The following is a 51,369-nucleotide window of genomic DNA, read 5'->3' on the forward strand; positions in this document are numbered from 1 at the left end:
TCTTTGGAAATTAGTCTGTCAATACTTCAAAATATTATACGTAGAGTTACCATATGACCCAGCAATTCCACTGCTGGATATATAGAGGCACACCTTGTTTTATTTCTCTTTGCTTTACTGGGCTTCACAGATACTGTGTTTTTTCTACAAGCTCAAGTATTAGGAATACTTGCATAAAACATGATACCCTGCATATGATACCCTGCATCAAACAAGTCTTTTTCCAACTGCATTTGCTCATTTTGTCTCTGTGTTACATTTCGGTAATTCTCAAAGTATTTCAAACTTTTTCATGATTGTTATACTTGTTATGGTGATTTGTGGGTAGTGATCTTGATGTTACTATTGCAAAAATATTGCAACTCCCTGAGGTCCAGGTAATGGTTGGTATTTTTAGCAATTAATTATTTTTAAATTAAGGTATGTGTTGTTTTTAGAAATAATGCTATAGCACAATTAATAGACTACAGCATAGCTTAAACATAACTTTTGTATTATGTAATTTTGGGGAAACCAAAAAATTTGTGTGACCCATTTGATTTCAATATTCACTTTTGTGCATTCCTTTGGAACCAAACTCTAGATATCTCCAAGATAACCCCATACCCAAAAGAAATGAAAACACATGATCACACAGAAACCTGTACATGCACGTACATTTTTCATAGTAGGGAAAAGTAGAAACAACCCAAATGCCCATTGACAAGTGAATGGATGAACAGAATGGATGAACAAAATGTATGAACAAGATGAGTATTTTTCAGCCAAAATTAGAGAACCTTAATGGAAACTATGGACTTTGATAATGATGTGTCAGTGTTGGCTCATTGATTATAACAATCTGGTGTCACACTGTACCACATGGATGTGTGGGATTGTGGGGAAGGCTGTGCAAGGGGTATATGGGAATTGTGTACTTTCCTTTCCATTTTTCTGTGAGCCTAAAATTGCTCTAAAAAATAGTCTTGGCTGCACTCACAGCATATGCAATTCCTGGGCCGGGGGATCGAACCCAAGGCATAGCCATGATCCAAGCCACTGCAGGGACAATACCAGATCCTTAACCTGCTGAGCCACATAGGAACTCCAATAGCCTCTTATTTTTCAAGTTAAAAAAAAAAAAGTGTTGACACATGCTACAATGTGGACGAAATGTGAAAACATTATTTTAAGGGAAAGAAGCCAGTCACAAAAGACCATAGTATATAATTCCATGTATATCAAATATCCAGCACAAAGGAAATCTATAGAGACAGAAAATAGATTAGCAGTTCCCCAGGGCTGGTTGGAGGAAGGAAGTTGGGAGAAGTTAAGTGGGTGATAGCTAAAGTATAGAGGATTTCTCCTTTTCTTTTCTTTTCTTTTCTCTTCTCTTCTCTTCTTTTCTTTTCTCTTCTCTTCTTTTCTTTTTTAAAGGGCTGTACACGAGGCATATGGAAGTTCCCAGCCTAGGGGTATAGGGGTGGAATCAGAGCTGCTGCAGCTGCTGGCCTATACCACAACCACAGCAACAGCAACACAGGATCCAAGCTGCATCTTCTACCTGCACTGCAGCTCACGGCAACACCAGATCTTTAACCCACTGAACGAGGCCAGGAATCCAACCCACAAACTCATGGATACTGATGAGCCACAACAGGAACTCCTTGAGGATTTTTTTGGGGGTAATGAAAATGTTCAAAAATTGACAGTGGTGGTTGAACATGTCTTTGAATACACTAAAAACCATGGAATTATACACTTTAAATGGGTGAATTGTGTGGTACGTGCTATATTTCAATAGAGCTGTTAAGAAAAAGATATTATCAGACAATAGAAACTAAATATAGACCATGGATTAGAAAATGAAGCTTTCTGGAGTTCCCGTCGTGGCGCAGTGGTTAATGAATCCGACTAGGAACCATGAGGTTGCGGGTTCGGTCCCTGCCCTTGCTCAGTGGGTTAACGATCCGGCATTACCATGAGCTGTGGTGTAGGTTGCAGACGCGGCTCGGATCCCACGTTGCTGTGGCTCTGGCGTAGACTGGTGGCTACAGCTCCAATTAGACCCCTAGCCTGGGAATCTCCATATGTCGCGGAAGCGCCTGGAGACATCACATTACTAGCCAAGGACCACACAGCAGTTTAAGAACCTTTGGTATTTATCCTTCCCTTGTTTCTCCTGGCACCCTGGTCTTTTCCTTTATAGCACTTCTCACAGTTTGCAATTTTCCTAATTTTCATTCTACAAAACAGTAATGTCCTTGAGGGCAGAGACAGATCTCTGCTGGTCATCACCTCTCCATCTATTTATTTATGTATGTATGTATGTATATATGTATTTTATCTTTTGTCTTTTAAGGGCCACACCCGTGGCATATAGAGGTTCCAGGCCAGGGGTCCAATTGGAGCCACAGCTGCCGGCCTGCACCGCAGCCACAGCGACACCAGATCTGAGCCGTGTCTGGCACCTACACCATAGCTCATGGCAATGCCAGATCCTTAACCTACTGAGCAAGGCCAGGGATTGAACCTGCAACCTCATGGTTCCTAGTCAGATTTGTTTCTTCTGCGCCATGATGGGAACTCCCTAATTATTTATTTTTATGTTTTCAGACATTGTAATGACCAAGTTTAGTTAGGGGAAGGGTGAGGGGGAAACATCCTGTTAGTGAACTCTGGGGGTCACATTGAACATCTATTTAGAACAGGCCTTGGTTCATTGTGGGTACTCAATAGATATTCGTAGTTTGGATGGATGGATGGGTGGGGATGAGTGTCTAGATGGGTGGAGATGTGGGTTCTGGACAAAGGCTGACTGGGCCTGCCCAGGACCACTAGTACCTGGTCTCATCCTCCTCACCTGGCTACGCTTCCCTCCTAACCCGACCCTCTACCTCTGCTCCAATAATCAGGCCCATCACTTCCTGAGACCTGCACCTCCTGCACAGCCTCTCCTCTCTTTCTGCATCAAGGCTATCCAAACTCCCCCATTTTTCAAAGACTTGTCAGACCCTACTTTCTCTAGCAAATCTTTCTAACATTGAAGTAACATCTTCAATTTTTTTTTTTTTTAGGGCCATGCGCATATGGAAATTCCCAGGCTAAGGGTTAAATTGGAGATGAACTTACACCACAGCCACAGCAACTCGGGATCCTAGCCACATCTTCGACCTACATCACAGCTCATGACAATGCTGGATCCTTAATCCACTGATCGAGGCCAGGGAGCAAACCTATATCTCCATGGATACTGGTTGGGTTCGTTTCCATTGAGCCATGATGGGAACGCCTCTACACCACTCCTTCTAAAGCACACTATTGATGGGTATCCCCTCTCATCCCTGGTCACGTCTTGAGAGGCAGACCTGGAACTCAGGGAGGGGAGAGGCCTTGGCTCCCTCCTCCTCAGCTGTCCCTGGGGCTGGACAGTGGCAGGTACTGGGTGAGGCCACTGCATTGGCCATACAGGTAGGAGGCATGGCTTCTCCCTTGTCAGAGAGGCAGGACCCAGTCCCTGGAGGGAGGAAGGCCCTTGGCAGCACCAGCCCTGGTAGAGGCTGGGCCTGAGCCTGACCTGCAGGCCAGGCTGGGGCAGAGCTGGCAGGGGGACACAGGCAGGCTGGCCCCAGCAGGGGCCAGGCGTGGGTGCCTCCCTCCCATCCCCAGCCCAAACCGACCAGCCCCCAGGCAGGCTGGAGGCCTGTTTGCCTTGGCCTTGGGCCAGGGCCGCCCCGCCAGTGAGTAATGTGTGAGGACTGCCTGGCTCCAGTTCAAGGGAAACGGGCTGGAGACGGGGCCTCCTTGGCCTGTGCAGGGCTCGGTTCTGGGGGCGGCTTTCCAGAAAGTGCCTGCTGAGGCTGCCTCAGGGCCACTGCGGGGCCTGCCACATACCCCTTTCCCCTCCCCCTTCTTCCCCGCCCCTGGCCCCTCCATAAAGACCAAGGAGAGGCAGAGCTTGAATTCCCAGGAAAAGATCCTCAAGGGTTTCCAAGGACCCCAAATACCTACTCCCACCCAGTAACAGAGACAGCCATCCCCTGGTGCTGTCAATCCACACTTTTTGAGCACCTACTCTGTGTAAGGCAGGGGTCTGCTGTCACGGAGTTCTTGGGAGTTATGGGGGTGGGGCAGGGGGCAGGTGGGGAGAGGAGGCCCCACAGTACTGGGGCCCTAGTGCTAGAAGAGACCTCTCAGTTATCTGCCCGCACTCCAGGTTTCTGGATGAGAACACAGAGGCCCAGAGGGGCTTATCCCAGACACACAGAGAGTTCATTGCAACAAGGTAAGAACCCAGGCCTCCTAACCAGCCCCAGGCTGCTCTGAATCGTGGCCCTGGCTTTAAAACACACGGCTCTCATGATGGAGGGACATTTCTATTTCGAGGCTGGGGTTAATGGCCACATGTGTGGCATATGGAAATTCCTGGGCCAGGGGTCGAATCAGAGCTGCAGCTGGGGCCCACGCCACAGTCACTGCAACACTGGATGCAAGCTGCATCTGCAACCTACTCCACAGCTTGCAGTAAAGCTAGATCCTTAACCCACTCACTGAGGCCAGGGATCAAACCCACATCCTCACGGACGTGATGTCAGGTTCTTAATCCGCTGAGCCAGGAACTCCTCCTGAAACTTTCTTGAAGGCTTCCGTAACTTTACAACTCTGCACCTCCTGAATGACCTCTGCTTGATTAGCATCCAGTGCTCAGGTGGGGAGCGTACCAGAGCCATCCTCACTGTCAGGAGGGGCCAAGATTCTCAGCCCGCCATGTCCCAGTGGGATGGCTTTGAAGCCGATCATGCCCTATGTCCCTCCCAGTCTCTATCTGTGGTCAGTCTTCATAGCTGCAAATTATAGAAGATTATTTTGGCTGTTAAGCACCAAAGAAAAGTCCTGACAGGATCCTGGGTGGGTCACAGAACAAACAGTGTGAGAACTGCATAGCAGGAGGGGATGCCAAAACCATACTGGCCTCTTAAGAACCCACCGCCCAATGTGCCACCTCCCACCTCAAAATCATCAGATGACTCTCCTCTCCCCTTTGACATCTGCACTAGACACCAAACAATGGACTAAGCTCTTGGCCCCACAGATACTCCTGTTCCCCAGCAATGGGATGTGCCCACCATCCACCCCTAGAATCAGTCTCCTGTATCTCTGCTTCTCTGTTCCCTGATATGAACTCCAAGACCAGAGCAGGGGCATCTGATTGGCCAATCTCAGGTCATTTGCCTATACTGGGCCACTAGGGGAGCTGGGAAAGCAAGTGTCTTGCTCTTCAGTCTCTCAACTGACTCTGGTAAAAAAAATTCCCTGAGCCAGGTAGAAAGCCCAGGTGACAGGCAGGCAAATCAATATCAGGAAGCCTGTGGCTCAAATTCCCCCTCCAAAGTCTTTACCCATCCCAGCCTCTGCCCAGCCTTTCAAAAGTAAACACAGGTACAGAAAGGCATTGCTGACGGGCTATGGGTTCAGTATCTTATTGTGTTACATACTGATCAAGGAGTTCCCATCGTGGCTCAGTGGTTAATGAATCTGACTAGCATCCACTCGGATGCAGGTTCAATCTCTGGCCTCTCTCAGTGGGTTAAGGATCCAGCGTTGCCATGAGCTATGATGTAGGTCGCAGACGCAGCTCGGATCCTATGTTGCTATGGCTCTGGTGTAGGCTGGCAGCCATAGCTCCGATTGGACCCCTGGCCTGGGAACCTCCATGTGCCATGGGTGCAGCCCTAAAAAGACAAAAGAAAAAAAAAAAAAAAGGAAGGAAGGAAGAAAAGCAAGCACGCCAGCAAGCAAGCATCATATAAGGACTTCCCATCATGGCTCAGTGGAAAAGATTCTGACTAGCATCCATGAGGATGCAGGTTCAATCCCTGGTCTCACTCAATGGGTTAAGGATCCAACGTTGCCGTGAGCTGTGGTGTAGGTCGCAGACTCTACTTGGATCCTGCATTGCTATAGCTGTGGCGTATGCTGGCGGCTACAGCTCCCATTCAACCTCTAGCCTGAGAATCTCCATATGCCATGGTACGGCCCTAAAAAAACAAAAACAATAACAATAATAATAAGGTACTGCAGAATCTGATTTGTTCCAAGAGGAGGAACTAGAAGACTTCTTGGAGGATTAGCTATTTGAGCTGGACATTGAAAGAAGAGAGAGATTTCACCAGCTAGAGAAGTGAGACTGTACAAAGGTGTGGAGATGCGAAGGTGCATGGCTTTTACAGACAAAACACAGATCCGGGCTTACAAATTGCCCTCTGCCATAACCAGGGGTATTGATCAGCCAGGGAGCCAGCATGGGTGCAGGGAGAATGGCCAGAAGGCCTCTGAAACGCTCAGGCCAGAGGCCAGGAGTGCCTAAGCTGAGGAAATGCAGAGAAATGAAAGCAATTTGATCTCCAGTTTCCAGAAACTTCCAATCCAAGACAAGAGAAAAACAGATGGGAAGGAGCAGAGGAGAGGACAAGAAGGTGACTCTGCCTTCTGAGAGGGGGATTTGAGGACTGGATTCTGCATTCAGGGCCTCTTTGTGTGATGGGCTCAAGACAGCAAAGGCTGAGGCTGCCAATGAGCCTTTCCCTTTCCTTCGGCCAGGTAATCCCTCAGGCAGTCTTAGACGGAGGAGGAGGGGTGGAAAGAGGAAAAGAAGGGAAGAAGGGAGGGGAAAATGCTACAAACGGTTTTTAAAGATAATCGGCACCAAAATGAGGGACGAAACCAAGGCAGGTGAAGTCATGGGATCCAGGGAACAAGAGACTCAAGCCGACAAAGAGGTGGAGGGATGCTCCAGGGTGACTTCTGTGCATCAATCAGGTCCATGAGGCAACCTGTCCAGATGGGAGCAGAAGGATGGAGGCTTCAGGGGGAAAAACATTGAACTGACCAATTGTCTGATAGGTTTGACCTTGAGGAAAAGTCAAGAAGTGCTTGAAGTATATTGAGAAGTGCCTGAAGAATATAGGTGGAAAGCAAGGGCAAGAACAGAAATATAATGAACTCTAAACCAATGAAAAGAATCTAGGCAAGTCTTTATGCCAGGAATACCAAAGCTGTGTAAGGAAAGAAACACAATCATAGGACACTCCATGGCTCAGCAGTGAAGATTGTCATAGTTCCAAAAAGGTAAGTATTGATTACTGATGAGAAGGGAAATAGTATGAAGATTTAAGAGTGTTCCCCAATGAGAAAGTTAATAGATTAAATCTAAAATTAATACATCAAGATATAACAGAATACTATTTAGAAATATGGTGATATATTCACAACTGTAATGTCAATTACCACTGAAAAGTCGCACTCAAGAAATTGAGAAGGGCTTTAACTTTTTTCCCAACACACTTTTGTTGCTTTTGAATATTTTTAATGAATATGTATTATTTTCACAACATTTTAAACCAATCAGATATTTTTAAATACTAAGAAAAAAAGTGAGACGGTGATAAACACCAAAAGAAACAGAATGGAGAGTTGAAAGGGTTATTTCTGGGAAACTCAGAATAAGAAAGGACAGGGCGTTCCCGTCGTGGCTCAGCTGAAATGAATCTGACTAGTATCCACGAAGACGCAGGTTCAATCCTTGCCCTTGCTCAGTGGGTTAAGAATCTGGCAATGCTGTGAGCTCTGGTATAGGCCGGCAACTATAGCTCCGATTCGACTTCTAGCCTGGGAACTTCTACATGCCATGGGTGCAGCCCTAAAAAGGCCAAAAAAAAAAAAAAAAAAAAGAAAAGAAAGGAGAGTGGTCTGCTGTATGTCATTGTAAGTCTTTTAATTATCTTCAGCTTTCAAAATTGCCTGTACAAACTTGAAAAAAATTATTAATTAAAAAAATAAATGGCCAGAAAGAATAATAGACCAAGAGAAAAAATAGGCAATAGATATAAACATGAAATTCACAAAAGAGGAGTTCCCACAGTGGGTGCAGCGAAAACAAACCCAGCTAGTATGCATGAGGATGTGGGTTCAATCCCTGATCTTGCTCAGTGAGTTAAGGGTCCAGGAATGCCGTGAGCTGTGGTGTAGTTCACAGATACGGCTCAGATCTAGCATTACTGTGGCTGTGGTGTAGGCCAGCAACTGCAGCTCTGATTCAACCCCTAGCCTGGAAACTTCCATATGCCACAGGTGTGGCCCTAAAAAGGAAAAAAAGAAATGCACAAAAGAAATGCAAATGGGGAAAAAAAGTATACGGACACACACCCCTTCACCTCCTAATGTTGAAAAAAACCATCAGAAGTAGTTATGCATTCATGGACCTGGGACATGATTTCATTAGATTATTAAGTGTTCAGAGGAGGATATGGTTAACAAAACAATATTATAGTGTCTTTTTTTTTTTTTGGTCTTTTCTAGGGGCCACTCCTGTGGCATATGGAAGTTCCCAGGCCAGGGGTCTAATCAGAGCTGTAGCTGCCAGCCTATGCCAGAGCCAGAGCAACGTAGGATCCAAGCCTCGTCTGTAACCTACACCACAGCTCATGGCAGCGCCGGATCCTTATCCCACTGAGCAAGACCAGGGATTGAACCCGCAACCTTATGGTTCCTAGTCAGGTTCGTTAGCCACTGAGCCACGACAGGAACTCCTATAGTGTCATTTTCTAACAATCGAACCAATTTTCTTTGAGCACCTACTACTATGGTGAGCACAGAAGAATATATTCTCCTAAGTCTAAAAGGGTTGTGCTCAGGTATCAACTAGTTCAATGTGATCATGGAGCTAAAGGTAATTTTTTTTACGTTCTTTTCCCTTTTTGTTAATTTAGTCTAATTTTTAGTGACCCCCTAGCTTGCTAAGCTTTGCAGAGGAGTGAAACAAAAGAAATTTTATTTACACATTTACCTATTTTGAGCCCCCTAAAATATGAAATAAAACAATGAACATTGATTTGGACAAGCACCCAATTACTAACCTGCTCAGACACCGTGTATCACACCAATTTGTACACCTCAGGGCCCCACAGAACTTGGCACATAGCAGGGCCTCAAATGAACAACTAACCAATCAGAGTTAAGCAGAAGCTGGTGCGATATTGTAGGCAGGGGACTTGCTGTAACTATGTGAGCCTCCAGTATGTACACGGGGCATGCTAAAGGGATTAAAAGGAATGATATATATAAAGCACTTAGCACAGCACCTGGCACTTTGTAAGTGCTCAAAAAATATCAGCTACCATTTGTAGTAATAATAATGGTAGTGGGAGTTCCCGTCATGGCACAGCGGAAACAAATCCGAGGGACCATGAGGTTGCAGGTTCGATCCCTGGCCTCACTCAGTGGGTTAAAGATCTGCCGTTGCCATGAGCTGTGGTATAGGCTGCAGATCTGTGGCTCTGGTGTAGGCCAGCGGCTACAGCTCTGATTAGACCCCTAGCCTGGGAACCTCCATATGCCATGGGTATGGCCCTAAAAAGGACCAAATAATAATAATAATAATAAGGGAAGTAGTTATCATTGTTTTGATTGAATCTAGGACTCTAGAAATTCCACCACTCGTGCAGCTGCTCATCCACAAGGCTCTTTGTCAGACCCCTAAATAGTCATGAGGATTGTAACCCCTTTTCCCCCTCACGCTGTTCTGTTCCCTCCTCTTCCATATGCTGCGCCCGCCAGCAAAAAAATAAAAAATTCATTCTACTTTGTTTTCTTTTCTTTTTTAAAAGGCTACACTTGCAGAACATGGACGTTTCCAGGATAGGGGTCAACTTGGAGCTGCAGCTGCAGTCTACACCTCAGTCACTGCAACACTGTATCCCAACCGCACCTGTGACTTACTCTGCAGCTTGCAGCAACAACAGATCCTGAACTCACTGAGTGAGGCCAGGGATTGAACCCGCATCCTCACAGACACAATATCGGGTCCTTAACCCACTGTGTCACAACGGGAGCTCCCCATTCTAATTTTGATGGACACTTGAGTTGTTTCCAGTTTGTGGATTTGAACAGTGCCACTGTGAAACTTCTTGCTCAGGCCTTTTGGTGAATGTATGTATGCATTTTGGTCTTTTTCTCTTTTTTTCTTTTTGCACCCGTGGCATATGGAGATCCAGGGCCAGGAATTAGATCCAAGCCTCAGTTGCAACCTGAGCCACAGCTGCGACAACGCCAGATCCTTAACCTGCTGTTCCTGGCCAGGGATACAACTTGCTTTCCAGCGCTCCCAAGATGCCACGCATCCTGTTGCACCACAGTGGGAACTCCCACGTATGCATTTCTGCTGCAGGTATGATTAGCTGTAGTAGATACTGACAAGCAGTTTTCTGAAACGGGTTAAACCAATTGATATCTATCCCCAACCTCCTCACAAGAGTTCCAGTTGCTCCACACCTTCACTTTTCAGTATCAAGTGGTATATTTCTTAAATGAATAATAGCATTGTTTAAATTCAGCTCTAGTACTAGACAAGCATGAACATGGCATGAAAATGAATGATCTACAGATATGTCTGTGATGCATCATTAAGTGACAGAAGCTAGTTGCAGGCCCATATGTAAAACTTGACTCCATTCATGAAAATTGTGTGTGTGTGTGTGTGTGTAAAAGCAGAGGCAGGCCAAGTTCAGAAGGGGATGAATCAAAGCCTCCTATGATAGTGGTCACCTCTGGGGAGTGGCGTTGGAAGGCATAACATTAAATGATGAGATGGAGGATGATTTTTACTTTTGATCTTGCCTTTTTCAGTATTTTTAAAGTGTGAAAAAACACTATACGAATAAAATAAATTTCTCCATCCCCATGCCGCATGCCCCACACACCTAAAGCTGGCGGTCTGACCCTGTCTTTCTTGTTATTCCCAACATTCTCTCCTGCTCTGGAGTTACCCCAGGCAGGGCCTTGGGGACAAACCTCTTGGACCCTGTAATTTCCTAGGCTGCGGCGTGTCATTAGAAGATCTGGTACTGATGACACGAGGCCTAGATGCACCAAAGATTCCAGACCCTGATGGGACAGGACAGCCCTGGAGTCATGAGCGGCCTTATCAGAATCTGGGCCTCCGGATGGATCTTAACCTTGAGGAAAGAAACCGGAAAGACTGCTCTTTCAAAGCTGCAGCCTCCCATTGGAGCAAAGGACTCAGAGCAAGGGCCATGGAGTTAGGGAGACCTGGGCGGCTCACTCTGCTTCTCCCTGGGCCTCCATTTCCTCACCCGTAAGATGGGATAATGACAACTTTTACCTTAGAGATAACACCAAGTGCCTTGCTGAGAGTGCTGGCACAAATTTGCCTTCAATAAATGCAGGCTGTTGCTCTTATTATGATTGTGCTGGCATTGTAATCATCACCCCAGAGGAAAGTTCTGTATATACTTTATTTATTTATTTAGTCTTTTTAGAGCCACACCCACGGCATATGGAAGTTCCCAGGCTAGGGGGCCAATCGGAGCTATTGCTGCCAGCCTACACCACAGCCACAGCAATACCAGATCCAAGCAGCATCTGCAACCTATACCACAGCTCATAGCAATGTCAGATCCTTAACCCACTGAGCGAGGCCAGGGATCGAACCTATGTCCTCATGGATACAAGTCAGATTCGTTTCCACTGAGCCATGATGGGAATTCCTGCATATACTTTTTGAAGAAACTTATGAGAATTCACTCTTTCTTTTTTTTGCCCATGGCATGTGCAAGGTCCTGGGCCAGGGATTGAACCTGCACCACAGCAGTGACAACACCAGATCCTTAACCCACTGCACCACCAGAAAACTCCCAAGAATGTACACTTTCTCTTCACAATATTATAAAATAAGTACAAACCTACTTTTCTTGAGGGAAGAACTGAATCCACCTGAAACTTGAATGCAGTTGCTTCAGTTAGAAAGATGAGCTAGTCATTCAACACTGATTGATCCAAGGAATAGTTGTCAAGTGCCCACTTTGTCTGGGACACCGTCCTAGATACTGAGGATATGGTAGTAACCAGAGGGGAGTCGGACAACAACCAAGACAACAAACAGATATAAAATAAAGCATTAGGATTTCCTGCTGTGGTGCAGTGGGTTCATGATCCAGCTTGTCTCTGTGGCGCTACCAGTTCAATCTTGGCACAGTGGGTTAAGGATCCAGCCTTGCTGCAGCTGGGGTGTAGGTGGCAGATGTGGCTCAAATCAGGCATTGCTGTGGCTGTGGTGTTAGGCCAGCAGCTGCAGCTCTGATTTGATCCCTAGCCTGGGAACCTCCATATGCTGCAGGTGCTGCCCTGAAAAGACAAAACAAATAAATAAATAAAATCTTTTTTAAAATGCATAATACAATACACATCCTGCAAAACTGTGCTATGAAGAAAAGTAAAGCAGGATAAGAGGAGCTATGTACTACCTGAGGATTCTAATCAATGTGGTCAGCTCTGCTCTGGAACTTCCTCTTCTTTGGCTGAGTGAAGAAGCCCAGGAGGGCCCTGATCTTGGCTAGGCTGGCCACTGACACTGGCCTGGGTTGGAATTGTCACTCGATCCTATGGAGAAGGGCAGTCTGAGGAGGAGGGTGGGGCAGGGCTGCTAGTGGCTTTTAGGAGGTGAGGAGCAGGCAAGCAGGGGGTCTGGATCACATGGGGAGACTGTGCTCTTGAAGGGCAACCAGCAATCCCTCCAGAGTCACTAGGGAAGAGGGTCCCTCAGTTTGTGTCAATCACATCAGGTCATTGCAAAGCACCTACTAGGTCTCGTGGGTTTAGTGCTATGCAAGGTGTGATTTAAGTAAGTATGCGAGCCGGTGCCTGACCTCAAGGACCTCCAGTTGTGCTGGAGATATAAGACCAACCTCCATGAAAAGAAGAAAGCAAGATAGATTGCATTGAGCCCCTGAGTGCAAGGAATAGGCTGGTAATGCATGAAAGTTGCACCTTTCTAGCCAGCTGCCGGGCTGGTGCCTTTCTCAGGGATCCAGGCTGTTTTCATCTCATGCCTCCATCATTTCAAAACATATCTTCTTGGCCCTGGTGACAGCAAGAGAGAGCAAGAGCTGGATCACTGCTTATCAGTTCTTTAGTGCTTTAGCCCAGATGGGCATGTGGCACCTCCACTCAAAACCCATTGGCTAGAACTAGTCACATGGCCCCAAACAGACTGCAAGAAAGGCTGGGAAGTGGGGACCACATGGCTATGGATGAGAATGAAGTGTTTCTGCAGTAGACCAATCATTGTTACCAGGACCTAGCAGGTTGACGGAGGAAAAGGAATTTGAAAGGGGCATTGCACAGAGCAGGTGAATGCCATGCTCCGGTGGGGGGGAAAAACCACAACCCTGGGATAGATTTCAGGAGAATTGCCTGGCCACATTTTGGCTGGGGGTCTCAAGTAAGTCATTGATCTCTTCCATCCTTAGTTCCTTCTTCTAAAAGAGGGATAATCAGAGCTCCCATCCAGAATCTTTAGGAGAACGTGTATGAAAGGGCTCTCTGCACCGCTCAGAACAAATGTAATATTGTTACCCACAAATTAGCCAGATTTTCTTTCAGGTTCAATGCAATCCTAAGGGACACATTCTGTTTCTACCTCTAGGTCTTCTGGGTCCTGCCTGTAAGTCCAGAGCATAGATTCCATTGCCTACTTTTCCACCAAAGCACCCACCTGGGCCTGGGACCACGGTGAAATCAATACCGCGAACAGGGACATGTCCTTCAGTCTTGTTACTTCACTGCGTCAAGGACTTTCTGTTATGAGGCAGAGAAAACAAATCTGACTAGGAACAACGAGGTTTTGGGTTCCATCCCTGGCTCGCTCAGTGGGTTAAGAATCTGCCATTGCCATGAGCTGTGGTGTAGGTCACAGACGCAGCTTGGATCCTGCGTTGCTGTGGCTGTGGTGTAGGCCAGCAGCTGTAGCTCCAATTGGATCCCTAGCCTGGGAACCTCCATGTCCTGCAGGTGCTGCCCTAAAAAGCAAATAATAATAATAATTCACATTACATTTGCATTCTACTCATAACATAGATGGACTGGTCTTAGGATGACATAATCATATTCTTTCTCCCTCAAATCTCCTTAAAATGGCAGTTCCAGAAAGTGCTCCAGGTTTACTGATCAGCTTCACCTGGCCCGAGGCACCTATGTCTATGCGATGAACTTGGGGCGGGGGATCTGAGATTGGTAGGGGTCTGAGGTCCTGTGGGTTTTTTATATTATTTATTATTATTATTATTATTATTAGGCCTCCCCGTGGCATATGCAGTTGAGGATCTTTAACCCACTGTACTAGGCTAGGGATCAAGCCTTCATCCCAATGCTCCGTAGACACCACCAATCCCATCGTGCCACTGCAGGAACTCCTCCTGTGGCTTTCGAATCTTGAGGACGTCTCATGGTACAGGCTCCCTAGAAAGAGGCTTCCAGCTCCCTAGTCTCTGGGGCTCCACTGGGCACCAAATAGGCCCCACAGCGAGCCCAGCCTGGCACCCAGGCTACATGCCCTCACCCACCCCCTACCCTCCAGTCAGTGAACTGTTCCTGAATTAATCAAAGTGCTTCCACTGGTGCAAACTCACCCAGGGCTTCCTCCAGCAGCCACTTTGTGTTTGCTAGATTAATTGCAGCTGGGGGACAGGCAGGACTCCATTTTTAGAAAATCATTTCTTTCAGAAGGCGAGGGGCACTTCTGGTTGGGGAAAACTCCTGAGCTGGCAACTCGGGCCTGTGGCTCCAGCACCAGGAAAACCTGGGACTATGCAGGTAGCTCTGCTCATGGGCACCACCCGGGCCCACGCCACCTCCTTCCCCTCCCGGGGTTGGGCCACCCCAGACCACCTGCCCTGGCTCCCACCAGCCTTCACTTCTCGCTCTGGCCTGGCCTGGCCTGGCCTGGGCAGTTTGTTGACACTCTGAGCAGCAAGGAAGCACCCCAATATTGACCCCCCACACACACACATACTGCTAATTGGCTTAGTCGATTGTCTTCTCTCAGCCCCCTTGCTGCACAGCCCCTGCCTATGGCTCCAGGTGAAAAAGAGGGTTGGGGACCCCTCTACGCCACTGCCTTGAATTGAACAGCTAGTAGATTAAGTGCCATGGAGTTTTTTGTAGGTCAAAACAGATAGGACTTCCCGTTGTGGCTCAGCAAGTTAAGAACCCAACTAGTATCCATGAGGATGCAGGTTTTATCCCTGGCCTCCTGTGTTGCCACAAGCTGCGGTGCAGGTTGCAGATGCGGCTCAGATCTGGCATTGCTGTGGCTGTGGTATAGGCCAGCAGCTGCAACTCCAATTTGACCCCTAGCCTGGGAACCTCCATATGCTGCAGGTGGGGCCGTAAAAAGAAAAAGGAAAAACGAAACAACAACGAACAGTCAGATATGAGGAGTCCCTCCTGGTTCAGCCTAATGAGCCCACAGCTAGCTCTTCAGTGCATTCCCCCCAATCCCCCTCCTGGCCCCACCATGCAGGCATAAGGCCCACTTTATGTTTCAGAAATTGAGGTTCAGAGAGCTTAAGTGACTTACCCAAGCGAGCACTCAAACCTCGGTCTCTCTGACTCCAAAACACAGGACCCTGAGTCACATCCCCTGAGTCAGACCCCCACCCACCAGCCCGGCACGCGTTGGGTCACCGTCTAGGGCTGTGCCTCCAGCATAGCTGCAGTGACTACACGCAGACGGCTGGAAGCTCCTCTGGAGGCTGAGCGTGGGGGCCTAATTGTCAGGAATTCTGTTTGCTGTGGGCTTGGGTGCAGTTCCATCCTCTGCCCCCTCAGGCTGTACGTGGGTGTCCTGGGCAGATCAGTCACCTGGAGAGGGTCTGCTCTTCCGGGACCGGCCAAGCCTGCCTGCCTGGTGCCACAGTGCAGGCCGAGGGCGCACACACCAGGAAAATCCAGCGTGGTACACACAAATCTGTACAAACGTCGGGTGGTGTTTCCATTGGCAATCAGATCGGCTTGATCTTTTCAGACCAGAACTTGTTTTAGGGAAAACGTATGTCCAACTCCGTCACCCTTGACCCAGGCCTGCCCGTAGAGATGAGATAGTACAGAGGTGATGAAATCCGATGCTACCACTTACCAGCCAGGGGACCTTGGGCCACTCCTTAACCTCAGTTTATTCATCTGTAGAATGGGGCTCATGAGACCGGTATCTGCTTATAGGATGGTTATAAGGATTATAGCAGATAATCCCAATGTAAAATGCTTGGAACTCTGCTTACCACATAGTCACAACACAATCAGTCTGGCTATTAGTATCATTATTTCCATCCCAAACTAAGCCCACAGTTCTGGCTCTCCCTCCCTCACGGGGACAAGCCTTGTGCCAGAAATTGTTAGGGCAGTGGATCCTCAGAGAGGTCCCAGCTGAGACCCCAGAGTGCCAAAAGCTTACTGTTCAGTGGGGGAGAGAGGCTCTTACACCACTGATGTCTCTTTAGAGCAGAAATTTGTAAGAAGGAGGCTTCCTGGAGGAAGTGTGGTCTGAGCTGCATCCTGAAGGGTGGGACAACCCAAATGAAGAAGGGACTGGATAGTACTTGCTCAGAGGCACGTAAACAAAGTATGTTTAAAGAACTGCAAGTCACTCTGCCTGCCCGGGACAGAGGGGATGTGTGTGTGTGTGCACACGTGTGTTATGTGTGTATGTGTTATGTATGTATTCTGTTTAAGTATGTATAGGTGTGTGCCTGCTTTGTGTTATATGTGTATATGCATATGTGTTGTGCATGTGTGTTATATGTGTGCATGTTGTGTCTGCATGTGTATGTTATGGGTGTATATGTGTGTGTTATGTGTGTGTGTTTGCATGTGTGTTATGTGCATACATGTATGTTTGTTGTGTGTGTGTTATGTATGTATTCTGTATATGTGTGTATGTGTATGACCGCTTTGTGTTATATGCATGCATGTTTATGTATCGTGTGTGTGTGTCTGTATATGTGTGTGCGTGTGTATGTTATGGGGTGTATGTGTGTATTGTGTGTCTGCATGTGTGTTATGCGTGTGTATGTGTGGGTCTATATATGTATGTATTGTGTGTCTGCGTGTCTGCGTGAGTATGTGTGTGTTAAAGGGTGAGGCTGGCAGAGGCAGATGCTGAAAGGGCACCTGGAACAGAGGAAGGAAGGCCAAGGAGTCACTAGAAGGCCCTGGACTCAATCGTACTAGTGGGGAGAGAGCAGGGGCCCATACGTGAGAAAGCTTTGCGTTGTATAATTATGGGTAGAATGAGGCAGGGATCTGGATTTCTGTGTCATGGTGGGGGATGGGGCAAGGGAGGTGGGAGAATCTGGCTTCTGGCCAGAGCAGCTGAGGCATCCACAGGTGGGGGGAGATGAAGGCACCGGAGTAGAAGCGATGTTACCCCGAGGACAGGGTGTGGCCTGAGAAGAGAGCCCTGGGCAGAAGCCTATGACACACCCCCAAACCTGACTGGTGAGCTGGGAGAGGAAGGAGAACCAGGAGGCAGGAGAATTCCCTCCAACGGGGCATCCCCTCCTGCCCTCTGCTAATCCACATTCACCTGGGCTGCAGGTCCTCGCTCCTCTGAGCTCCGTGTGGTCCGGGGTACGCGCCCCTCCATCTGTGCTGCTGGCCACTGTCTGGTGTGGGCAGCCTGTCCCCCAGCACCACCGAGACCTGGGTGCTCCCTACAGCAACCCCGGCACTTCGGAGGTTCCCGGGGGGGTGCCCCTGGTTATGGTGGCTCAGGACCAGGTTCTGCAAACTTGGGGTCTTCCCTAAGTATCCCTCTTTCCCTAACCCAGAGCCAGCCACCCCATGGGGTCCACAGGCACTCAGACCAGTTCTAACCTCATGGGGCTGAGAGTTGAGTCCAGGTGACTGAGGCAGGTGGGAATGTGCTGCTCCCATAGCTCCTGCCTCCAGAGCCAGAGGTTCTGCCCATGCAGCATGCAGAGCAAACAATATGGGGCCCCCGGTACCCCAACAAACTGCATCAAATAATGTCTCTATAGGGTATGGACCAAGGAGTGATACCAGAGTCGGCCCCCAATCCCCCCCACCCCTAAAACTGCACTCCCTGGCCCAGTGACCTTGGGCCAATCTTTTAACCTCCCAAAGCCTCCATTTTTGCAGGGGGTCCTAGTGAGGATTAAATAATTCCCTTAAACTCTTAACACCATGCCTGGCAACCAGCTAAGCCTTCAATAAATGGTAGCTATTATTATTATTAAAGAGCTTCCTGGCATGCTGATGCAAGTTAGAGCAAAGGAAAATGCCTTTGACAGCTCCCTAATGTAACACCTTCCACCCCGCCCCTCCTCCACTGCTACCACCCGGGAGTTAATTAGAGCCCTCCTTGGGTGTTTTCCAGACATGGGATTTTACGCTTATTCTAGGTTGCAGAACTAGAATAAATGGAGGCAGGTTTTAGTTTAACTGATAAAAAGCTGCCACAGGAGGTAGTGAGCTCCCCATCACCTCTTGTGAATAAGCTGGCCAAGATGACCATGTGGCACTAACCTCTGGGTCATAAAGCAACAGGTATTAACATTCTCAGTACACAAGTGGATGACAATTCCTGCGAATTAAATGGTGGTGCCGGTAGGCTGTGATGCATGGTGTCATTTGGCAAAATGAAAAATTGGTGATCCTATTTGGTCCCTCCAAAAAACGTTTTCTGAAATTGTACTGGTTTGTGATATCCAAAATCTTAAGCCCCACTTCTAAGAGAGCCCCTTCCTGGGTCTAAGGTTCAAGACCCCCTGACATAAGCACCTAATCGGGTGCCCAGTTTGGACCCATTTCTTGCACAAAAGGCCTTGAATCTAAAATGTGGATCAGGGAGTTCCCATTGTGGCTCAGTGGTAATGAACCTGAAGCGTATCAATGACATTGCAGGTTTGATCCCTGGCCTTGTTCAGTGGGGTAGGATCCGGAATTGCTGTGAGCGGTGGTGTAGGTTGCAGTCGTGTCTTGGATTTGGTGTTGCTGTGGCTGTGGCCTGCAGCTGCAGCTCCAATTGGACCCCTAGCCTGGGAACCTCCATGTGCCATGGGTGTGGCCCCAAAAAGCAAAAAAATAAAAATAAAATAAATGTGGATCAGATCAAGGAGTGGATCAAGAGAGCAGTGGAAATCCCAGGGGCAGTTCTGAAGAGGTAGGTTACCAGCAAGTGCCACTGGGGCTGGGCTGAGTCAAGGGAACAGCAAACTGGAGAGAGTGCAGTGTAGGAGCTAGACTTCTTTTCAGTCCTCTCGGAGTGTGCAGTACAGAACTTCGCAGACCCAGGTGGCCGATTCCTCCTACCACCAGCACAGCCTGTGCCTCATCTCTACTCCAGGGCTTCAGCCCTCAGGGAAGCTGTCCTGGAACCCATTGTGGCAGTGACCTTCCTCAGGGAAAGGTGCAGTAGTGTCAGGATTGAACATACAGCAAGGAGCTGGCAAGCAGGAATCAGATGGACCCCAAGTTCTTAGGACTATACCTCCTCTTCCCCTTGCCCATCATTCAAAATGAAACTCTCTTTACTAAGCTCTTCAAGATTTTTTTTCTTTTTTTTTTTTCAAGGCTGCACCTGCAGCATATGGAAGTTCCCAGGCAAGGGATCAAATCAGAGCTGCAGCCACCGGCCTACACCAGTCACAGCAGTGCCACGTCAGAGCCACATCTGTAACCTATGCCACAGCTTGCAGCAACACCAGATCCTTAACCCACGGAGGCCAGGGATGGAACCCACATCCTCATGGATATTATAGTTGGGTTCTTACCCTGCTGAGGTACATCAGGAACTCAACTTTTCAAGCTTTGAAAAAAGTCACCTGCTTTTGTAACTCAGGGCTCCCTGAGGTTGACAAATTCAGGACACCCACCAACTACACTCTAGGGTTACTGCCTTATAAGAAAGGTGCTATCTGTGCAGGTATGGCTCTTTCTAGCATTCAGAGAAGACCAAGTTCTTTTGGATGTTTCTCCCTTCTGTGGTCCCCCCCTTTCCTCCCAACCAAGCACGAGGAGACACCAACTGTCCTGGATTCTGCACCTCCCCACTCCCCTCCTACCAGGAAAAAAAAGGAGCTGGAAGACAACAAGGGAATCAAGTATACATTTTAAAAATTGTTTAATGGAACATAAACTCCTTTAGAAAAACATTCAGCCAGGTGATAACACCCATAGAAAAAAACACCAATCTTGTGTTTATCTTTTTTTAATTTGGCATTTGTTATTTGCATTTATATTAAAGCAAAGTGCATCTTTTCTTTATTTTTGTTTATACACATTGCACAATACATAAATAATGATGCTTATAAAACGTCTTCATATTTACAAGTAATAATATATTTATATATAACATAAAATACATTTTTTCTTTAATAAATCTCAGGTTTTTTTCAGGAGTCCTTTCTCTCTCAAAGCACTACAATGCTAAATTTCCAATGAGAATGCTTCTCTTGTTCATTTAAACCTTTGTAGTTAGAAAAATAGCTTATGTTAAAGTCTAAACATGCTCATTGAGCTAAGAGCAGTGTCAACGTATCATCCGAGTGTATGAGTTGTAGAAGAAATGAGAAGAGTTAGGGGTGTCAGCTCAGGATGGTACCTTGGGTTACAATGGACCGAATCCTTCTTGGTGGGAAGGGGGAGCGGGGGGCAGGGGGGTGCTGCTCCCCTCACTGGTCTAACAGCAGAGCTCAGCACACAGGCTGCGGAGGGAAGGAAAATGCTGAGCTGGTTTTCTGAATCCAGGAAAAACCTGATGTAACCAGGGACGGGGAGAGGCTGAGGGGCCTGAGAGGGCACTGGGTGAGCAATACTGTAATGGGGCTGCCCCGGCAGCCCTCAGGAAGTCCATCTCAGAGACAATCCAGGAGCAGGTGGCCAAAAGAGAAAGGACGATGGCAGGGAGGTGGCTGGAGGGGGCGGGGGCGAGTGAGACAGCATGGGAAATAGGTTCTGGTTCGGCTTCTTGTAGAGCTGCTTCGAAGAAGCCTGCGGACAGGCCAATGTCCTAGGAAGGGGTGGCGAGGGGCAGGGGGGCTTCCACAGGCTGGGGACACAACCTTGCTGCTGGCAGCTGCTGGGAGACCTGCTGCCCCACTGCGCAGGTGCAAGGGGCTAGAGACACAGCTTGGGAGCATTCGTAGTTAACAACACAGAGCACACCGCCTCCCCCATCTACACTCACACACGCGCACACACTCACTCACACATAAGCCCTACTAAGGGCTACGATGACCCCAAGGTTGGGGCCTGCTCCCCATTTACACTGTGTTTGGTGGCACTGATTTTTGCTTCCCCTTTTCAGATCTGGGTGTTCTGCCAACCTTACCACTGCCCACCCCTGCCCCCGCCCCAACCCGCCCCGAAGAGGAAAAAAAAAAAAAAAAAAAACCAACAATTCTTTTCATAAGCTATTTCTCAAAGAACAAAACAAAACATAACATAAACAAGAACGACGAGAGGAAGGAAAAAAAAAATGACCAAAGAGTTTGCATGAAAAGCAAGCACTCAGGAGGAAAATCTTAGCAGCAAAGTAGTTTGGACTGGGCCCGCTCGGCTCCCGCTCTGTCCTCTCCCCCACGAGGCTACCGGCTGTTGAAGATGACCTCCAGCCAGCATGGGCAGCTGCTGATGAACTGCCGGGTGTAGCACTGGCCCCAGCCCTTCACGAAGCTGATCTGCACGGTGAACCCAGTCCACGGCTGCTGCATGAACTCGTGGTCGTTGGGCCGCTGCAGGCTGTACGCTTTCTCATAGTCAAAAGCCTTGATGGAGAAACCGGGGAACACTTTGTGTACCAACAGCGTCCTGGAGTCCGGGTTGTCCAGTGTGGCTGACTTGATGAAGATGGGGTAACTGCTGCGGTTGTACACCCACACGCCATCCACTTCCCGCGTGAGCTGGATGCCACAGCCGATCTTGCTCCGCACTTTCTGCACCAGCTGACTCTTGTTGTCCGAATTGAGCTGTCCAAGGCAAAAGCCATTCCCCTGAGGTAGATCATAAAAGATATCCAGGGAGGGCTCCTGGACACAGTAGAGCCTCCCCACTCTCGTCTTCTCCTCCCAGTATGCCACCACGCACCAGTGTGACCGATCCCCAGGCTCCAGAAGAAGTTGGGAATCTAGAAGACAAAATGGCAGACATGGTGGGTGATGATGGGGACTGGCATTTTCCTCTTCCTCCCAAACCAAGATGACGTGCACATCCGCACTCCTGGGCCGCCAGGCCCACTGTTTCTCAGTGCAAGACAGAAAGAGATGATAGGGCACTGGATGTGCCACAGGCTGTACAGTTCCCCTATGGGGGGCTTGGAGATCTTAACCCAGTGATGGAAGAGCGGGGCCTCTAAAGCATGGGGGTCCCTGATCCCTCTGCTCCCCCGCATCCTATCAGGAACCCAGGACACCAACCCTACCAGTGGAAGCCCCATCCCTGCAGAATCAGAAGCCAGGACCACTTAGTAACTTAGTTGGAGGGCTTACTTTTAGGGCTGGGAGAGGCCTTCTAGACAGGTCTAAAATTATAGTCCTTTAAACTGGATGGAACCTTGCAGGCCAGCTGCTCCAGCCCCTTGTCATCCTCATGAGAAAACCTGGCCTCAGGAAGTCTGTTGCTCAGGCCCCAGGGATGACACAGCCAGACCTTGACCCCAGGACCACCTGCTAAACAGTCTCTGTGCTTGTCACCCAGTCCTCAGATCAATGCCTTGGTCATCAGGGAGCACTGTCTGGGGGAAACTTTAATGGAGGTGGCTTGGGATAAAAATACCTATCTTCCTAATAGAAAAACAACTCAGTGTGTCTGTCCCCGGCAGCTCTGTACACAAAGGGTGAGCTCCTGTCAACACGCCAAGTCACAACATGCAACTTGGTGTCAGCCCCGACTACCTCCGGCCCAGATGGAAGATTGTGTGTCTCAAGTGGGTACAACCATGCCTTTGGGGGGGGGAACCCTCCTCCTCCTCCTCCCCCTCCCTCCCCAGAAGCATCTAGACTGGGTGTCCTCCCCCTCCTTCTTCCGTCCGCCCCTGGAGGCCCCACCCCGGCTTTCCTAGACGTGCTTTCTTCCCACGGCAGCCAGCAGGGGAGGCTGGGGTGAGTCTGCTAAGGTGATTTTTCCTGAACAGGCGCTTGGAGGTCTTTTAAAAGGGAGGATATATGGAAGCCAGGGGGCCCCGGCGGCTGGCATTCCGACTCTTCCTCAAGCTGGAGCCGGCGGGGTAGGCCTCAGACTGGGAGCCATAAATCTCCCGAGCCCAGCCGGGCTGCAGGAACGCTGCGGTTTGTGGTGGCAGGGCGGAGACCGGAAGTCTTGTATTTGTTAACAAAAATGGGGAAAGGCAGGGGAGAGCAGGGCCGGCGGCAGAGCCCTCCTCCCGCCCTCCCTGTAAGCTCCTGCTTCTCTGTTACTGGGGGGCTTGGGGTTGAAGGCAGGGGTTGGCGGGAGGTGTCTTTTGCTCTGTTAGGCCTTTTTGATTTTTGGAAGCGATGATGGGTTATATGGCACAGCGGCTGGGGGTTGGAGGAGGGCTCAGGCCCCGCATCCCGCCATCCCCGCAGGCCGGGGAGCCAGGGCAGCTCAGCATGCCAACTCCTTCCAACGTTTCTAGGCATGTTCGGGCCTGGGAGCCAAACCAGGCAGCTCCATTAACTTTTTTTTTTTTTTTTTTTTTTTAAAGCAGCAGCCAGTCTTGCATGGAGGCATCCTATGTATGAATAAGTCTGTACAAATGTACTACCCATCGAGGCAGCCACCAACACCCACCCTGAGTGGCAATCCCCTAGACACCCCACCGGCTGGGACAGCTACAAAAATGGGGAAAGCTGAGGGGTCCTTCCTCCCCTCAACCCCAACCCCATGAAATATCAACACCAGAAACTTGGTCACCTGCGTCCCCCATGCATCTCTAAAGCTCAAGTGTGGGAGAGGCTGTGTCCATGAGCATAGTGTGAACGCACTTCGAGTGTGTGCTCTGTGTGTGTGTGTGTTTGCAAGCACACACCCGGGAACATATGGAAAAACGAGAGGGACCAGGGCTCCAAGCTGAAGGTGACTCGTCAGGCATTAACTTGTTTCTGCAAAGTATCCATCAACTGCTAATAAACTCGCGAGCGCTGGCAATCTTTGAACCCTCTTGCCGAGGGAGTTCAGCTCTGAAGGCTACACCAAAGACCCATAACATCCATGTAAATAAAAATGTCCTGGCAGCCAAGTTTGCTGAGGGAGGAGAAAGCCCTTACCTGCCTGCCTGTCTGAGCGGGGAGGGTGTTTGGAAATATAAGCTATCGCTTATGCTCCCAACTCGGGACAACAAATTGGCCTGGAAAGGAAGACTCGAGAGTTGCTGGGAGGAAGGTTCGGGAGACCCTTGGGGGAGCCTCACAATACTTTGTTTCATGGAGCTCCCCTGAAACCTGGCACCCGCTGGAGCAGGGAGGTGAGGCAGGGGGAGGGGGAGGAGGAGGACAGGGTCCTAGGGATCAAATTGCCCCGGTGCCAGGCCCACAGACAAGGGATGGGGGGCCTCTGTGGGCTGAGGAAGCTGGGCGGGGGCAGAGGATTGAGGTCGCCCAGCGGAGGGGAGGGGAAGGGGGGGGGCCTTCTGGCGGGTTTCTCTTTCATCTGTGCTGCCCGCCAGTCCACCCAGCAATTTGCTGCCAGACATCCCCTGGAAAAAGCCTTTTGCTGTTGAGGTTAATGGCCCAGCCCAGATAAACAGCAGCGTGTGGGTGTCCCTGGATGTGAATAAGGCCCCTGAAAGCCCACTTGGTGCCCTAATCGGGGGCAGCAGGACCCCCCCCCATGTCACCCAGCAGCCCCCTAGCACCCTGATATCTCTTTTCTTTTGCTCCTCCTTGACTTTATCTGAGCCAAAAAGCAGGCTCTCAGGCAAAACCAGTGCAAGAGAGAAGGTCCCTTTTACATGGCACGCTGCTGGGGGCCTGGTACGCAGGGCTCCCTCCTTTGCCCTGAACGACCTGCCGTCTGGGCTCATTTCTGGGAAGCATGCAGCGACATCTTCAGAGAATCAGTTCCCTAAATTGGGCCCACAGCCCACTAGCATCTCCCCACAAAGGTCTGTGCTGACGCCCAGCTCCCAGGGGCTTCCCAGGCCTCCTTGAGGTGAGCAGCTGGGAGGATCTCGCCCCGAAAAGTCCCCCTGATTACAAGGACTAAGGAAGCGCCTTCGTATCATGGTGGTTGATTCTCAGCCTCCAAAGGCAAAAACTCGCAGTCCCTTGTTAATTTCCCTCAGCTTTTATAACCGTTTCCGGCATTTCCAACAACTTCTTCTCTCCCGCCTCAGAAAACTGTACAGGGGCTTGTTTTAAAACTGTATTTGTGCATTTTAACTCATCCAAAAGAAAAGCTGTGTTGTAAAAAGCTAGCTAATCAGATGCCTGCTCACAATTTTTTCTTTTTATTACAGTTTAGGGAATTTTTGGAGCAACCCCAGAAAAGTGCTGAATCGGCCTAAAATTCCTTTCAGGTTGTTTTCCCCCCTCCCCTTCCCCATTTCCCTTAAAGCATAAAATCTACCCTTTAAAAGGAAAGGGGGAGGCGGGGGTGGAGAAGGGGAAGGATTTCGCCTCGTGTTTGCACTTGCATTAGGGAAGACCACTTAACGAGACCTCGTACAAAGAGTTATTTAATTACCCTGGTCATGAATGAACAGACCAGACCGTTCTAGAAGGCCAGAGGCTCATGAATGAATCTCCTGCCTGGGATCTCAATGGCACAGGGTGACCAGACCTCAAGGCCCCAATTTAGGTAAGAGAGATATTTCCCCCTTTAAAATTTTTGTATTTGAAGGTGTGAGGCAATGAAGAAGAAAAAACCTGGGGGTGGGGGTGGGAGGAAAGGCCAAGTTCAGGGCCTCAATAGTACTATTTCTGGTCTTCAGCTTAAGGAGGCAACCAGGAGGCCAGAGAGGCAGAACTGTTTTAAGACACCCAGTGGGATTCTGAGAACACTAGAAGTAAGGCCGTCTGACCTGAGCTTACACACAGAGGGGGTGCTGATGGGGAGGGGGTCCCTGAGATCCTGACTTTTCAGGACAGGGACACAACTGAGAAACCAAGCCAGCCCAGATGGGGCCACAGCAGCTCGCACCCTCGGAATCCAATGAGCCCCATGGCCAGGGCTCAAGGTGGCTGGACTAAAAGATGGGCAAAGGGAGGTGGGTCTCAACCCGATCTCATCTCTGCAAGGCGCTTGGATTACCAAGGGATTACTTCTTTTATCCAACCCTCTCATTATCCAGCAGTCGGGTGGGTCTTCGAGCCCCTTCCCCAGTGGTCCTGCACAGCAGCCGGCTGGGGTGGAGCCGGCGGAAATGACTGCCTCACGCAGGCTGATGAGGGCAAACGAAGGGCACAAATGCAGACTCAGAAGTACAACCCTGGAACGCAAACATTGCCACGCCTCACCCTCTCAGGTCCAGGGTCCTCCCTCCTCGGGACTCCCGGCGCCACCACGGTTGCCTCATCCGTCCTGCCCCCTCCATCACTCATCTCAAAGGTTAACAGCACCCGTCAGCCCGGCTCCCCACCCCGGTCAGGAAACGGGCTGTTCTGAGAGCAACCGGCCCACTTCAGGGACAAGGACTGAGATAAAAGGACTCGGTACCACTCCGTCCTATCGACTCTCTCATCTCAAATACAATTAACAAAGACTCTTGTTGGGCTCCAGTTTTCAGGAAGCAAATGACCGAAAAAACTAAAGCAAACATAAAACCAGGCTGGGGTGTCTGGGCTCCGTCTGGGCTCCGGGGTCAGCTCTCAGCCACGTTTGCCACCCCATCCGGGACACAAGCAATGACGCCACCGCCGCTCCCTCGGGTTGTCGGGGGAGCAAAGACAGCTCTGGGGTTCAGAGCAAGCAACCCGGGTTGTGTGTGTGGGGGGTGAAACAACCTCACTCTCAGTTAACTCTGTTACCCAGAAAATGCGCAGATCCAACCCATCACTACCACCTGAGCTCCTTGGACAAATGGAAGGGAGAATGAATTCTGGCTGGTAGAAAGCAGGATGGAAAAGTTGGATTTTTTTTTTTCCTTCAGAGCTCTGCAATGCGGGTCCGGGTGGCTGGGCTAGGGGGCAGGCAGGGGGTGGCACAGGTTCTTGCCTTCAGAAGCCAGGGTGCTTCTTCAGGTGCCCTGGCCCCAACCAGCTGAGCTTCCCAAGTCTCACTCCTCAGGGAGCCCCACCCCTCATGGGTGGACCAGCTATGGAACCAGACACCCCCTCCTCAAACCTGCTTCCCCAGGGCACCTTGGCAGTGACTTGAGCTCATCCTTGAAATGAAGCTCACAATGGCAGCCTCACCGGCTGTTGTGATGTGATGAAAAGCAGCCAGAGGGCCAGGCCTGAGCTGCAGCTTCACTGGAAACTCTCAACTCTTAGGGGGCATATCATCTCTTAGGTTCGAGAACGCTCGGAAAACGCTGACCACACTCTTCGCCCCCCTTACCCCACCCCAGGTGGGAGAATAGTTCTGCGCTGGTACTTAAACCTAATGAGCCCTTCTGGCAGATGCTCACAGAAAAGGCACGCTGTGAGGCAGCACAGCATCACCATCCATATGTTAAAGGAGGGGAGACAGGCACACATCACCTGCCAAGAACTGGGTTCGAGGCCCGTGTGAGCTGTGGGTGGGCAGCCACCTCAGGCCCTTAAAGCCACCAGCCCTCTCCAAATACTAGAGATTCAGATATGTGTCCTCCAGAGCACACTTTGAAAGTGTTACACCTACTGTGGCCCCGAGTGTGGGGTTCAGCTCCTTCACACCAAGAAGCCAAGAGAGTGAAAGGGCTTCTTTGCCAGCACGCTGCTGCTCTGTGACCTTGGCCAAGTGGCTCTGCCCCTCCAAGCCTCAGTCTGACCTGCCCATAACTACCAGGCAGAGGGGCTGGGGTAAAACAGCCCCAGGGGCCCTCTTCTGCCTCTGATGGGTCTCTGGCTATACTTTGGGATTCACAGATGTCTCTGGTCAGTAAGAAACATCGCCGGGTCCATTTCTTTTTACTACCTTCTAGAGAGGCAGAAAATCACTTTGGGGAGCAGGGCACCTTTTTGCATTTCATCTGCAACCATCAAACAAAAACAAAACCAAAAGGCAAAAGAGATGTGAGTCAGAGTTTGCTGTGTCCATCTCTAAATCAAACTTTACAAAAACTTTCAGTGAGTCTACAAACATGTTCTTTCTGTCTCAGGGGAAGGCGAGCCCCCTCCTGGGGTGGGAGGGGGGTCTCCTGTGTCATCATCACACTCCCAACGCCCACCCAGGCTTGGTGCCCTAAAGTTCCTCACCCACCATCATCCTCCTTCCTCCTGCAAACTCCCAGAGCTTACATATTTGGCAGATCCTGCTCATCTACAAGACTGATTCGTGACTGTGTCTTACAAATTGTGATGAGTAATCAGTTACTAGAGCTAAAATGTACTTCCCTGCTCCCCCAGCGGGCCCCACCCCCCGCTTCCTGAGCCCCTCAAACAGCCCAAGTCTGAGGCCCCCGAGCCCCCGGGGTCCCTCCTAAGAGCAGTGTTTTGCCATCAGAGGATATAATTGAGGGTAGCGCCGGGCAGGGGAGGGAAGCCACACAAATCAAAAGCTCCCATCTGTCTCGCCAGCCGGGCTGACGCGGCTTCCTGCGCCCCAGCCTTCAGCCATGCAAATTATAGCGTGTACCCGGCTGCCTGCCTTCTGAGGAGGCCAGCTCTGCCCGGCTCCGAGAGGCCTCAGAGGAAGGGTGGGGACGCCCAGCCCGGCCAACTCCATTCATAATATTTACAGTAAATGGGCCTCCCTGGCTGTTGGTTAGTGTGCATCCAGCCTCATCACTTCTCAAGTCTGCATTTCAAGTTTCTTCCACGCCACGGGTGCATCACTGAGTTCCCGCTGCCACCCCCAAAGAGCTGAGCAGCTCCATTCAGGAAAGAGGCTCAGACACTTGCACACACAGAGACCGCCCCCCCCATCTGCTCACCTGTCCACACCCCCAGGTAGGATCCTGGCCACTCCCAGGAAGACATAACAAGGAAGGGGAACATCCCACAACAGAAGGGTGTTCAAGGATATTCCCGTCACATCTCTAACCCACCCACCTCCCACCTGCAGAGTCTAGAAATCCCTCCGAATTCCACACCTGGACTCCCAACTGGGGCTGCGCTTCCACTTGCAAAGGCAAATCCAACCGAAGAACCTTCTCTTAAAGCGCTAGAAAGTCCCTCATTTTTTTTTTCTTTTTCTTTTTAGGGTGGCACTGGCGGCATATGGAGGTTCCCAGGCTAGGGGTCCAATTGGAACTACAGCTGCCGGCCTACACGCAGTCACAGCAAGATGGGATCCAAGCAACCTCTTCGACCTACACCACAGATGACGGCAACACCAGATCCTTAACCCACTGAGCGAGGCCACGGATCGAACCCGCAACCTCATGCTTCCCAATCAGATTCGTTTCCCATGCGCCACGACCGGAACTCCTCCTCATTTTTTTAAATTAACATCCCTCTTCTTTTTATTAACCATCTATAAGTATGCTGCTACATGTTAAAGAATCTTAATAAACACAGCTGCATAATAAGCCACAATGTGCCGAAAGACACAACTCCCAGAGGTACAGAGCAGTTTCTGCCTGGTTCTGCGGGTCTAGGGGCTCTACTGGAGCTGCTTTTTTGCTGTGGGCCTCCATTTTTTTTTTTATTAAAATATAGATGACTGACAATGTTTCTTCAAGTTCTGTTGTACAGCAAAGCGACCCAAGCACACACATGTCCCTGTGCTGTAGCATAGGATCCCAATGACCATCCATTCCAAACATAAGTTTGCATCCAAACCCCCCACAAATGGGCCTCGATTTACTAGAGCCCCGCGCTGCCCTGACCTCTGGCTCCCTGAAAGGTAAGACAGCCTCAGACGCAGGCCCTGCCCCCACCCCATTCCCCCCACAGCTCCACTCAGCTCAACTCAGTTTTTTCTAGAGGGTAGAGAAATCGTCCAAAGATGTGGAAAAATACAGTGAGAAACAAAAGTCCTTTTCATCCCTCCCCTCCCCCAGCTCCCCTTGTTCCATAACAATTATGAAAACTGTTGGTTGGGATGGCATTTTGAACATTTACTGCATTCCGGCCAATAAATTCCAGCGCAGGATCTGATGGAAAAGCCTTCGCTCTTGGGCCAGCTCCCCGGCTCCCCGCCCCCTGCTCACTCCCAGCCCTCATTCCTTCTTCCTTTACAACCCAACACCAGGGCCCAGCCAGGCCAGGGCCGCACTGTACTTACAGGGAAAAACAACAGTACGACAGACTGGAGACAGCGTGCAGACTGGAAAAGTTAATCATTACTTCTGTCTGCCTCTGTAATCTAATCTCCCTGGCTTTGACACACTCACTGTTCAGCCATCCGGGCCCTTTCACCCCCAAAGCACCAGGACCTCCTAGGCCTGGGGCTCCCCCCTCCCGCAGGCCCTCCCAGCCTCAGCCGACAGCTCCCCCACCCTGGACCCCCGCTGCTCTCTGCAGTGTGCCCCACATTTCAGAGGACTCCAACCTGGCTTGTATTACCACAGAGAGCCAGGCCTCAGACGTGCCCCCCCCCACTCCTGCCCCAGGGCTCCCCTTCAAGCCCACCCAGTTGCCCCATGGGATCTGTGATCTGTCTACGCAGACATGACCCTGCCTCAACAAACTCCACAGAGAACTACCACACGGGCGGCAATTTCACCTCTGGGTATGCAGCTGTACTACTCACAACTGCCCAAAGGCAGAAGCAACTCCAAGTGTCCACTGAAGGATGAATGGATTTTATTTTTTTATTTATTTTTATTTTTTGTCTTTTTGCCTTTTCTAAGGCTGTTTCCCGAGGCATATGGAGGTTCCCAGGCTAGGGGTCTAATCAGCGCTGTAGCTGCCAGCCTACGCCAGAGCCACAGCAACGCAGGATCCAAGCCGCGTCTACAACCTACACCACAGCTCACGGCAACGCCGGATCGTTATCCACCGAGCAAGGGCAGGGATCGAACCTACAGCCTCATGGTTCCTAGTTGGATTCGTTAACCACTGCGCCATGAAGGGAACTCCTGTACATACACATTTTAAAAGGCAACGCTGACACATAACTACAACCTGAATGAATCTTGCAGACATTATGCTGAGCAAAATCCACCAGACACAAAAGGACAAATAGTGTATGAATCCACTCGTACGAGGTCCCTGGAACAGGAACAGTCAAATGCAGAGACAGAAAGTGGAATGGTGGTTGCCAGGAGCTGGGTAGGAGGGGGGACTGGGCAATTGGTGTCCGATGTTTGAGTGCCAATTTGGGAAGGTGAAAAAGTTCTGGAGAGGGATGGTGGTGATGGCTGCACAGCATGGGATGGACCGAATGCCACTGGACCATACATTTAAAAATGGCTAGAATGGGGTAACTTCTCCGTGGCTCAGGAGGTTCAGAACCTGGTGTTGTTACTGCAGCAGCTTGGGTTGCTGCTGTGGCATGGGTTCGATCCCTGGCCCAGGAACTTCCACATGCAGCGGGGCTTGGCCAAAAAAAAAAAAAAAAAAAGTGGCTAGAATGGTAAATGTATGTATATTTTACAACAAAAAATAAAAGGCCCTGCCTCTCCTAATGCTCTCCTGCACAGTCTGCCTTCCAGGGGATTCCACAGAGGGCAGGCAAGGCTAAAGCCCCCCACTCCAAAATGTATAAAAATGTTGGTATGCATATGCATTTTTCTGGGGAAAGACTCCTCAGCTGTCACTCATTCTTGGAAAAGTTTGCCAAGCCAGAACCTTGAAGAACTACAATCTTTTTCCTCACCAAGGGGAGAGGACATTAGCTACCCACCGCCTCAGCAACTGGCGGTGGGGGGGGGGGCAGTGTCTCATTCCCACACGCCTTCAAATCCACGAGCCAAAGATCACAGGTCACAGGATGTCGGTACCACCAGGGTCATGGAGACCACATCCAGCCACTTACTTTGCAGGTGAAAAAACTGAGGCGCAGCAAGCTGGTGGCTGTGCCCCCACCCTCAGCCCAGGAAATCAGGCCGGCCCCAGGGAACTGAATCCTGGAGGGCACTTTTCCTCCAGTTATAATTCTCTTCCAGTCCCCTTCCTGGGGCAACTGAGGCGGGAGGAGGGGTGGGGTTGGGGGTAGAGGAGGGATAGGGGGTGGTGCACCTTCTGAATCTTTGCAAGCCCCCTACTCCAAGCCTCTTTCCCAGGAAATACCCCCCAGCAGGGCTTTAACTGTGACCTGTCTTTTTTTAGACAGGTGCTATGTACCCAGATCCCAGGAAGAACTCAACCCTTGCTTTTCCCTCTGGGTTACTGATTAATGAGAGGGAGGGGCTGTGCTGGCGGAGAGGCTGCCCTGGGGCTGGCAAGGTCCCCAGGCGCTCTCTGAGCCTGAGAAGCTCCCTTGGCCTTAGCGGCAGAGGAGACCTGCCAACTTCAGCAGGTGACCGCCAGGTGGGAAAGCGTGATGGAGACAGGACCGCCAAGTGGAAAATGCAGAAAGGTGAGTTTACCACCAGCACAGTCCTATCTTGGCATTGTCTTTTTGTGTTCCTGTTGAACGACCACCCCAAATTAAAAAGTAAAACTGCAATAAATACAGAAATGAAGAGAGCCGGCAGTAGTCCCCGGCCTAGCCTGGTGATCTGAGCACACTCATGTCTGAAAGACAGAAATCCCCCATTCTGCAAGATGAATCTGGAGTTGAAATCAGTTCCCTTACTGCCCTGGATCAAACCCCAGGCCACAACAGCTCTCCTGACTCCACTGAGGAGCAAGGAGATTAATGCAATTAGTGAACTCCCAAGAACAGAGCCATCAGTGGCTCCGGTAGGCCACTGGTTGGCCTCAGTGGAACAGCCAGGGGCAGGATGAGCGTGCAAATGAACCCCCTTGGGAACTGAGATTAGATTACCTCGAGTAAACCCACCCACAGGCAGGCCAGGGCCTCGCACACCAGCTGGGACCTCATAGGTGGACCTGACCATTAGATTTTCAATCAAAAAGCAGGTGTCGCATCCCCAGATGGTCTTCATGAGAATCAAACTCACAGGAGTTAGGAAAGTCAAACTCCTGGGCTTTAAAAGCATCCACCTCCCTGTGGCTATAAAGACATAAATACTATCATTCCAGCAGTCCCACCCCCATGCCCATCCCCTCGCCAGGGGGCCCCATGGCTGCTCAGCTGGGGTCACCTCCTCTGATGGGCTGAGCTTCCAGGTACTACCAGGGTCTGGATTATAACCCTACCTCCTGCTGTTAGGGTTGTTATCTCACAATCAACAAGTTGGGAGAAGGGGGGTGGGGGCAGAGAAAGAACCAGAGCACAGACCTCTGTTTATGCACCAGCTTTGCTTTACTCAACTGTCAAGAGACCACACAACCAAAGCAGAGGGGAAAGCCGATGACACAGGAGTTGCCACACGTGCTCAGACAATCACCCCGGGGGCCCATCCCTGCACCCCTGCCCATTGTCTTACAACACATCACGCCCTGGCTGGGTTTCTAGGGCCTGAGAAGCTGCCCCCTGCCCAACTCCAGACCAAGCCAAATCCTGTTCCAGGACTCTCCACCCAACTGACCCAACAGCACCTTCGGACAAACCATGACATCTGCGCAGAGTCCAAGAACAATGCCCTTTCTGACTGGCAGTGCCTGGTGCATAGTAGGTGCTCAGTAAATGATTGCTGAACGATTGGACTACAGGGGCATGCTGGCTTCTCTCAAAGCAGTTGCCTCCCCGCTACACCAACTTCACACCTGGCAGAGGGGTGGTACCCGTGAACCCACCCCAGGAGGGGAGCCTGCCTTCCAGACAGGGATCAGCCAGAAAGGGCTAGGCCGGGTCCCAGGCTCCCCGTGGAGGCAGGAAGAGAGTCCCTGTCCTGAGCTACTTCCCAGCCAGCTGCGGCTGATCCCGAGAGGTGTTTCCAGGCCAGGCGCCGGCCAGGCAACCTCTGTGGGCTCACCACCTGCCCACAGCATTCTGCCCTGGCGTCCTGCTCTGTTTGGACAAGTTACCCTCACCGAGTGTTCCACAATGCTTTTATACACCCCAGGGCTCTTGTTGTGTTATGAAAACAAAACAAAGCACACTAAGGAAAAAAAGCTGGGGGAAGGGTGGAATGGGGTGCAAGCAAGCCACACACACACACACACACACACACACACACACACACACACACACAACCCCTCTTTCTTTCTGGTCTCCATCCTAAAGATGTCAGCCTGGGTCGGGGCACTGTCCCATGCCTCATGTCAGGAGAATAATGACATTGTCAAAGAGGGGTCTTAGAGACCCAGAGATGAATAAACTGTTTTCACACCCAGAACAATACCATCTTCTCCACACCACTGCGGGGGTGCACAACCCTCTTTTGGGGGGAAGCTTCTAGGTGACTAGAGACTGTGTTACCTACCCCCATCCCCCAGGGCAAAGCACAGGTCCCAGGCACAGTTGTACCAGGGGAACTGTCTTCTGTTACCTCTTCAATTTGCATCAGCGGTCGAGCAACAGTCAGGAAGTTAAGGGGCTGGGACAAAATGAGGCTCAGTGCTTGACGATAAAGGCAGCCCCGGCCTGACAAATGCCGGCACCTTGGTTAGGGGAAGGTCATGCTGGGGTGAAAAGGCTAAAGACATCGATAGGTAAAGTCCTACCTATCCTCTCCCCTCCCCCCCCAAAATGTTGTGTTTTTAAAGTCCTACCTATCCTCTCCCCTCCCCCCAAAAAATGTTGTGTTTTTTGTTGGTTTTTTTTTTTTTTTTTTTGCAAGTCAAAGCTGAGCTAATGACACTGGGTGGGGCTCAGTGTCGAAGACTGTGCAGCCAAACCAAAATTCAGTTCCAGCCAAGAGCTGCTTGGCCTCACCATGTGGGGAAGGAAGCTGAAAAAGTCATGAAAGATTCTTTAGTAAACCGGGAAATAAGGCTGCAGTTAACATTTCAACTGAAGGTGACCCTTCTGGTAAAATATTTTTTTAAATAATAAAAATAACATAACGTTCTCAAACAGCCTCTTTCTTAAAGAAAATGGCCTAAAAGTTCTCGTGGGAGTGGAAGGAAAGAAGGGGAAAAAAAACCCAAACCAAACCAAATCGGGCTGGCCTCCTCTCGGCCACTACCTTTCACGAACAACTTTTTTCTGGACTTCTTCTCATAAAAGGAATGATGTAATTTCCTGACTTGTCCCAATATTTCCCGTGCACTTACAAGGTGAAAGTTATCACCCTGTTTTAAACAAATGTCCACCACCATTCCATAGAAAGTTCCTTTTTCCATCTAGTGCCCCATCCCGGTCACAACATCTCCCCATCCTAGAATTAAAAACCCTATCATTTTCTATACATTTAATGGGTTGGCTTTAATAAAAAGCCTCGTTCTCTCTATAGTAGATACTGAATCTACAGTCGCAGCTTCCCAGGAGAGTGGACTAGGGGTGCAGATCCCCAAGGGAAGAAGGGGCCGGGGGTGGGGGGCGGCCAAGCATTCCCTAATGAGCCGATGTGTTTGGGTAGCGCTGCTGCCACCAAGGGAATGTTGCTTTCTTGGTGTGTTAGCCACTAAATTGAGAACTGTGTCTCAGCAGTTAATAATATCTTCCCGCTGAAAATAGCCCAGAGAGGAAGCCTGTCTGTGACAGTAGGCACGCGGCCAGGCGCTGGGCTAGCCATTCAGTACTGCGCGAGAAAGATGGTACGGCCAGTGATGACCTCCCAGCGGCCACACTGTACAGTATCCTTTCACAGGGTTCCTGCAAAGGGAGGGCACCCGGGCGGAGTCACCAACCTTCTCTGTGGCCCTATAACCCCAGCGAAGATGTTCCGTGGACCACAGGCTCGGGCAGCAGGACCAGAGGAGGGGTGGGCTCGCCCCGCAGGGGATCAGGAGGACCCCCAGGCTTTGGGAGATGGCCCTGGCATGGATGGTTACCCATCCCAGGGCTGCCCAGTGGAGAAGAGCATCTGGGGCAGAGAGGGAACCAGGGCGCTCACTTTCCCTGCAGAAAGGTCAGCTTCGGGAAACCAGCCACAGGGAACTTTCCCATCTCTCCTTTCTTTTCTTTTTTTTGTCTTTTTAGGGGCACACCGGCGGTATATGGAAGTTCCCAGGAGAGAAGTCAAATAGGAGCTACAGCTGTCAGTCTACACCACAGACATAGCAATGCCAGATAGGAGCCGTGTCTGCAACCTACACCTACACAGCTCAGGGCAACTCCAGATCCTTAACCCACTGAGCGAGGCCAGGGATGGAACTCGCGTCCTCATGGATCCTAGTCGGGTTCATTACTGCTGAGCCACAGTGGGAACTCCCCATCTCTCTCTCCTTTCTGCAACCAGCATGGAAAAGGAGAGGTTGAACACTCATGGAGACAGGCCCGTGAACTTGGCCCCTCCATAGGAGACCTCGGAGATGCTGTGGCAGCAAGTAGATCCCAGGCGCCTAACAGAAATCTCTGCCCATTTTTACTCTCCGGAGTCGATGTTTTTTATTGATTATCTAAAGATCGGCATGGATTTAAAAGCTATCACTCATTACTTTTTTAAAGTTGTGGCAAAACATGCAATGTACCATTAGTGACACTGAGAGAGTTGGCAGAGCTGAGCAACCATCACCACTACCTGGGTTCCAGAACATTTTTATCACCCCAAAAGGAAACCCTGTCCCACAGGTCCCTTTTACAAGGTCATTCTCTAACTACAGCAAAGCCTATGAGCAGAAGGGGCAGAGCTGATGCACCCTGTCTAGTTTCTTCAGTGGAGCAAAAGTCCTGAGAAGAGGCTCAACAAGCAAGATCCTCAAATCTTCAAATGCTATGGGAGCACAGACAGAATAATGGAAAACCTAACAGCCACCAAAGATATTCCCCACAGGAACACAAACTCCTCTACCCCCTACACCAGAGCCCCCCAACTTGTCTGCACCTTGCAATCATCTGGGGAGCCTCCCAAAATACTGATGCTGGGATCCTGCCAATAGACCATGATCTGGAAGATCCTGATCAGGCAAGTCTGGGGACCACTGCCCTATGCCTTTCTTTTTCTCCCACCAGGTTAAGGCACCCGCTTTGAAGTGTCCTGGTGATCACAGCACTGTTGGAGCAGTATCACAGGACAGCAACAGTGGCAATGAAGAAGCAAAGGGAGCCAAACTTGATCAAGAACCGTTTGGCACGTCCTCCTTCGATTTCACTGGCCCCCTGGCTCTGAGCTTGCCATAGAGGTCCCATGGGTGCAGAAGGAATCTGCTAAGAAAAAGCCTACCTAGGGAGGGGCTGTTAGTGCCCAAGGTTGTGGCCAAAAGCTACACCTGGCCCTCACCTGGCCCCCTCCCCCTTGGCCTCAGTGTTCTGCCTCAGTGACAGGGTGCATGAGGCAGCAGCCTGTCTAGTCTGGCCGGCAGAACAGCCCGAATTTGCTCCAGAGGCTTTAAAGGCTGTCAGTCTGTATTTAACCCCTGCCTGACTGCTCCATTCTTTCCAGGACAAAAGGGGTTTTAACAGTGAAGCCCTTCTCCAGGGTTGAGTGCATGACCTTAAGCATTCTAGAAGCGGCAGCCAACAGCCTGAGCTGCTGTCCGTGACTGGTCGTCACCAGGGAGTGGATGTGCACCAGGTGAGCTGGCCTGGCCCGAGTCATCAGGCTGGCATTTAGGGACATATGGCTGGGTCCCTAGAGATCTAGACTGTCACTCCTCAGAGTGGCCTGGAAGGAAGGGGAGTGGGTAAGTAGGGGGCTGGTCTGTCTGACTCCCCATGCTCTTGGCCACCTGGATGACCTCAACCCACCACCAACAACCCCAGTGGCATCAGACCCCAGAGAAACCACATGCTGCTTGTTCCCAGGCACGGGAAGGAGACATGAAAAACACAGCAATAGGCACCCAGGCCCGAATTCCCAGTTCGCCGTCACCATCTCAGCCAGACAACAACTGCGGCTGAGAAGCTTTCCTTAAAAACACGGTGGAACACTCTTTCCTAGGCTACTTGGTTCGAGCCCAAGTTGACCGTGGACTAAGCCAGAACTGTATTTTCAGATTATATAGGTGTTTTTGAAAACTATCCTCCAAGGCTCTCATAGATGCCAGTGAGGAATCAAAGAAGAGGAAAGAACCGTTCCCGGAATGGCGGTTGACCTAAGGCTGCTCCCAACACCCAGAACTAGAAGCTATACATGGATCTGAGGCCTGAGCAAAGGAGCTGGCCTCTCTTGGGTCAGTGGGCCGGTGTCTCTCCGATAAAGGTGACTTTGCACAGTCAAGAGACAGGGTTCCTTCAACCCCTACTCCCAGACACATCAGTACCACCGCCTCCCTCCTCCCTCCCTGAAATCCACAGTGGAAACTCTTTTGAAATTTAAATGACTAAAAATGATTGCTGGCCTCCAATCCTGCCCTAACCCTCCCGTGTGTCTGAGGCTCAACCAGCTCCAGACACCAATATATAAAGGAGGCTGGAGGAAGGGGCTGCCAGGGAAAAACCTAGAACCCACAAGTGAGGTGGTGTTTCTTCAGCATTCCCACGCCTCCCAAACCAGGAGGGCAGACAAGCTAAAGAAACCCCCCACCCCACCCCTGGAAACTCCAGATGGAGGCTGCAAAGATGACAGCTTCGAACACATGCTTTTAATTACCAGTGATACAGTGAAAGCTCTGGGAGCAAATCCTTTCCATTTCCACCAGTAAGCTGAACCCAGAAGCTTCCCATCTACGTCAGACCTCTCCGAGGTGGGTATCCTGGGCCAGGATCCACGCCAGCAACAAGGGCCTGTTCTACCCACCTTTCAAAAAGCACCATAGCCAGATCCCGAGTCAGAACCGACCCACCATCACGCCCGGGCCCCAAAGCACAAACCCCCCCGCAACGGAGAAGCTATCCCTGATCCCAAGTAGGAGGGACTCAGGCCTACCCCAGAGCCTGCCTGTGGGCATCTGCCTGCTCATGTGTCTGTGCACGAGATCGTCTATCTGTACGTCTGCAGCACGCATACACGCGCATGCACACACAACCATGCACCGAGCAATCCATCTGTCTCGGAGAGCAGGCTGTCAGAAATGAAAGTACGATCTCCTGGAACGGAGTCACAGCCTTCTAAAAATGTGCCGTTTTCCCAGACTGAGGAAACTTGCAGGGGTGGGGTATGTTGCGCTTCAAGTCCCCAAGGCCTGGGCCTGTCGTCTCACCGGCCAGACCCGCGCTGCAAGGCTGGAATTCCAACAGCGGCCAGCGGGCCCGCTCCCAGCGCTGCTGCCCGCCCAGCCCCTTCCTCGCAGGAAAGGGAAGGGCCAGCCTTGGAGTCACCCCGCATCTCGGGAGGGGCGTGCCTTGAAGCACACCCCCACCCCCACCTCCGCAAGGCACCACATTTTCACATTCGCTGTTTTTGCTTTCCCTTCTTCCCCTGCCAAGAGAATCAAGCCCTGGCTCCCGCTGCCGACCTTCCTCCCACCCTAAACTGAGCCCCATTCATGAAGCCCGCTCTCAGCCAGGGCAGGACAGGAAGGAAAACAGCACACAGGGCCTGTGAAAGGGACACTCAGAGAGGTGATTTCAAGTGGGAGGTGGGGAGGGGTAGAGCCTGGTGGGCGCTTTCCCCACACCCCACCTAGATGCTCCCCCACCCCCACTGCCCCAGCCCCAGCTAAGCCTTCCCCTGCCGCCCAGAGGAGCCGCCACCTCAGCCACCACAGCCCCCCACCGGCCTCATTGGGGCAAGGAGGACACACCCAGGCCACCGCGTCCCCCCCCCCCCCCCCCCCGTGGAAAGATCAACTGCTTGGAAAGGAGGTGGTGTGGGCTTTCTCCATATGCAAAACCCTCTGCCCCTGGCCCAGGGCCTCGACCAGCATCTTTTTTGGGGGGCGGGGCATTCTTGCTGCAGAGGGTGGGGTCCTGGGTTTTCTCAGTGCCCAGTCAGCTCCCCTCCAGATACCCCCAAACCACTGGCACCATTCCAAGGAACAGTTTCTTCAATTTCCCCCCACGGCCCATTATTAATAAACTGCTCCAACTCTGAACGGAAAGAAGAAAGAGCTCAAACTTTGAAGCCCTGGGAATTAGTAAATCAAGAGCTAAAATTCAAAACAAATGCTCTTTCATGTGCAGTGTCTCCCTCCCCTACCCCCCCCCCCGCCCCGTTTTTTTTCTTTTTCTTTGCAGTTTTGTTAAACCACGTGATCCCTTCAGAGACCAGCAGCACGCCTTCCTAGCAGCTCTTCATTCATTGAAAGGGCTGCAGAAACGGTGGGGGTGGGCGGAGGGGTTAATAACTGCTTTACCCCCAGTGTCTTTTTCTAGGACTGGAAAAGCTCTCAGAAGCCCACCCATCTGAGAAGGGGCTGTGCCAGGTCACACTGCTTAGCTCCCGGACTGAGCAAGGAGGCTGGTGGCTCAGGCTGGTGCCGTCACTTCCTCCAGCAGAGGAGACAGACAAGATGTTATCAGTAAGACAAACCTTCTGAAAAGCCCCCTTTCAAAAGCTACCACTTCCCTTGCTTATTTCATGTGGTTCAGAGGGGCTGGGACGCCTCCCTGCACATTCAGGATTTAAAAAATAAAACCATCTAACAACATCCTGAGTGTGTATTTTGCCCAGACCCTGTCCTTGGCCTTCCTTCTTTCCGGAACTCTCTCAGCCTTAGAAAGCAAAAAAGACAGCAGCTCACAAGCCCCTGCCCCTGGGTGAGCCTCTCTCCTCCACCCACCGTGGTCCACTCCCATCCTCACACCCTGAGCCCCCTGCCCTCTCCAGGTCCCTCTTTTTCCTCCTGCTCAGCTATCATTAGGAGCTGAGGAAACAATACCCTCTGTCTCAGATAACAGCTAGAGTATATACTGCCCTGAAATCAAAACAAACAAGAGGCTCCCTAAAGACACTGTCAGCAAGCTCAATTCCTGGACAGGTTACTGGCTAGGGGTGAACCAAGCCTGAGAGACACCTGCCCAGAGAGAGGTCACCTCACAAAAGAGGGGGCACCAGGGTCCCCCTAAAGACCATTTTATAACATGCAACTATGATCCTACACCAATGTCCCAAAGACAAATGCCCAGAATTTTGCAGGATTTCCTTTCTTTTTTTTTTTTTCCCCTCCGGGTTACCTTCCCTCCTGCCCTAGCTAGTTCTTAGAAAATCCAGCAATTGCAGACTGGGGTGGGAAAAACAGGGGGAAACAAGGCATCTCTAGAACAAAATGGAAATGTCTCCCACTTACATTGCTAATGAGTTTCTCCAAGTTCATCTCTCTCTTCTCCGGTCCCTCAAGGACCATGACACTTTAGCTACCCAGTGCCCCTCACCCAATTCCATAACCTTCCAGCCCCAGCATCCCAGGCCCTTGCTCACACCCCATGGGCCCTGAGGAAAGCCTCCTCTGCTGGGTAATGACTGTCTGCAGCATCCCTGCTCTGGCGCTCCCATCCCCTGACACGCAATGCAGACTCCTGCAGGAAGTGGACTGGGGACTAGGACTTGCAGAGAAGCACCGGGGACACCTAAACCCCCATTCTACACTTGGGGCCTGTCTTCAATAAGTTCCCCAAAGGTGGATCCATGCCCTCTAAGGCATCCAATACACAGAGGCCAAGAGCCAAAAAGAGCTTATACTCGTGAACTAACGATACCAAAGTCAGCCAATGGAAGCCCCTCCAGCCAGAGTTGCTTAGCAATTGATAACCACAAAACATGGCCCCCCCACCCAGTAACCCCCCATCTCCCCCATTTCCACATCTGCGCAGGGCGCAGGTCCAGACTGCAGAGCTGAAGGCCACCAGAGTCACCAGGATGCATCCAGTTTAAATGCACAAAAGAGGGAGAATTAATTCCAGACCAGCTGGGGTGGCAGAAGGCCACCTCCATGCCTCCAGTCTCCAGTCATTTCAGGAGGTCTCAGACTTGCCAGGAAAATAACAGAAAAAGCATCTCACCTGAAAGCCCCCCAGGGGCCAGATAATTCGTTCCCCCTGTTTCAGCGGAGGAAGGCACAGCATCTGGACAGTCTGCTGTGAATTTGCAAAGGAGAGAGAGAGAGAAATACACAAATAAATAAATAAGTAAATAAAAACACCGAGATTAATTTTTAAGCACATTCTCAACAGCATGAAAGAGAAACCACACATTCCAAACGGCTGACTCCCAGCCATGATGCTGATTATTAATGGGCTGCTCAGGCTTCGCTACCCATCATAAGACAGACCACAGCACCTTGTCACCCGTCTGGGCTCCAGGCAGCCAGTTAATCATTAGTCAAGTCAGACTCGATCACAGACTGGCTGGAATTCCTCTTTTTATTGCAAGTCCCCCATTGAGGAAACCAGGTAGTTCCCAAGGTCACAGGAGGCCCAGGGTCGCCTTCCTCAACTGTGGCTATGGTCTCCCTGCCATCTTTCCCAGAGCAAGATCAAGGGCCTGGCCTCTTTGCTGGAATCGAGTGGCCTCCCTGTCGCTCCCACAGACAAGGGTCATGCTCTCATCCTTTTTAAAGATGGACTTCCCAATTCCTCAGGACTTTCTCAATCTCCCCCAGCAACCCCAGACCTGCAGGCTCCCAGCCCTCAGTGCCTATAAAATCTTTCTGGCACGCAGCACTTGGAGCTTCCTTCCTTCTGTCTCTACTGATCTTTTTACCTTCAGATCCTGTCTGCCTGAACTAGACTGTAACCTTCTCTTCAACATCTTTGTCACCCTCAGGTGCTCAGCACAGTGACCTAAACGTTAATGAGGATAATGACAATTCCAGCTGAGAAATAGACTCCACTACCCACCTCTAAGCAATTAAAACAAAAAATAATGCCCACGAACCACAGCTAATTAGTCCTGCGAAAACAAAAATACACACAGGACCCCATAAGCACATCAGGCACCCACGGCCAAAGCCAAACTTACTGAACTCCATAGAGAAAGGCTGACTCAGGAAAGGAGCTTCCCAGCTCTGATGCAAAAACATCTGGTGGGATGGTACCAATTCCAGTCCCCCCTACTCCAGGCCACACGATGTCCCTGGGGTGTGCATTACCTGTTGCCCACTGGAACTTGCTTGGCCAAGTTGGCAAATAGAAAGCCAAGCGAAAGAGCACCCCAGCACCCCAGGGTAGCATATACACAGCTAACCATGATGCTCTACAGGGAGCCAGAGGCTATCTCCATTCCCTGGAGGGGCAGGAAGGGATGAGGGGGTCTGGGGGCTGGGCCTGTCCCCCAACCCCAGCTCTGAAATTCTCTCTCTAATCCTTCTCCTGCGTTCTCTCTCTCAGGCTAGACCAACTTTTCAGGAATTCTCCTAAACAGGGGAGGGGATGGCAGCAGATAGCCAGGGAGAGAGAAAAGGCTGCCTGGGTAGGCTCATTTTATCAGGGTAAAGTATAACTCTGAACAGGAATATACAGTTTTACAGGATACACTGAATCAAACGGAAAACAATGGGGACAGGCAGGAAACAGAGCTGCTGGTTCAAGAGCGTATACCCTGCGCTTTCCTAAGCTACTGTGATGGCCTTAGCCCTGTAGGAGAGATAGGCTTCTACTAACCCACACCCCTTCCAAAGGGATGACACCCCCCACGTTTAAACATGATGACTTATCCACTCTCCACCCCCCCCACCCCTGCTGGCTGAATTCCAGGGGCAAGGTGCGTTTCAAAGGCAGAGCTGGGCCCACATTCGGGGTGTCAGCCTGTCTCAGATCAAAGGTAAGCCAGCTCCACACTGGCAACCACAAGCGTTTCTATGAACTGGTGCTCTGCCCTTTGATCTCCGGAGGGATTTACAAACATTAATTAGGCCTCCCTACCACCCCTGTGAGGCAGCCAGGTATACCTGTTAGACAGGCACCCAGGGAAACTGAGGCGTCACTGAATAGCCTAAGGGGCCACCCAGTGAGCTAAGCCAAACCCAAGAAAGGGTTCAGAGCCCACCTTGAACTGCTCCCTCTTCGGGGCAGGGAGGACCGTCACTCTTCCCTACAGTAGTGGAGCTGAAAGAGCCTTCAGCATCCAGACTGGCCTCAAGCTCCTGCCAGGCTAGCCAAGGTCAAGGAGGCCACGCCTCTGTCTCTCACCCACAGAAAAGCTCCCCACAGATAGCTCTGTAAAGGCAGGGTCTCAGTTTCTGCTGGGCCACCTGGATCCCAGAGCCCAGGGTAGCATATACACAGCAGCTCTCCACCACTGCTCCACGCTAGCAAGCACCCACTAAGGACTGGGTTCTATGGCAGACAGACTCATTCCCCTCCCCCAAGGGCAAGAGAGCCCTTGAAGAGGCAAGCCTGGGGGCAGCCAAGGAATGAGCTGCTGCGACCGGGTACCAGGTGACAAGAGCTGGGGACCCCACTTCTCTCATTCAGAGGATGGTTTCCAGGGAGCCCGGAGAGTCTTATCAACTCAGTTCTGAGCTTCCCAGGTACTGTCTGGGAACTTGTCTCAGCCCCAATCCACCACCCTGGTTACAGAAGGACAATCAGTGAACTGGAAGCATCGATGCATTTTAAGCAGACATATCCTCAGGCCTGCAGAATGCCTGAATGAATGAACCAATAAATGAGTTAATAATGAGTGAATCACCTAACCTAACTCTGATCATCTGGGTTTAAAAAGGGGCCTAGAAAAGTTAAGAGTGACCAGAGTTAAGAGGTAAATGCAAGGCTAGGTCCCAGACTGCTCAACTTGAACTTTGGAGGCTCCATCTGCCAAATGGGTACAGGTCACCTGGATCTCCCAGCCTAAGCAAATAGTGTTCCCAGCAATACCCCACACTCCAAACCAATCTTCAAACTTTTCTGACCATTAGATACAGGACACGGGAAGCAGAGCCCACAGAGCAATCTCCCCCCAGTATCCTCACTCCATGAGCTAAGATCTCATTCTCACAGCCTGCTCTGACTCCTGATGTGATAGGGTGGGGGCAGGGGTCCTCACTTCTGAAAGCCTCAAGTCACAGCCACCCTGCTCCTACATTCAGTCACGTCTAACACTCCTTCCCAGAAGATCCTGCTGGCTTCATACCACCTAGCGCCCAGGTCTCCCAGGCTGCAGTGGAATGGCTTGAATCACAGCAAAATGGAGTTCCCAGACCCAGTCCTCCCCCAAAGGCTGCAGCGGTGCCAGGCCCCAGACCCTTCCCGCCACCTCTGCCCAAGCTGGAGACGTCACAGAAGAAATCCCTTGGTTGTGCAACTGCTTAAGATTTTTACTTATTTATTTATTTTTTTATTTTAGGGCCGCACCTGCAGCATATGGAGATTCCCAGGCTAGGGGCCAAATTGGAGCTGTGGCTGCTGGCCTACACCACAGCCACAGCAACGCCAGATCCAAGCCACATCTGTGACCTACACCACAGCTCATGGCAACGCAGGATCCTTAACCCACTGAGCAAGGCCAGGGATCGAACCTGCGTCCTTATGGATGCTAGTCAGATTCGTTTCCGCTGCACCACGATGGAACTCCCAACTGCTTAAGATTTTTATAGTTGTCCACTGTAAATCTCATGGCTGATTCTCACCTAGTAACCCAAGTTCAAAAATTCAACCTAAGGCTCAGAATGTAAGCGGCTGACCTGAATTGCCCACATATAAGGTGAGAATAAAAACCAGGGGCAGCACCCCATCCCTGGCCACAGCAGCCAGCAAAACCAGCCCCAGGCCTGGCTGCCCTCCAAAGTGTCAGAAGAGTCCCACCGCCAGGGCTTTGCCTGTTAGCACCTTCAAGTCCTCTACACAAGGGTGATTTTTTTCATCCTATTTTTGTTTTGGGCTTTCTGTTTGGGGTTTTTGTTTTTGTTTCTTTGCTTGGGGGAGGAGGGGTTGGTTTTGTTTTACACCTAAAAGTTTTTGGGTGAGTAACCAGCTGTCTGAGTTTCCGATTGGCAGGTGAATCACTTCCTATTGGCTGATCTGAAGAACTTTTTTCTCCCCCTTGGAAATGGCACATTCCTGTCTTTGTGGCTTCTCTGTTTACACACATTTTGCTACCTAATGTCAACACTTGCTAATGAATAAATATATCACTCCACTACTGAATATGAGGTCCTGGCCCCAGAGGGCGACTGCTTGAATCCAGTGAACAGCTCTGCCCCTCTATGTCTGCAGGAAACCCAAGAGAATGTGGTCCTTCTTTCTGCAGGTTTTAGGAAGTTTCTTGGATCATTTCCCCCTAGTGGTCTTTACCCCTGAGGCCAAGGGGACCAGCCTCTCTTTCTCTCTCTCTTTTAAGGAAAACCTCCAACACTGAGGCCCACGACAGGAAAAACAACAATGGGACAGAGATGGCCCCTTGGAGAACGAAAGTTCATAAAAGAATTCTTGAGTCTTGATGCCAAAAACCCAGTCAAGTTAGATTATTTGAGAAAACAGAGCTTGGTCATTTCAGCTAACGTTTGTTACAAACACAGAGCTGGTTATCTCCTCATTAATGACCATTTATCTAGTGTTTTGTAAATCGAAAGCAAAATATCACATGCTTTGCAGGCCACTTATTAGACAAGCACCAGGCAAGCAGCAACGCCTTGCACGACTGGAGGCAGCGTGGAGTCGGGGAGGGCTGGCTGCAGAACCCCGGCTTTGGTTACACCGTTCATTAAAGTATTTAATTTACGACAACGCCCCAGCAAAACTTTTAATTAGTGGAGGGAAAGGCCCAACAGCCAAAACTTATGAGGCGGATGGACTTGTAGAATTCCAAGAGCGAAAAGGGGCCCAACCCTTCACTCTTCCTTCTCCCAGAAACTTGGCAAAATAAATGTCACAAGCATTGCATTTTTCAGGCACCAGTACAGACCAAAGTTACAATCCATACTTTCAAACAAATGGACCTCTCGCTGTAAGATAGGGCTCTAAGATACAGGGGACCATCCAGTGGTCACCCCTGAGTCCCAGCTTTGAGGACCCCCCGCCTCCCCTGGCACTGTGAGCCCCTGCACTGCCAGTCAGAGGTTGAATGCAGACAACCGCAACGGGGCTGGTGCCAGTCTCAAGTGCGGCTTCTGCCCTGGCCCCAAGCCATCTGGTGACAAAGCAACAGGCAGGCAGAACTATGCTAAAAACTTTCAGAGCCCCCACCAAGAATTCTGAGAAAACCAGGAAGGGAAGGGCCTGTCGTCTTTACGTCTTAAAGGTTCAAATTCGCTTACCCCAAAGACCTCTCTGTACCTTTTTAAACTGTCTTCCCTCCCACCAAGCTATCCATTCTTCCCACTGATACTTCTGGCACTCATAACGTCTCCAAAGTTTCCCATCAACCTGTCCTCTTTGGCTCCCAAGACACTTCTGCAAGGATCAAATTCCACGTGTTTAAAAGCTGAGCCAACTTGGGTTGTGGAGTGCAAATACATGAAAAAAGGAACAAAATGTAATGCATATCTAGGAAACATCTTTGAAAAAAAAAAAAAGAAAAACACATACATGCATAATATTGTATCTATACACACACATATTATCTCCAGGTTCAGTCACAACAAAAACAGAAAAAAATCCACCAAACTTCCCACAGAGGAAACCTATAACCACCTTGGGGCAAGCCCAGGGTCTCCCCAAGCCGCTGCCTAGACATAAAAAATCCGAGTTCTAGAGACTCCATTTCTAACCTAAGATAGGAAGGATATATTTAAAACCCTCTACTCACCAGTTGGTTTGAGAAAATCCATCGGGTATCTGGAGTAAGGAGGAGGGGGAGACTCTGGAATTAAAAAAGAAAGAGAAAATAAAGGCCGAGCCATGAGAAAGAGAGATAGAAACTTATGATAACAGAGGCATTCTTTTAGCCCAACTGTTTGTCTTAGCTGTGGGGGTTGGAGGCAGGGCCGCGAGGCGGTGATTGCCTTGATATTTAGCTGTCAGATAAACAAAAGAGGCCGCCTGGCGCCAGCCTCGGCGCTCCGCTCCTCCACGTCTGCGGCCGCCGCCGCCGCGCTCGGCCGGCCCGGCTGGAAACCACCGGCTCTACCGGGGCCGGGCACTTCACAGTTCACAGGGCGGGGGGCGACCAAGCCCCCGCTCGGTCCCAGAACTTCAGATCCGACTCCCGCCGCCGCCCCCCCACCCTGACTCGTCCCCCAGGGGTGCAAATTCACCTTGGCCACCGCAGCTCCTCTCCACACCGCGCGGGGGAACTCGGGGCTCCCCTCTCCCAGCCCACCCGCGAGGTTTACCCCAAGTCCGCTGGTGAACTTGGATTTGTGAACGCCCCGGGTGCACCCCCGCCCCACACAAATATGCAGAGAAAAGGAAAGCAATGCAGGAGGCTGGGGTCTCAGCTGAGAAGCCCAGGCCCCAGAGCTGTTAAGGGGCCGTGTCGTCAGGGAGGGCTGGGGCCCGACCCTTCTGCAGTCAGGAACTGTGCTTTCCTGTGCAGGAAGAAAGGAAAAAGCAGAGGGCACCCAACTTCTCCTGACTGCTTGTCCTCTTCCACCCTGGGCTGGCAGAGTTGAGAGCAGATATCCAGCGCCGCCGCCCATCAAACTCTCTTCGCCCCAAAACACAAAGCTACTCCGGACAGGGCACTTTCCCAGCCACTTGTGCCCGACAGGACTCTCCTTATTTACTAAAGGAGCAGGCAGAGACGTTCCAGTCTTTACAACTGCTTCTCCCAGCCTTCCTTGGCGGGCTTGGACCGAATCCAACTCGGCCACACACCTCAACGCCTTTCCGGGTGCAGGGGAGGCGTGACCCCCCCTCCTCCCCCCCACACACTTCTCTCTGCACCCCTTGGTTGATCCGGAAATGAGAAATCTATCTAATTTTTAACCCCCGGTCTGTAGAGTGTGTGCATGAGCAGTGCCCAAAACCCCGCTAGGGGAAACAGAGGAGGAGAAAAAAACTGTAAGGGAACCCCCAGGGAATGCCTTTCCAGGTTCCCCCCAGTCCCTTCTCTACCTTTGTCCCTCTAGTCTTCTCCCAGGAGGGGATGTACTCTCCCCTCTGGCGAGACAGCTGCACAAACACACAGCCGAAGGGGGCTTTTCTTTCACTACTTGAGCGCCAAGGGGAGAGGTGGGTGGGCGCAGAACAACTTCTTACCTAGTTCGCAGAGTCGGCTAAGGTGATGGGGGTTGCAGCACACCAGCTCGGGGTTGATCTTCCCGTAAGATTCACAGCAACACAGCCTCTTGACTTCCGAGGAATGCCTGAGATCCGGCCACCTGAACACTTTGCACAGCAGGAGGGGGAGCGAGTAGGACGAGGGCGGCTGCGCGGGCTGTGAGCCGGCAGGCGCCCCCAGGCCCAGCCTGCAGTCCAGGCGGCCGGGCAGCAAGAGGCACGCCGTGCGCGTACCGCCGCGGGACTCCACGGCCTGGAGCAGCAGCTCCAGCTGCCGTTCCTTCAGTTTCTTAAGCACCGAGTGCGTGAGCGCCTTCAGATCCGCCTCGGCGCCCCCGGCCACGCCGGCGCCCGCGGCTGGGGGGTGGGGATGGTGGTGACCTTTGGCACCTCGCACCGCCTTGCCCAGGCAGCAGCCAGCCCTGCCTGCGCCGCCGCCACCGGCCCCATGTGCCCGGCCGTCCGTCGCCCCTTCTCCCCGCAGCTCGCCTCCTCCACCGCCTCCCCACGCGCCCTCCTCCTCGTCCTCGCCGCCGGGCGCACGGCTCCTCCAGAGACGCCGGACGAGCGCAGATCGTTTGGTCCTGAACATGCGGGGCGAGGAGGCGAGGAGAAAAGTCGTTTGCCGGCTAAGGAGCGAACATGACCTCCGCACACCATGAAGAAGTCGGGCGCCGAGTTGGGGCAGCAGGCGCAGGCGACAGCAGCAGCAGCAGGGGCCCGGGCAGGAGCGGCGGCGGCCCGAGGGGCGCTCCGTGGCATGCGCCAGTCTCCCGGAGGCCGGGGGGCGCGCGGGGGCCCGGAGGCGCCCGCCGGGGCTCGGGGGCCTGCGCTCCGGCTGCCCCACCCCGCGCGGCCCGAGCCGCGCGCTGCTCTCGGGCCCCGGCGCACCCCGGAGGAACGCGGCCGCCGCTTCCCTGGGGGCGGCGAAGCCTACCCCGGTCGGCGCCTCCCCAAAAAGAGGCCCCCCCGCAGCGGCTCCCGAGTGTCGGGCTCGCCAGCCTTGGCTTCCTACATGGAAGATCCGCGGGGGCAAAAAAAGAAAGGCGTTCGGCTGGGCTGCCGGAGGGAGGAAAAAGCCTCTTTCCCCCTTCCTAAGCAACTTAATTTGGGGGTGGGGAGAAGGAGGCAATTAAAAAAAAAAAAAAAAAGGCAGGCACGCGATTTATTTTTTTCTTCTATATCCTTAGTAACCGGATCTCCTTGAATTCCGTGCACACGAAGACTCGGGGGAGGGGGCCGAGTGGACTTCACCCCGCAGGAGATGTTTGGCGAAATAAGGAGGTTCTCTCAAAATCTAAGAACCAAATACGCAAAGCCCAAAATGAAAACCACCACCTCCTCGCACCCCGGAGGTCTGGGGGCGTCTGGCTGGAGCTGGGGTTTAAAAAAAGAAAATGTTTACAAAGTAGAACAAGACGTCTGAGGGGTGGAAAAAAGGTATCCACGAGTTACATTCCCCTTTTTCCTTGCAGAGCCCCACTGGTCTTCCTCTCCTTTTCTTCGGGGGAAAAAAAAAAAAAGCCGTGTATTTTTTTAATCCACAGAAAGCTTTGGCTAGGCTGTTTCAATCCTTCGCATCTGGGTGATTTGGAGGAGTCTCTGGTCTTTCCTCCTGAGCTCCCGGGGGCCCTAGTCCTCGGCGGGGACTTCCTCGGGGCTGGCGGGGGCGCAGGGGCAGAAGATGCTGCGGCGGCGGCTGCGCCCCGCGGGGCTGACAGCGCGGGGGAGGGCGGCGCGGCGGCCGCGGCGGGCCCCTGGCGGGTCGCGCGCTCTCGCCCTCCGCTCGCTAGCGCGGGGGCCGCCGGTGTCCCCTCCCCTGGGAGCCGGGGCTCCCCTTATGGGCTGCTCGCCCCGACAAGGCTGCGTCGGCTGGAGGCCCCGGTGTCCCTCACGCCGCCTTCTCCTCCGAGACTCTCCTCGTCGCGCCCGGGAGCCTCCTTGTCCCCCGTCCGCCCTCTCCTGGCGCTCGAGTCCTTCTGCCGCCGCCGGGGGCTCGCCGCGCCGCACCAGGGACTCCTGGGCCAGGCGCTCGGCAGCTCGGCGCCGGCGGGCTGGCTCTGTCTCGGGCAGCTCTCTCCCGCGCGGCGAGCGGACAGAGCACGGCGCCCGGCTGGCTCGCCTGGCGCGGTTCGGGGACAGGATCCTCCGTGCGCCGAGCAGGCGAGCGAGTGTGCCCTGGGCTCGCCGCCTCCCGCAAGGCCTCCCGCCCCCGCCCCCTTCCCTCCCCCTTCCTCCCCTTCCCTCCCCCGCCCCCAGCCGCTGCCGCCGCCGCCTCCCCCCCACCCCCCCGCGGGCCCTCTGCTCTGCTGGTTCCACTGCGCAGTGGCGCGCCCGGCTCCGGCCTCGTCACGTGGCCGTCTAGACACCCTGTCGCTTTAAAAAAAAAAAAAAAAAAAAGCGATTGTGTTTCGCAAACAACAGATCGGGTTTCTAAAAGCTATTTCTCCCCCCGTTTCCCCCCCCCGCCACCCC

At 51.5% G+C, this 51,369-nt stretch overlaps 1 protein-coding gene and 1 long non-coding RNA gene across 4 annotated transcripts; one reads left to right on the forward strand and one right to left on the reverse strand.

The window, feature by feature from the left end:
• Window positions 1-19,958: 19,958 nt before the first annotated feature.
• On the reverse strand, window positions 19,959-51,092 carry SMAD7 (SMAD family member 7). 3 transcript variants are annotated; one of them, XM_005659454.4, is made up of 4 exons: window positions 48,874-51,092; window positions 47,480-47,533; window positions 41,797-41,871; window positions 19,959-21,979 (listed from the first exon to the last, which is right to left on the reverse strand). In XM_005659454.4, the coding sequence occupies exons 1-4, from the start codon at window positions 49,484-49,486 to the stop codon at window positions 21,441-21,443; spliced, it is 1,281 nt and encodes a 426-aa protein (XP_005659511.1). In that variant the 5' UTR covers window positions 49,487-51,092; the 3' UTR covers window positions 19,959-21,440. The 3 variants fall into 3 exon arrangements, with proteins under 3 accessions (XP_005659511.1, NP_001231104.1, XP_013848298.1); NM_001244175.1 differs by having other exon boundaries at window positions 41,797-41,868; window positions 48,874-49,486; XM_013992844.3 differs by lacking the exon at window positions 41,797-41,871.
• Window positions 22,882-28,038, forward strand: LOC146406277 (uncharacterized). The gene is made up of 2 exons (XR_014808652.1): window positions 22,882-22,952; window positions 23,540-28,038. It is a non-coding gene; the product is annotated as an uncharacterized LOC146406277 (long non-coding RNA).
• Window positions 51,093-51,369: the final 277 nt, after the last annotated feature.

This window comes from Sus scrofa, chromosome 1, assembly GCF_054392235.1.
Source record: "Sus scrofa isolate SSC_HxYL_T2T_F1_AM1 chromosome 1, Sscrofa_HxYL_maternal_Yorkshire_Landrace_v2.0, whole genome shotgun sequence".
NCBI lineage: Eukaryota > Metazoa > Chordata > Mammalia > Artiodactyla > Suidae > Sus > Sus scrofa.

Coding starts and splice junctions, on each gene's coding strand:
- SMAD7 (XM_005659454.4), bottom strand. CDS start 49,486: ATGTTCAGGACCAAACGATCTGCGCTCGTCCGGCGTCTCTGGAGGAGC. Junction 47,534..48,873: donor TAGCCGACTCTGCGAACTAG/GTAAGAAGTTGT, acceptor TTTTAATTCCAG/AGTCTCCCCCTCCTCCTTAC. Junction 21,980..41,796: donor GGCCCCTGGGGGGCTTTCAG/GTGAGATGCTTT, acceptor TTTGTCTTCTAG/ATTCCCAACTTCTTCTGGAG.